The following is a 72089-nucleotide window of genomic DNA, read 5'->3' as shown; positions in this document are numbered from 1 at the left end:
AAAACACAAAAGACAACTTACCAACAACAAAGTTCGGATTTCAGTAAAGGTGATCATGACGATGTTCTTTTTATGTAAGATATCAATAACGGGATCAATCATTCTGTTGAAGTCTTTACCAATAAAATGAAAACATATATTTACCTACTATTTTTGTGATGATATAAACTGCTTTCTGAAACAAATCTATTCCATCTCAAACATTACCTTCGCTACAACGATTTATTTATTAGCCAGTGCGGCGGTCATTCGCCTCTATAATTTCTGTATTTTGCTTTGTTTTTTCGGCAGCATTTTAACTTTCACCGCCTGTGTTTTAAGGCCAAAAGATATCCTTAACGCTGGATAATCAGAATAAAAATAATATCCGTCTTACCCTTGTGGACCTCTACTTATTCCCATCTGTTACAAATTCATTCGACATTAGCTTTCCAACCCACATACATTATTTCGCACCTGGACCACTGTCAACCTGGGGCGTTTTGAATAATTAAACTTGTAAAATTGTACACATTTCAAAGTTTACGTATAAGGCCGGAAGGGGGAGGAGATACCTCATTCAAGATCTCGACCTGAACATTTATAAGGAGTTTCATCTGAATCGGGCGAAACTAGTGATAATCTAGTGAAGTTAGACTTCGGTGCACGGGGCACGGTAAATCTCGGGTACCAGCAGGCTGATGGTGTTCAGGGGCGGATTGGGGCCGGGAACCGGCCCGGACTCCCGTGTCGGAGCGGCCCCTTTTACTGACCGCGGAGCCCGGACGGGGGGTGCGGGAAGCTCCACCCCCCGCCGGGGTGAATCCGATGAAATTTTCGGATAAAATTCGGAATCCCCATTGCAGGATTCCAAATTCCGGCCAACACACAGAACACCCGGCCCAGAAAGTCTATTATACCAGCCCATTCCAGACTCCAGTGATGGCGTGGCGGCCCGTTAAAGCCACTGACCACATACAACATGATCATCATCGCTCCATGACCGGTCCAATACCCCCCCCCCCACATTAATGTTCAGCAGAAAAAGTTTTTTTAGACGAATTGAACAAAATTATTTTTTTCATTTTTTGTCCGACCGGCCCTTCGGGCGATCGCCCGATGGCCCAATCCGCCACTGATGGTGTTGTGGGCCACTCGAAACCGGTATTGCAGCGTCGGAAACTTTTCGCAAGTGACAAATGAGCGATCTTTTCACTGATTAGAATGACCCTAAGCAAGTAGTTGATCATAAATATGGAGGTAGCGTGTTATATTGTGAACGTGGCATAGCCAGTGTCATTTTTTTGGATAATTTCTGGACGAATTTGGTAGCCTGTAGGTGGGTGGGTAAGGATGACAAGAACAAAGTCATGAGGAGTCGATCATTTTCTTTTAAGTAAAGACAGTCAGTTACCCCACGTTTGGATTAGGGCGAGTATTTACTTTCAGATGTTCGCGTGCTTATGATTAACTTAAATTTTTTGTTCATTGTATTGTACCGGATAATATTATTTTAAGGCATGCCTAAATTAAGAAAATCATAGTAATGTGTCATTATTATTCGAGTATGTAAATAGCTAATGTAAATCTGTCTATTGAAGGACGTGTAATATCAATAATTTATAATATTGTTTGATCCTTCACAAAGAAGGTGATTATCGACGGGAAGTAAATACCTTCTATTGATCAAGTATTGTCTTCATTTCTGCTCGTCATCTAGTAAAATAACATTTAAATGAGACATTTCACTTTAAATTAATCATAATTTGAAATTTTGCAATTAAAAGATCTTGGCACTGCAAAACTTCCAATCATTTAGAGAATAATAATAATTTATTTTTACTAATGGGTGATCAATGCTCGGAAGACAAGGTCTATACTGGCAAAATCTCCTTCATAGCCCAATGCATACTATATCATGCCCGTCTTCATTATCCCGGTTGATGCGAACAATTGGGACGATAAACCCCATTTCATTTAATGTCTTTTAACTTCTATTATGTTTGTTTAATTAGAGATATCCAATATTAAGTTTGTTAATTTTATCCTGAAATTTCTTTGCTACTGAACTGATGAAGCTCACCAAAAAGACAATATATTTACCTGGCAGAAGCATCGATGGCACGTCTCTTTGTTTGTGTGGGCTATTGTTTACTGTCATTTAATGTATTCTATTGATCTAGTCTTGATGAATTGGTTTATAAAATATTCATTATAGGCCTACTGAAACAAATAGAACACAAATTGTTCATCGAATATCCATGAAAACAAAATATTTAATAGACATGCCTGTAGGATTTGTATTGACTTTATTCGTTTCAGTGTTTTATACACGTAAACGGCTTTTAAAATGTAAAGTTTCTAACCTGATAAAAAAATAAAGGAATAGCAAAAACTAGAAACAGTCATATTTACGTTTTGAATAACTAGACTGTAAAAATAAAAAATTATGAAACTAAAAATATTTATGTTATACATGTAGTCTCTTATTTACGCTTTAATTGATTGGGCTGTACAAATTATAATGTTTGGAAACTTAAGCTTTTTCATTTTCTAAAAATAGTATATTTATATAATTCAAATTCGTAGGGAGTTTTCAATTCTTAGAAATATTTCGGAAATAACGTCAGCTTCTACTTTTCTGCACCAAACGGATAACGGCGCTTGCGTCTACTCTTCGTCGAATTCTAACGGTTAACGGCTTTTTATATGCATCAATTATCGTTCCAATGGGGAATCATTCCTCCATTCTCTACGCTATGGGCATGAGCAGGTCTGTGCTCTCAACCCAACCCTTTTCAATATTTACATAAATAACTCCAAACTCATTGAACCAACACTGATAATGATGCCCCAACTCAAGACAACATTAATATATAACTTTAACTCTTCCTTCGCTAATAATCTGGTTTTAATTTCTCTAACAGATGCGATCTACAAAATTCTCTAAACTAAGTAAGCCTTTCTGGATGGTACATGCCATCACAGATAAATCCGAGAATATCCCCGTCTTAAATTTGAATAAGCAAATTAATAAAAGGTACCATATTCCAAACCATAGTATGATAATGAGTGTGCCTATCTAGGTGTTTGTATATCCAACAGCTCAGGTCATGTCAGATTTAGTAAAACATTAAGTACAGTACCTGAAATAAAGTCATCACCTCTGACTGTATTGTTATTCATTTCTTGATTAAACTGCACCATGTCATTTTCAAAATAAATAGCTACTTAGCTAGATTTGTATACAGAATAAAATTTCCAGTTGAAAAATAAAAAAAAATTCATTTCAACCAAACGGCAATAAAAGTGTGTAACTACATTTATATGAATTTTGTGGTTCGTACTAAACTGTACTAAAGTATAACATATATGATGAACTAAGTAAAGCTCATTTCTGTCTATTTTTCTCAGTAAATACAGGGATTCCCTATAAATTTTATAGTCTTTAAAACACCAAAATCGATACCAAGGCATTTGTTTTCAGATTTGATGAGACGTCCAGTAATTCTTTGGGTATGGATTTTACGGGTCATTTTATGAGAATTGTTCTCCACTACTTTTAGAGTTTTATCTGAAATATTGTTTATACATGCATGAATCTGTATGTTGTATAAATGTATTTTAGTTGATGTATTAAGGTGTAAATATTAATGTGAAGATAAATGCATGTAATGGACATTTTAATGAAATAAACATGTAATGGACATCTCAATGAAATAAACATCTATCAATCTATCTAGATCTATACTTTTTATCATCTGTTATTGATCTGTATTTACTAACATTTACATGTATATAGTGTACATGGTGTGGGCTATTTAATGCAATATTTCGGGTACAATAAATTCTTATCTTATCTGATGTAATGTTCAACAGTTTGGTTGTGTTATCTAACGGTAACTTTGAATCTTGATAAGTAGATTGTGAATATAATCTCTCTTGATTAAACTTCTGGACATTGTAATGAATGTCATATACTCTTTTAATATACACAAAAGATAAGTGTACACATATCTGTGTAAAAATTATACTTTTCAGGTATGCAATATAGAAAATCGAATTTGTTTTGACACAGCTGTTCGCCATTATAAACATACTATGCTAGTGTCAACAGTGCAGACACAACCTGTCCTATGAGGGTCAAAGGTGTATGTATAAACATTGGATTAAGTCGACGGGTATAACGGTTGTACCGCGGTCGTACCGGATAGACATACAACGAAAACAATGTCTTCGCGACAAATGGCCGTTATTCAGAGACTGCATGGATATTTAGTGTGGATTAAACATTATGGGTCATATAAACGGGCTTTTTGTACATCTAGGCCAAGTAACAGTCGTTTTGACTATACTGAAAGGGTAAGTTATCGCGAGTTTTGCTTATTATGTATGTATAAGGGAGGTGATAAATGAGTGCATGGCTATATTCAACGCATTACAGTACGGGAGCTAATGGCCAGATACTGTGAATGTGATCATCACTTGAAAGGGGTTTGCACTTACAACACCCAACTTTGTTAGACCGTGTGCACTGGTGGGGCATGTCCACAGAAGAACCTAAAAATGACTTCCATCGGGGCATAAAATATAGTCGTCCATTATATGACTGAATATAAGTAAATATTTCACAAATCCCTATTTTACAAATCTATATATAGCTTCTGGGGCTTTCCCGAAGTGTAGTCCAATCCCGTTACATGGCTGACATTCAATAGAATCTAATATCCACTCTATGAAACTGTACTTTTCCAAATCCAAAAAACGTGGGATTGTTCGGCTAGTACTACTTATTAGCTTTCAAAAAGCAGCATATGGGTTGTCGTTGTCCGGCAACAATATTTTAAATGTATCAAGGTTTAAAACTTCAATATATTATGGTGTTTCTGCACTTGTAAAATGACATACCGCTTCACGTGATGCAGGACAACTCTTCGCCAGTTTTAACCCAATTGTCGTTTGTTTTGTTTTTTTGTTTTTTTTATCTCTAAATTATATTCATGATATTTTTCATTGCAGTCAAACATATATTTACTAGGTAGCCCTGGCTGCGGTAAAACAACTGTAGGAAAACTGCTAGGTGAAAAACTAGAAAGGCCCGTTATTGATGTCGACGATGATATTCTGGAACCAACATGGAGAATGCCAGTATCTCAAAAGGTAAACATCAGTTATATACTGTAGATATTACCTCTACTTCATCTTCATCGACACCTTATTTGCCATTTCTACAATAAACATATCCTCAATACTTGGATACATTGGTTAACAGACTGACAATAACAAACTTGTAAAAACAAATATATTGTTTGCGGATGTTGATTTTATTTTAAATTCTTTGTTATTTACAGCTAACAGAGATAGGAGGTAAAAACTTTATAGACGAAGAAGGCAAAGCACTCTGTCAATTCCAGTCTTCTGGATCGGTTGTGTGTTTGTCGGGGTCTAATCCGCTGCACGCGCAGTCCATGAAACACATTAAAGAAAATGGCCTCCTGATTTTTCTCGATGTGCCGGAAACGGACATATTATCTCGATTAGAAAAAATGAAAGTAAATAGGATTGTGGGACAAGAAGCCGGAATCAGTATGCCAGACATTCTGAAATACAGACGTTCTTTTTACGAGAAACATCACGATGCACGTGTAGTGTGTGAATCGGGAGAAACACCCAAAAATATTCTAAACAGGGTTTTGACATCTTTGGATCGTATAGAAAATGATCAAGGCTATATTTCAACAAGGCAAATTGGTCCTGCAAAACGCCAGCAGTTTCTACAAACGGTGCTACAGGGATTGGCACCGGATGGTGGGCTTCTAGTCAAAGCTGACGAACTTCCAGTTATCTCTTACTGCAAACAAAAGCGTCTCGTCGATCTGGGCTACAGGGAAAGGGCTTTGAGGTTATTACAAGAATGGATTAGTCCATTAGAAATAGCAGGGGGTGAATTAAAAGTTTATATAGATAATGCTTATAACGAAAATATATTTCAAACCAAAGATGTTGCACCAGTTCGGGCTTTTGAAAAGAACCAATACATGATGGAATTGTTTCATGGTCCAACAGCATCCTTCAAAGACTTTGCCTTACAGTTGATGCCACAGCTTTTCAACAGAGCTATTCAAGAAGAAGGCGAAAATAGCAGGTATACCATTAAACAAAAATATATATATCCCGGTTGACATATTATGCATGTGATCTTTGTAGTCAATGGGAGCAGAAGGTACATTGGCCAAAGTTTTAAAGAAAATAGTACCAATAATTTCCATTTGACATATCACGAAACTCAGCCCAAGCACACAAACAAAAGGTTTTATGGGTTTATTTCAGTACGAAAATAAATGTATGTTTAATAGATTTATTGCACAACTGTATGTACCGCTCTCTAATTTTATAATTATCAGCAAGATTTTCCACAAATATTTTAAATCGACATAAACATAGACAGCAGTCGTGAAATGAAAGAAGATGGTGTATATTATAGAACTGGGAGATTTAAATATCCTAATACGGATTAATTTAATTGGATATTCCAATATATTTTATCTTTAAGTAAATCAAACATTGTTTCAGATATTTGATATTAGTGGCGACATCTGGAGATACAGGGGGTGCTGTATTAGATGGTTTCAAACAATATGCTGGTGAGTTGGACTCTATAATTATAGAAGGTTCAAAATATGGTTACCCAACCTACCCTGTTCGATTGCGTCCAATTAAATGAAATGGGGTTTAAGGTCATATTGTTCTGCGCCGACTGGCCTAATGTATATAGATGAGCATACGCCATAAAGTGTGCTATGGGGGAACTTTTGCCAAGACAGATGAACTTTCTCGGCCAACACCGGGGTCGAACACGAGACCTCTAGGTTAGCGAGCCAGTGTCTTACACACCAAGCCATCGCCTCCCGGTGTCAACATGGCTGACCCTAACCGTTATTCCCATTTCTCAGATCCTATAAATCAGACGAGGCGGGGTTGGGATGGGGCTTATTGTAATGAGATGCCAAACATTTACTCGATTTTCTTGTATTTCAATAAAGGGATTGAGGCGCTTTCATTTTAAACAAATTGTAATTGAAAGTGACGCAAATATTTTTATTTTGTTTTGCGTAATTCTTTGGTAGAGAATAACAAATGTTTATGGCCTCAACCTCTGGTTACATCTTACCGTTGTTTATTGTATGTGTGTAGATTTATTTTTAAACAAAGAAAAGTTGTCATCCCAAGTCAAAAATCACTTTCCCTTTGATGTTATTCTTTGTGTAAAAGTACAACAAATATTCTACTTCTGTTTATTTCAATTGCCATAAAATCATTACTCCCGCTCGAGTTTATTGAATGTCGATTCATTCTAACCCAATTAACTGTGTAGGTTCATTAAACAAACATGTTGACATTAGCTAAATTTGTCATTTGGTTTAATTTGGGGTTTTTTCCATTAAAACTGTACATAAAAATATTTACAATACTTCGTTTGATATAGCGTCCTTTAGTTTATATTAGGCCATAGCGCTTTATTCCTTGCCAACTTACTGATAGATTCCAAATTCTGGCTTCTTTTACAGAATTTTAAACTTGTGTTAATTATTTAATTATAATCACATGTGTTACACTTTTAGGTTCTTTGAATCGGTTCTGGTTAAACCTTAAATAATACTTTTATTTTTCTTCAAACATATCATATACAAGACTTCTTGAATAATACTTAGTTACCAGGTCCCTTAGTTACCAGGTCTTGAAGCAGCCTTGTTTTCAGCTCGGCTCTCTGGACTGGATTCGAGACCAACTTACATGGCCTTTGTTCTAGCCTTAACCCAAGGCGCTCATGACCTCTGAACTATCTACGTTTGATTCATGGAGCTGGCTATATTGCATCATGTACCAGAATAAACGTTCAGTACATATTGCTTTACAAGACAACGGACATTACATAACGCAGGCCAGCTATAATTTTATATTATGGTAATGACTAATGGGGGCATTCTGGACAACCGTGGGTGGCACGATAACTATCAATAACATCTGCCATTATTTAACACATGTCTTATGAATATGTTTAACATCGTCAACTTTCAATATTGTTGTTGGTTTTTTTGTTGGTTTTTTTTGTGATGACATTTTTATAGACTTGATGCAAACATGTATACATATAAAGAACTTAAAGATTTATATGATATCGTTAATTATTGTCAAATCCGAATCATTTAACCCTATCATGGAATCGCCTAAAGATGTGGATTGAAGAGGGACCAGCAGTGATTCTATAGATCTATAAACAACGCCACTGTAACACAGTTTGACATTAGTAAACTGGAGTAGGTATCATCGCTTTGATACCGACTTGGCATTTTCTTTACGAATCCCATTATATTCATATACAGTACATCTGTTAACCATATGGACACCTCGAATAATGTAATACTATACAGTGCTATTGGTGGCTTGTTAGATGTGGAAAGCCGCTAAGACAAAAACTCCCCAAATACAACGTGTGACGCATACTCTCTTCTGCTACATATTTTAATAGCCTTGTGATCGTCTAGTATTGTCTCTGGTTATATCTGTACTTCTCTTCTTTTGGCTAGGATTTACGTTGTGTATATTCTTCTTAATCTCCGTCGCTAAGACGTTTATCTATCAGGTACAAAGATGCTACAGTTCGTTTATCTAATTGGTCAAATATGCCGTGTTTAATTATAATGATTGGTTACTAAGCCAAATGATACAATAGGAATTTTCCAACACAAGTGATAAACATGATATTCTGGATTCACCCAGGATCGGCTTTTTGGGGTTTTATACATCTTTTTATGTGTTAACCACTCAATCATTTTAATTTAAAATTAAATTTAATTTTAATTTATGACTTCTATACAAACTGTGAATCTAATAATTACTTAAAGATACAATATGGTCGCAAAGACCGTAGTACTACAATAATTCAGACGTGTTTTGTGTTATTGTTTTCTATCGTCTAACCTATATATCTTATTTTGCTTAAAGCTAAATAGGTGAAATTATACAGTCCTTAAATTCACGTTAATCCAGCTTTAGTCATTACTACAATACACTTCATAAAAGTCATATAAAGTATAATAATAAATAATGTTTTGGCTATAGAATTTCGAGGATTTTATACAAAAGATATTGATCAAATTAATTAATAAGTAGAATTTTGTATTATTTCGTTTAAATAGTAATCCATGGTATAAACATGTTGCCGTAAGTCACATTGTTAACACATTTGACAATGTCAATATTGGACTCCTTACAAATTACTTACCTTTTTCCAGGAATATTACAAACAAAAAGTCTTAAACTCAACAATAAACACTAAAGTCTGAATGCAGCAGAAATAAAATCGACAAATACACGCCTTGGTTTTTTATATTATTAATATTTTTTTATAAACAATATTTATTCCGGATACCTGAATGGGATTGGGGAACAGGGGGATAACTGAAACCCCGCTCCCTAAATAGAACATGAACATAAAAGAATGACAAAGGAATTCCGTTTACATACATGCTGAAGAACATTACATTATTGACGACATTATCCTGTGCGTGTTACTTTTATTTTAAACTAGCAGGATACCAGGCTTCGCACGGGGTCCAGATTCCCGAGGTGCCCAATTCGCAAGGGCATAAATTCGCCCGGGGCCCAAATTCGATCGATTAAAACCTTCACGGGGTCATGCAGGTTAATTTGATACCACATATAGGGGGGGGGGGGGCGAATTATACATACATACATACACACTTTGATTTTATTTATATAGACTGTCTTGTATATTATGTAATGCCGTGTATATTTTGTCTATTAATTTAATTTCTGCGTAGTGATACAATAAGTGTATAGCGTCTGTTATTTGTATGTTGGTGTTACAGGTGTACTCTTGATTCTGAGGGGGGTGGATGGTCGAATGGTTAGCACGTGCGTGCTGTATCATAAGGCCTGTCATTGAGTCAACTGGCGTGGATTCGAATCCCCGGTTGTACGTGACAAGGAGTAGGGTCGCCTGTCCAACCTCTTGGGTTTTCTCCGGGTCCTCCGGTTTCCTCCCACTGCTAAAGACCCCTGCGCGCAAGCGAATTATTGAAATAAAATGAAACCATATGTTAGTCCCGAAATGACCTTGTTTGTGTCGAGTGGACGTTAAACCCAATTTCTCTCTCTCTCTCTCTCTCTCTCTCTCTCTCTCTCTTGATTCTGGGATCTTCTGGTCTATTTCTGGGTAATATTATTGTTGTTATTTGATATTTGTTGTTTGTTTCTTGCAGTGTCTGTGTAGTTTGTCCTGTCCACAGGTTTGTCTTATCGGTTTTGTTTTGTGTATAGAGCTGTTCTCCTGCACTTACTATTATTAATATGGATTTCGAGCTTGTAATATTGATGTTCTGTTATTAGTATACCAATACTAAGATCTATCACTTCTATTTCTAGGTAATCATAATATGATATTGGTGGTATAGTATTGATATATGTTTTAAGATAGCTGATTTGTTCTATGTCATGGTAGTAATCGTTAAAATAGTTTATCTATTACATCCATTTGTATAAAGGCTCATTGATATTAGTGTAATAGTTTTAATCTTTGGTGGCCCTGAAAAACCGAGAACCCTATTTAAGGTGGAATAATTCATTGTGCCTATATCCTTTACATTTACAACTGTTATGTCGCTGTGCAGGCCGGGGGGGGGGGGGGGGTACCCCTTCTGGATCCTGCCCCTGAGTGTTAAGTATTGGTTTATCGGGGATGGTCTGTTACTAATATTGGTGTTATGGTATTATTATAGGGTCTATTTTTGTATAATGATATTGGTGTTATAGTATTAGGTTTAGTATCGGGGATGGTCTGTTACTAATATTGGTGTTATAGTATTATTATAGGGTCTTTTTTGTATGATGATATTGGTGTTAGTCTAGTATCTGATATGGTATATTACTTATAGTTCTAGATAATGATATTGGGGTTAGAGTATTAGTTTAGTATCTGGGATGATATATTACTTATAATTCTAGATAATGATATTGGGGTTAGGGTATTAGTTTAGTATCTGGGATGGTATATTACTTATAATTCTAGATAATGATATTGGGGTTAGGGTATTAGTTTAGTATCTGAGATGGGATATAAGTTATAGTTTTAGATAATGATATTGGGGTTAGAGTATTAGTTTAGTATCTGGGATGGTATAATACTTAAAGTTCTGCATAGTAATATTGGTGTTGTAGTATTCGTTTAGTATCTGGAGTTGGGTGGTATATTACTTATAGTTCTAGATAGTAATATTGTTGTTATAGTTTTAGTTTAGGCTCTGATATAGTCTATTACTTATGGTTCTAGATTAGCTTAGTCTCTGAGATGGTCTATTACTTCTATGTTACGCAGTGATAGTTTTGTGTTATAGTATTAGTTTAGTATCTACATTGGTCTATTACTTCTATTTTACGCAGTGATAGTTTTGTGTTATAGTATTAGTTTAGTATCTACATTGGTCTATTACTTCTATTTTACGCAGTGATAGTTTTGTGTTATAGTATTAGTTTAGTATCTATATTGGTCTATTACTTCTATTTTACGCAGTGATAGTTTTGTGTTATAGTATTAGTTTAGTATCTACATTGGTCTATTACTTCTATTTTTACGCAGTGATAGTTTTGTGTTATAGTATTAGTTTAGTATAGTATTAGTTTAGTATCTACATTGGTCTATTACTTCTATTTTTACGCAGTGATAGTTTTGTGTTATAGTATTAGTTTAGTATCTACATTGGTCTATTACTTCTATTAATTTTTATATGTGATATTTGTGTTACTGTGGGTTATAGGGTCTTCTTTTTATTTTCAGGCAGCGATACTGGTGTTATAGTATTTTATCCATTAAATGGAATAAGTGAATTACAGAAACATCAGATGACAAGTATGGTGGGCAATAACATAAGTGTTGTTGGTAAGTATTTACAAATATTCATTGAACTTGACTACTCTGGATTTTATCGTAACCTTTCCAACTAATACAACTAATTAAATTAATTAATTTATTCATATAAGTCATCGATTGATGTAAATTGTGTACATGTATTGGATATATTTGGTTTTATTTTAAATATTTTTAGGAGTCGATAGTGATTTTGATTTCTGCCAATCAACTGTAAAGCATATTTTCAGAGATGACCACTTCTCAGCAGAACTCCTGAATAATTATAATGTTAAATTAAGGTATGCTAAAATACGTTTTATGTTTGTTTACATGTTTGCTTGCTTGTCTGTTCAGATGATGTATTCTCTTAACTGGAAAATTGTTCGTCGACGGCCCCACAAACACACACACACATATTTCACACAAAATGGTATGAAATAAATCCACGCCCAACCGCACCATGGCCATGACGTCAAGGAAAACAATCTGTCGAAGAAAGAAGAGATATAACCATATATGCTAACCATTGAAGTCTGAAAATAATAACCTCATACCCTGTAGTCAGCGCAGATGACTGCTACATTCATGTTCCTTAACCCACAAGCTATGGTGCGTTCTCGAGAGACGTTTCCCCTTTCACGATAAAAAGAAGCCCCCAGTCCATCACGAGTCTTTACACGAATGCCATCCTATGCCCCGACAATTCAAGATAAACTCTAATACGGCAATGCCGCGATAGCATTGAGGTCGGGAAAATTGAATTTGACATCGACATAGCACAAATATTAATACTCAATGAAAGAATCTCGAGCAACCGCTTCGTTTTGACAATGGTACTCGTCAGTCGATACACTTTCATCTTGTACTTCAGATCACGAAGTAAAAATGTAAGAATGATGTTTTCGGGGTTGTATCATAGGAAGTGTGTCGCTGTGTTCTTCAAGATTTTATTTTATTTTGAGTGTGTTTTTCAAACTTTGCCACATGATAACTTGGATTTCTTTCATCTGTATCTGTAAATCTTAAGACTTATTAACAAAGCGACAGTGGAGCCATACGGATTCTTATTAACAAAGCGCGGTGTATCAATATCAAATATTTAACATCATTAACGTCTCTGAGACGTTTTTGAAGTGTGGATGTGCCATTTGGGCGTTTTGACCACATCGTTTAATTTTCTGAAACAGGGATATTTGCCTGCTTTATGGTGACCATCAAATATTGTTGATCACTGTAACATGCTATTCTGCTCGATGTACAGGTTTCAGTTGTATTGTACGTCATGTTTATAGTTTAATGCTTCGACAGTATTTGTATTATTCTTTGATGAATAACTTGTACATTTTTCTAATTATGGCACCTTAATACCGAGTCTACTTGCGGTCGTTTCTCCACCTTTGGCCACAGGTTTAAATGAATTTTAACGCATAGAGCATGCACTTTACGAGTAGACATAATGTTTACGATATTCTTATAAACCACGTCGATCTGTAAAAGACAAAGGTGAATTTTTATGGGGCATGATCATGGTGGGCTTTTAATACCAGGTGTGTATAATAGCTGCTTCCACAAACTCTCGCCGAAACTTGAGTTTTAGACGTTTAGATTGCAAGGGAGCTCACTCCGTCGTCGCTAGGCCCGCAGCTCTTCTATCCACCAAGAACACCATTATTTTCTTTGTGTTCGTTTGTTACATTGTCTTTTAAAATTATACAATGATATTAAGCCAGGGCGTTTATCTATTTTTGCCCCTTTTACTAATCTGTACAAATGAATTATTGCTTGCAGTGCAGCCAACTCTCTCAACTGGGGACGTCTTCTGCCACAAATAGTCTATCACGCCTCTGGTTATTTGGATCTTGTCAAATCTGGAGTTATTTCCCATGGCCAAGAAATTGACATTTGTGTTCCAACTGGTAACTTTGGAAATATTTTAGCTGCATATTATGTTAAGGTACAGTAATATGTAAATTAGTAGTAAATTTTGTTTTTGTCACGGGCAAAGACCTGAGATGTTATCTTTACCTCTAAAACTAAAAATATCATGAGGCTATAGCTTTAATATTATAATATTGTGAGGGCACCAGTAATTCAAACAATAGTTTTATATGTTACAAATTTTCATCTTAAGTCTGTTGAACAATGTAACATGCTTGTCTCTGCTAGATCTACAGGTTTCAGTTGTACCGTATGTCGTGTTTATAGGTTAATGCTTCAACTGTTTTTAATTATTTTAGATGATGGGTTTCCCCATCAGAAAACTGATTTGTGCCTCAAACTCCAACGATGTATTAACAGAGTTCTTTCAAACTGGCCTGTACGATTTGAGAAAAAGACAACTACTGAGGACAGCCTCGCCTGCCATTGATATTCTGAAATCATCTAATCTGGAAAGACTTCTTCATCATGTTAGTGATAACGACGGTAGTCTAGTCAGTAATATGTACAATAATCTGGATCAAGATGGGATATTCAAGATTTCCAAACATGTAAGTATTCACCTGTTTTTACGATAAGGCATGTAAACTTTGAAACGTGCTTATTGTGAGAATCCTTATAGGAGCTAAATCTCTATTCTTTGGCACCTAGAAATGGACAAAAATTGTTTGCAACACATATAATAATGTAATGTGAATGTACATAAACTGATTTGCATTCAATCGTTTCTGTTTTTACTGTAATTTCTAATCTATATAATAAGTTATGTTCGGCGAAATACACGTACAGTACAAATTGAATGGCAGTCTTTACCGTCTGGATTTTCTAGTTTACCCCGGTAGTATTATCCAGCTGGGTATGTTTAGACTCGTATATCGAGTCGCTTCATTACAAAGGGCGCTTCAAAGCATTCTCGCACGCGATTCGTGTGCCAATTTTAAAATTTTCATATTGTCTTAAATATTGGATATTAGAAGCCCATCTTTACACGGTAAGATAACAACATCAATATTGATTTAAACATTGTCTGCAATGTCGAAGACTGTGGATGATATTGAGTTATGGAATTGCCTCCTTTAAGACATCATAACTCCATGAAATTGTGCGATCCTTAATTAACGAAAATCCTATCTATCGGACTTTTTGGCTTGACATTTAGAGTAGGTAGTAAGGGCTTGATTGTCGAAGGGTCTGGCAAGGAAAGTCATCTAATCCGAGTATACCATTGGCAACACTCGAAAGATCTTCTGATAGTTCGAAATCGAAATATTTGTTAGATTAGACTGTAAAGCCGCAGTCTGGACAAATTGTCCCCCGTAGCACACGAAAATGGCGTGTGCCCCTCTTCATTATCCCAGTTTGTACAGAAATGTAAGACGTTAACCTATTTTAATTTATTTACATTGTTATAGGTAGCATTAGAATATTGTTGACATTAGTATATACTATTAAAAATATTATATTTATTAATATCTAGCTTGACATGTCATATTTATGTGATGATTTGTTATTAATTTTTAATGAATATTATTTATTCATATTTAGATTCTGGCCAATCTTCAGACAATTTTTACAGCCGGGTCGTGCACAGAGCAAGAATGTAAATCGACATTAATAGAAACATACAAAAGAACGGGTAAGTCATTGTGTGCGGGACTAGAAATATTAAACTAATAGTCAAGACATTTTGCCCTATCCATTAAGAAAAACAACAGTATTCGACACGCAGGAAAATTTGACACCATGACATCCTGTAATCAGGGGCTAAGTGAGAGGGACTCAATAAAGAGCTTTGCGTCATGGTTTAGAGATTTTGCGCCCCCTTGAGTTTTTCCAGACCCTCGTAAATGGCAAAAAATTATCCGGTTTCAAATGCAGTTTTCAACATTATAATCATAATCATAATGCTTAACCAGTGTCAAACATATACTATGGGTTAGATTTGCTACAAATCGACTCTAGCATGTTCCACACAGCCTAATATTGAACCGGTCAGGTATGCTAGGAACCGACACTAGCATGCTCCACACAGCCCAATATTGTTTTCTGGGGCCCTGGTGGGATCTGGTTCCTTATGCTAATCATAAGTGACCACGACGCTGTCTGTAATTGTCGCCTACAAGAAATGTTTGTTATATTTCGTTTTAATTACTAATTACTAATTGTTAGAAGTCATTCCGACTAACTATCTGAATATAAAAGCGACAATTTCCATTCATGAACTGAAAGTTTATTTTCTGGCGAATTTTATTCATTATGCTGTGCAATAGTTTGCCTGGAATTGAAAGGGTTATAGAATCGATATAGCTATCTGGCGACAATTTTGTTTTTCTTTTGTTTTCAGGTTATTTATTAGATCCCCACACAGCAGTTTGTAAAACAGTGGCTGACAAATTAGGAGATCCCGGTGTTCCATTATTACTAGCAGGCACAGCACATAATGCTAAGTTTGCCGATACTGTTAATTCATGGATAGATCCATCGTCAGTTTCACTTGATTTATCACCAAATGATTTACTCAATCGTTTAAACAAGCTTTCATCACAACCATCACCACACGAGACAATGCTTCGTATGTCAAAACAAAACGTTATCCACAAAAAGAAATGTAATGCTTCACCTAATGAATTGATGTCTATCGTTAAAGAATTTGCCAGTAAAATGTAGTGGCGCCCTCTCAACTGCCAGGTGTCAATGTTGAAATGCCTGTAAATGACTTTAAATTAGGGTTCGGTGATCCATGGCCAAATGTGTCCAGTTTCGGTTAGGGGAATGCAGTTTGAGAGTGCGAAGGGTTCAAATACATCTTAAAGCTTACTTACAACGTTGTTCGATTTAAATAACAGCTTCTATGTGCTCATTGAATTGTTAAACTAGTTTATTATGCCTAAAACATTTTAAACTACACTGAAAAGTGGTGGTACATTTCTTCTTCCAAATATCATCCATAATTGTATTTTGCAGTGGTATATTTAGATGAACAGGGGACCATCTATTATGCCTGGGCGTATTTAGGTGAACAGGTGGTGGTCATCATTCTATTGTATGCAGGTGCGTATTGAGATGGACAGGGTGTCATCTATTATGCAGGGGTGTAATTAGATGTACAGGCGGGTCAACTATTGTATGCACGGGCACATTTAGATAGACATGTCTTCAATGCACCCACACTGAGATTTCATTATGTTCTTCAATGAACTCACATTGAGATTCCATTGCCGATCAAGTTAAATAACAGAAGAATACAACATTTGGGAAATAGTCTATCTTTTCCGTGGATTGTTCACTTTTTGTGTGTTTGTTTTTATTATCAGAGAAGGCTGTGCTATTACAGGTCCAGGACTATGCAGCGCAATTTATCCTATCACGCCCCCCCCCCCCCCAATTCTCTTGATTTCTTGTAACTTGCAAAGTCTGAGTACATTGTATGTGTTCGCGCTTTGTTTTATGGGTGTTTGTTTATTTGTAGTGCTGTCCTTAGATATTATTAGAGCTGCTATAAGAGTTGCCTATAGAAACCAATGTTTGTGGTGTTGTCTTGCATTTACTATTAGATAGTATTATAGTTACTATAAGAGTTGGCTACAGAAACCAATATTTGATATATGATCGCATGGGTGATTAAAATTTGACCTATTTAGTGATTGGAGGAATAACAAATTATAATTTATATAAACAAATGCCGAACAAGGCTCATTTGAATAAAAAGTTTGTTTGTAAGCTGGCATTGCATGTTTTTAACTGACTACATAATGAATGTAACATGAAATGTTTGTAAATGCTGAAGGATTTAAAATAACGCAAATGACGATCAGTGGCTTTGCGTATTGTAAGATATCGGCGGGGGTGGTGGGGACGGTTTTGTAATCTTAAATTTGGTATAATGTGTAATGTTTATTTTGTGCGACAAGCCTTTACGGATATTCATTTCATCGAACCCAGAGATGGCCTACCTCCGGCGCATGCGTCAAACGTTGCACATGGGATGATTAGAAGTGACGCATTACATCCTTGTGATTTTAAGAATTTAATAAAGTGTGGTATATCGAATGTTATCGTGCTGTAAATGTTTAATTAACATATTTTTACCAGAAGTAGACGGGGGTACTCGAGTTGTATGGCGGATCTGAATTCGTATGTGAACGAATTAACGCATCGTTTATAAAAGGTTGGCCACTCATTACCTGCTCATCTGTTCCTGTGACCGGGAGTCTTTGGCGCCACTAATCGTCCCTTTAACCGGAGTTATCCCTTCGACTCTAATTATTTTGCTACAGCCCACACCAGTTCCATATCTAATCCCAGATTATGACTATTTGAATGTATTTTATGCTTTATCATAATGTCATGGCTATAAAAGTTTTGCTATTATTTCGTTCCGTGGTTATCAATATATCTTTGTTTTCTTGTAATAAATATGTCGAAGGCCAGATATATTGGCGGCAACGATATTGTGATCTGAATACATGTATTTTACCATCTCTAAATATAATATCGTGCAGACCGAATTAATATAATAACAAAAACAGGCTGATCCCTTAATCTATTGATATCATGTATTCGATTAAATCGATATGAATACAGAAACTGTAGTACAAAGCATTGTAAAATAAATAGGAACAGTCTGTATATTAGAATGGAAATTGATATATGTTCAGATGTTTTACACAATGTTTAATATGTTGTACATGATTAGCTATAGCAGCATATGTCTGTTTAGATGCGAATCGGAAGGCAACGTCTTGTTGTAGCTTTCGTTACTGAAAGAGGACAGTTCTGAATATGAATTGTAATGGGCTTTAGCATCCTACTTTTTTACTCCATCCGGGCAAGTAAAGACATGCTATGAGGGAAATATTCCGGTGACAACGGCATTACGGTCGACTTTTATTTCAAATTCAAACCCTGTTAGTCCTGGAGTCAAGGGGTATTTGCATGCATAAAAGAGTCCCTAAGTTACTCACCTGATTCTAATAGTGCAACACCTGGGACACCATTTTATGCATACAAACACCCTTTGGCTTCTGGGTTTTGTAGTTTTCTTTTACTGGCAAACCGATGAGTACTTAGAACTTCGGTTTTTTATCGACTAGACTTGAAGCTGTTCGTTGGCATGCCCTCCATCACTGGCAAGGGGAACCCACACCACGAACGAACTAAGGACCACCTGGTTAGCGAACCAGCCCCTTATAAACAAAAACTGGTAGTCATATTTTTTATCTTTAAAAAAACGTGGTCCTTCAGTATATTATTCTTACCAAGGATCTTACGTGAATTCAAATTAGTCCATAAAGTAACAAAGTACGTATCCATGCGTATCCATGACAATGTAGTATCAGGTGGGTTTTTCATTCGACAGAATCATAATTAGGGTCTTACATTTACTCAATAAATAAATCTTTAATGTTTTAAAAGAATTTCAGTTCCACACCAGCATCAAAGTTGTCCGACGGCCATCCAAGTCGGCAACACTCGGGAACTTCGCCTTGCATCGTCTGTGCTCTTAAGGCACTTGTTGGTCTGACATAATATGTGCCATTATAAACATTATCCAATGGCCAAAGAAGAAACACTTAAACAATACTGCCAAAAATAAACGTCCGGATTTATTTTGAATTTCAAAATAAAAACAAAAAACAAAACAAAGAATGTAAAACAGGTCGAATATTAGTAATAAAATAATCACATAAGTGCAAATGACAAAATAAAATAACATGGTAAAATGTGCAAAAATTTGAGGAACTTCAATTTTGATGGAATTTGTCAGAAAAAGGGGGTAATGATAAAATAAAGGGGCAGCGATGTGATATATTAAATATCGGTACCACAATGGTTTATATTTAAAACCCAACCATCTCATAAGAGATCTTAAATTAGCTAGGGATATAAACCTCTTTTGATTTAGATCAAAATAAAAATTTTATTTTCCATCTATGAACGTAAATGTTTAAATGGAGTTAGAGTGTTGTGCCACAAAAGAAATCAACATATATAAAATCCAATAAAATTGAACAGAAGATTTTCGACCCACATCAAATATGGCGTGTCATTTAAAACTAACGATTCCCTAAAGTTTTCACATGATAAGCTTGAATAATACTGAAATTTAAAATGATACATCCAAACCCACTAACATGGTTTACAATATATAAGTAATCATTGGTCGACAAGGTTCAGTCCTTGACATCGTCAATTACAAAATATTTAATTAATACAAACATAAATGGAATGTCCACACACCTAATCATTGTGAAATTTTATTAATGAATCTAAAAGAAATAAATGATCTAGTATAAGAAAAATGGGATCCCATATGGTTGAATGTATCACTTTGGCTTAAAAATATTTCTCATTATTTTTATCGGAAATTTGAATCGCGTCTCGTGTTCACTGAAAAAACCCTTGTGTTGGATCTCAACACAAGAACTTGTGTTAAAAATATTTAACACATGTTTGTGTTGTATTGCATTGCAATGACAAAAGTTTGTGTTCTTTTCAATGTCTTAACACAAACTTGTGTACATTTATAAAATCTTATGTGGTTTTTTTTTCCATATAATTAATTACGTCGACATTAAAGATAACATTTATTATGTTCCTTTATCACATTATGTTTTTTATTTATTGAGAAAATCTGAATGGGATTGGGGAACTGGATTAGGGATCTGGCCTAGCCTATATGTAAAACCACTCTTCCTGAATTTGAATGTCGAGTAATTCACTTGATTTATTTTTTAATATTTCTAATTATCTAAAAGGATATATTAATTATTACAAACATTAAGTAGAAATCGCAATGTATGTATCGTGCGATGCATTTAATAGCTCTTTTAAAACAACATATTTTATAACAGTATACTGATATAAAGAGATCAAAGTTTTAGTCAATTATTATCTAATTATAAACTATTTATTTAATTAGATATAATAAAAGATTATTCTGATTCTACTCTTTGTTTATTTTCACATCTTGTCTAAGACAATATACAGAGACAGGTTATTACAATGTCTGCATTTGGAAGTGTCTGATTGATATCGCCCCAATAAACTTGACACATCAAAGACAATAACAATTGTGTTATATCTACGTTTTAAAAAAAATGTTTGAATGGGCGTGGAAATAGTCGATTTAATCTTTTTATTTAATTTAATTGGTTCATTAATCGAAATTGGAAATTTATTCTTACCTGTAAATGACCAATTAAAATGAATTACTCTTAAAACAAAGAAAGAAATATTTATTGAAGTAATTTTGCGGTATTAAACCCTGTGGTACTGCAAATGTTAACTGTATTATTAAGCATTAGTATCGAAAAAAGTGATATTGTTGTGAAAAAAGTTTGTTCAGAAAATAAGAATATCAGGTTTGTGATTTTGGTATTTTTTAATACAATGTATTTATAACGCAAATTTTTCGTTTCGGTTAAAACAAAATATACGTCCATTTTAATTGGCCGAAGGATGTGTGACTAATAGAAATGTGTCGGGCGGACAAACTGACCAAACAGTATATTTCGAGGTATTTGAGGTAAGCTAAATTAATATTATATCATAACTGCATGTGCATAATTGTGTTTCTGTTTGATTAAATATTCAAAAAATCATTCTTAGGATATAACCTCGACACCAGTCCGCCCTGAATTGCAATGTTTGTTTTGTGTTCTGGGCGCCATTTTGAATATAATACAATCCAGCGATAGTGTAGTCTAATTCCTTTAAAAGGGGATCCGAATTTGTTAATTTTCTGCAATATCACTTCGGTGGAAGCGGACGTTAAATAAAGCTATTTCACGTACAAAGACCTACAATAAAATCCAGGTGAATTGGGAAAAATATTCATGTATTTTCTTGATGAAGAGTAGCTATTTCAATTTGTAAATGCCCAGTCATCTTAGACAAATAATAATTCAAACTTCAAATCAGTTGTATTTATTCAAATCATACCATGAAGAATTGTATTTTTCCACTTGCATAATAATAAAAACTTGACTTTTATTATTTTATTTCTTCAGGCCAAGAGCATGGAAAATTGGTGATTGCCTTGTATCACTGCTAACTATAAATCACAGGGAGCCTTGGGCAGAAATGATAATATGGTTCTGAGATATGTTACTGTGTACAGACTGAACAGAAAATATTTATACACTTGCTATTACAGTACTGGCCAAATTAATAGCAATTTTTTCTAAAAACGTTGCAGAAGTAACTCACTAAAATTGAAGTATGAATAAAATCATACATCGTGAATATATTGAACTGAATATTCTTACACATAACCGTAGGCGTACGGGGAAATTTTAGACTGGGGGGCGGTGGTGGTTGGTGCCCCAAAAATGTAGTTAGGTTCTTAATATGTTACATAATAATAATAAATTCGCTGTTAAATTGGAAACATTCAAGAACACAATATTTTTTTATACAACTTTTACAAAGTACAATTGTGTGCCCAAATTTTCCCAGCATTTGGTTCCCAGCCCCCCCCCCCCCCCAGCTCGTACGCCTATGCACATAACCATATTGACATCTACTTCACATTGCATGGTTGGTCGACGCAACGCCGTGTATAGATAAAGTTGCGACAACTGTGAAGCCAGGAATTTCATATGACGTCATGCAAACTTATTATCTATTTATATGACCTATTATATTGTTGGATGTCATAGATTTCAGCGAATAAGTGTATATAGGACATAAAACGTACATTTTTTAAACGAAAAGTATAGCTGAACATACTATTATTAGTATTATATAACAAGAAGCGCACATTATTGTTATATAGCCTTATTCTATAAGAAAAATCAAAATAAAAGATACACTAGATAAAAGTACTATTAAACCAGGGGCGGATCTAGGAATTTTGAAAAGGGGGGGGGGGGCGCTGCAAAATGAAGGCATTGACCGCGGAGACGGGGCTTGCCGCTGAGGGGGGGGGGGTCCCCAAGAAAATTATCCGTCATTTCCTTGCATCTGTAGCCATTCCAAGAGCTATTTCCCAGACTGGTGTGTTTGAGTCGATGGTTCGAGTCATTTGGGATCCCTACAACGGGTTGGGAACGGACATATTTGAGTCTGAGAAAAGGCACTTTCAGCCGTAAAAAAGGGGGGGGCGCCCCTCGCGCCCCCCATTGAATCCGCCTCTGATTAAACATATTTAACTTGCATTCGCTTTTAAAGGAGCTAAATCGCTAATATTTGGGAACTAGAAATTGTCACAAATGGGTCGCACTAACCTTGATGTTGACAAATACGTAAGACGATATGAACATCAAGGTGATATATGCATATATGCAGCATAGATAATTAAAACTTCTATTCAAATTAAACCAACTGTATCTATTTATGTCTTACGTCGAGCTGAATACATTTTATGATTTATTGTCATTAAAACATCTATTGGTGGTTAACAGTGTGTAACTAAAAACTAAAATTGGATCTTTTTATTGCCAGTGATACAATGTACCTTGAATTTTTTATCACGAAGTCTATCGCATTCAGATATTTAAAGCGCGTTTACAATATATTCATTTTTTTGTATCGTAAAATTCATCTTCATTTGACGAACTACACCCAAACTACAGTCAGTGTAAACACGGTTTGGAGACTGTATCTGAACTACAGGGTACATCGAACTACAGTGTACATCATGCTTAAGAGACACTATCTAATATCCAACAGGAAAAATGACGATTAATTTAATATCCGCCAATTGGTGTTGCTGATATTTTGTATTTTCAAAATGTATCTTCAAATTCAGAGACATCGAAAACCATATAAAAGACATTGGAAAAGTCATATCTTATGTATCTTAAGAGATGCCCTTTTAGTCTACCAAATTTATGTTTTTTTTTTGTTAAATTGCCTTATACATGTATTATCAAATTCGGTAGCCCTTTTAAAAGAAATGCCCGGCACCACATGGAAAACACATTTCTTTAATTGATGTTTGTCAAATTCGATTTCCGCACATTTCGCGTACATAACCACGATATAATGGTCGAACATTACGTACATCAGATAAACTATTTTTAAAGCCCAAAACTGTTCAACTAGTCTCTTTTAGTTATCAAACACCTGTTTTATGGGATAATCTACCATTTAGTTTAAGATGTTGTACATCTCTATATTCTTTTAAAAAACAACTTAAATCACATTTATTTAATGAGGCTTTTAACTGACTCTGTATACAATTGTTAACATGTCCATAATCTTGTTGTTTATTTATGATTACATTGTCACTTTGTAAAGTGCCCCTGAACATGTTTTATGAAAGGGCGCGCTATAAATATGCTGTAATAATAATAATAATATTACCAAATTTGGCGGCCATTATGAAAGAAACGCCCGGCACCATATAAAAAATACTTCTTTTTTTTAATTTGACGTTTGTCAAATTCGATTTTTCGGCACATTTCGCTTTCATAACCACTCTGTGTTTGAGGAATTTAAAAAGAAATCATTTATAATCCAACGAGTAAATAGTAAAACACACTGATTACGAGATATCGATCTCAGAAAATTCCCCGATTTTGGGTATGATTTTGTTTGATATATTTATCACTGAACCAAACTGCATTGGTTTCTTTTGCATTTTTTTTAGGGTAAAAGGTTATATTATCCCTCAACGTCTAATACTGCAAGAAAAAAACAAATTTTGGTATGTAAACCTGTATGAAGCCATGACGTCATAGCTTTTATGACGTCATAATTGGGACCCAAAATGGCGCCTGGAAATGAGTTGTCGTAACCTTCCCACAGTCTACTCACTCATGTGCTCATCGTTGTATACCAACTATCGTTGAAAAAATCAATTTACGTCGATTTTTGAACATTTTAAAAGCCGTAGTTCGATTCGGCGCCCAAGAAAAGATATAAATATACACCAAAAACATGGCAATCAATCAAGTTGAAGCGTTTTGGCGGAAAACATCTGTTTAGGCGAGATGACGTGTTTTTGGTGTACATGAGTAAGCAATAATGCTACCTGACTAAAATACCCCCCCCCCTCTTGCATTCGCATGTAGTCATACATATGAGTCTCAAAATAATATAATATATTGTTAAATTATGCTCTTTTCAACTCCCCCGCCCCCTGCTCAATGAGTTATTTTACTTTTATTCTGCCATCTAAATAACTCTATACCCATGACTGGTGTACCAAGTTAAATCCACATCAAAACCCCATTTGTCGATAAGTGTATTTATAATAATCACTTGAACATCCTTGGATAATTATATCTATTTTGTGAATATTAATACCAAAGAAAGAAAACAACTCTAAATTCTGAATATAAAGTCATCAAATTCTTTTACAGATCTTATTGTGGAAACCCAAAAGTTATATGTCACCATTGCCTTTTTAATCACATTTTTGTTTTTAATGTCAAATACCAAACCATCTCTAAAATTGTTTCATTATATAGAATGCAGTGTAATCCTAAACACTAAAGATTTGGCCTGAAAACTTGAAATAATATAGAGGGATCATCAATAACTAATAGTAACATTCGATAATTATAAAAATGTATTATTGTAGGATGAAATCAACCTTTATTTTTAAACATTTAGTGAACATTTCGAATGTTAATGCCTCTTTTATATAAAATGGTTTTATTAATTAATCAATTTTTGTTTTACAAATTTTTAATTTTCTCCATTTTGTTTGATTTTTATGCTATATTTATTTTATCTATCTATAATTATTTGCCTGTGCTTTATCTATTAGTTCCCATTCATATACTGTAGAAAATTTTGAATTCCTAATCTGTTAAAGGGACTATTTTTTCTTAAAAGTATTTCAATTTAGTGCATTATTAATGTCTTTAGTGCTTGGTTTGGTTGATATTAAATTTAGATATATTTAAAATGTATGTTTTGGGACCATGGGGTTGGGATATTGTGAACATATATATTATATTCTCAGTTCTTTTTAAGGTTAATTGTAAAAAAAAATTAAATAGCTTTTTTTGAGGGGTGGGGGGATATTGTTATTATTGAACACAATTTTATTAGTATTGAAATTAACTTTGTTGATTAATATTCCAAATGTCTCGGTGCTTTATTTTTCAATTTAAATAGCTACTTTTTATTTAATAATTGGGAATGGGGGGGGGGTATTTTTTCATTGTATAACACAATTTTATTAGTATTGGAATTAACTTTGTTTATTAACCTTCGAGATGTCTGTATTGGTATTAATTAGGCATTAATTTATTTTTTCATATCATTTATTGAATAAATAATAATTTAACAAACAAAATTATTATGTCATTTATCAATAATTACAGTTTAAACAGAACGATTGGAAGGGGTTGCATTCGAAAGGTTGCTATACTGGATATAAATTGGTAAAATACAACACAAGTTTTTGTTATACACAAGTTTGTACGAAACAACACGAGTTTCAGAAATTTCAACACAAGTTTCAGAAATTTCAACACAAGTTTAAGAAATTTCAACACAAACAAGTTTCAGAAATTTCAACACAAACAAGTTTCAGAAATTTCAACACAAATAATGTGTAGATTTTCACACAAGTTTTGTGTTGTTTCAACATTTAACACAAGTTTTGTGTTGTTTCAACATTTAACATAAGTTTTGTGTTGTTTCAACATTTAACACAAGTTTTGTGTTGTTTCAACATTTAACACAAGATTGTGTTGTTAAATAGAGACACCTAACTTGTGTTGAAAATAACACAAGTTTGTGTTGTTTCAACACAAGTTCTTTTTCAGTGTTCAAGAAGCATAGATGGGCAATAAACCCCATCTAAATTCGAAACAGCAAGTGTTTATCTCCAAAGTACAAGTTTTATTACGTATGTTAAATGTTGTTTCAATTAATCTGGCTTTTTGTAACGGAACGACAAATTATTGATATCTGGATATAAACAATTAGCTATATCCTTTAATCCACTAACATTTCGCTAAGTTGTTTGTTATTACATATCTTTCGCTTTTTTAAAAAGTAGTTCACATCGTAAAAAATTGCTTAGAAAAATAAAATTTCACCGCATGATGGGTGTACCTTTAACTAATATTTTAAATCAACAATAACATTGATTCTTTATCATTAAGCTAAGTAAAATTCCGCAGCAGCGTAAATAAACACCCACTACCTACAACAAATTGCTTTGTTTACCCATCATCGCCATGGCAGTTTCGTCTCATCCGTTGGGTTTTGTTCGTGGCTTCTGTCGTTGTTATTAACATTGGGATTCATTCATCACGCTGGCGGTTTAGCTGCACGAACAAAAATCCTTGACTTTGTGTGTTTTGTTCACGGTCTAACTATTATAAATAAACATTTGGGGCGTTGATAAATCAATAGGGTTATGTTGAACTGGTGTTGATCTTTGAGTTATGCAATAAATTATTATGGTCCAATTGTATCATTTTCCACAAAGCGTAAAAAGTACTCATTTTCCCTGTATGATAAAATACAAGAAAATTTGTAGTGTCGTTTGCGTAACGATTTAAAGCCACGTACTGGTTAAGAACGTATGCTTTATTAAATTCAGTGTGTTTTATTTGTAAAGTATTAAATACCATTCCAGTGAGGTAATAGTCATCGATCCAAAAAAATGGCATCTTTCGTGAAACCAGTTCCATTTTTTGTACGACGTCAGCAGACATAACAAATGCTGACCCAGAACAATACGCAGGAAAAAAATCATAGGGAAATTCCTCTTTTGAGACATACCATTTGGATCGTTTTTCACGTATTACATGCATTCGTTTCCATTTGTTGCATAAAAGTAAATTTTTTATGGGTTGAGATTTCGTTTCGAGTTTTTCGTGAATATATTTGAGCAGATGGTACATATTCACCATGATATCATCATCCGTTTTGAGTATTAGTTTCGCATTGCTACAGTATATTGTCACCCATCTTAAGGCACAGTTTGCTTTATGAGTTAAATTTCTATAACTGTCTATATAATCTTCTTGAACGATATCGCCATATTGGTTGGACTCCATGGTAATGGCCAACATTGTGTCTTTTTGCATTGTACGACCCATTAGGAACACTATCCTTGAGCTAAATTTATTTAAAAACTGTTGAGAACCCCACGTTTCACGTATGCTTACTCTCTTTTTAAAATTTCCCGGTGCCGTATGGACATATATTAGCACATAGATATTGTCGCTGTGACATATGGTGGTTGGGTTTAATATATAATGAAATGGATGATTATCAAAATGTGTCTGGTTAACAAGAACTTTAGACTCGGTCACATTATGCACGCCATGGTTGATTGATAATGTCGTTGGCATGGATTTGGTACTCCGTAGCTCTAATTCGATTGGTAATCTCAGATTATCGGATTTTCTTGGCGGTGCTGTGTTAACTTGCGTCAACATCAAAATGGTAGCTGCAAATATAACCAACACAAATACATATCGTAGTACGAAACTGCATCGTGGTAGCATTCTGTTTCCCCAAAGGCGGCAACTTTCTAGATCTGAAAATATAAACGAATGAAATACATTAGCAAACTACTATCATTTATTTTGCAAGGCGATGAATAATCTCCACTAGGCCGAATAAATGATGGATATCCCGTCTGCTTCGAAACCTGTCGATTATTAGTGACGTTAAATAAAACTATTCACAGCAACGGCTATCGGTGAGATCATAGTAATAATTTATTATCAAGTCTAAACTGTATGCGGTACAGCTGATGCAGCTGTCAAGTGAAGTGCATAACTCCTTTGGCATCATGGGTTTAAAATATCTGCGCTCACTTGAGTTTTTTCGCCACACTTATAGCAGGTTCCACATAGACCAAACTCTTTCGGTACATCAACCTAACGATATAAATATTCGGCTTTTGTGCCACCCAAATCCTGTTCCTCCTCATGCGAAATCTGCAGTTCCTACGCCACTAGATGTTGCACATCTGACAAACATAAAATTAGTTTTTGTCCAATTTTATTGCACTCAATTGATACATGCGCTCAAAAATATGTTCATACGCGCCCAGTTCATATCGGAAACACAAAATTAGTTTTAGTCCAATTTGATCTCACTCAAACTGATACATGCGCTCAAAAATCTGTTTCTTGATAACGCACCCAGTTCATATCGGAAACAGGGTTGGAGTAGATGATTAACTCACACTTCTTGCTGCGTTGGCCCCACCAGGTTACACCGTGGAACTTGAAAACCAAAGTAGCAATGGGATACAATTATTTGCATTCTGTTTCATTATCAAGCACCGAACGAACGGATATTGGAATACCGATGTCAGTGTACCCTTCAGACATAATTATGCGGATATTATATCTAATACAATGAAATGAAATGAAGTGGGGTTTAACGTCCTGCAGTTCTGCTCCGAACTGGGCTAATGAAGACGGGCATACGCCATACAGTGTGCTATGAGGGAAATTTTGACCGGACAGTGGCACAACGGCCTACTCTTATATCGAATTCAAACTGTCAAGGGGGATCTTTTACGTGCACGCCAATGTGTACACGGGACCCCAGTTTTTCGTCCCACTCGAACGACTAGACAGCTGTCCTTGTCAGGCCCTCCGTCCTGCATCACTGACAAGGGGGAACCACGCCGGTAAATCTGGATGGGCTTTCTCGGCCAACGCAAGGATCGAACACCCGACCTCCAGGCTAGCGAGTCAGCGTCTTACCCACCTAGCCACCGTGATCCCCCTATTAAATGTAGATTATAGTGTTGATAAATCTTTAACCTTTTATACGGATGGCACCACAAAGAAATTTAAATCAAAATATTTAGTTTTACAAAACTTGTTCAAACCAGTCATATTTTAACCTCCCCAATGTAATTCCATCGTTAAACAATGTTACATTCTATAATGCTTTTAGCTTAATTAAAGGACTGGGATTTATTACTCATCGCTAATATAGGTATTACTGAAAGTCGGCTGTCATATTACAAATAACAAAATCCACATCTTACATCGGACGCTAAGCTAATTCTAGTATTTACCGAACCTGGGATATAAAATCAGACAGCCAAGATATGTAAAACGGGTAGAAAACTGGAGATTCTTTTGTTGTAATTTTGTTGTAATTTGAGCATCATTCATTGTATACGAATGACGTAAACTTATGAATTAATAATTCTCTGTGGTCAATTGTAGACATCCACTTCCAGACCTTCGTTTCAGTTTGATCCACGGATAACAATCATTAAAATCATCCATTGTCTGGATAATTCCTGGTTGGTTAAGTAAAATAGAACTTGATACAGATAACGCGATGGCCTATTTCCGTCGTTAACGGGTATTCTAAAAAGATCCGAATGAAGAGTCTTGTTTGGAGAGTGTAAAAGATCGATATGGTTTTAATCAACATGGCATATTCTGATGTCGTCCATCCAATTACACACCACTAGCCGAATATAAAGCATTAGCGCCGTGTTAGCCTCTAGGATGTTGTTTGAACATGGTAATAGTAAACAGAAATTAAAACTGCTTAAAGCGACATCTTTTCACACAAGCAAATGGATTGAATGTTTAAAGCCGCAATGCAGCAGATGACCAATAGAAATTTTTCTTGTTTAAATTCGATAAAAAGAAGTGATAGAAATGGTTCTTTAGCTAGTAATTTAGACGGTTAAGCCAAAAATTATAGAGTTATCATTTATTCATTGTCTGACTAGTAGTCGAAGAGGATAAAGATGCGGGCCTTAAATTACTATAAAGGAATGTAAATTTTAGATGGCCCTATATAACATAAGTTAGGGCTGAATAATTTTAATGATTTTTAGACCAGTATGGCCTTAGGGGATATGTGTGTCTTTCACCCTGGAATATTTATTGAGGCTTTATATTGTATTTTATAAGGATTTAATGTTCATAAAAGCGATATTGTATTGTCAGATATTTCAAATGTTTGTAATTGTCCGTCCCCACATAGGCTTGACATTCCCTTGTTTAATACTTATTCGGTTCAGAGGCAATTCGTCAGTGATATCTTAAATGTCGAGGTCATGGTCCAGAAAATCGAGATTGGTCAATCGCTAATGAAATCTGAAAATTAGTTTCATGTTTGGTTAGAAATCGTAATTACCGCAACATTGAAAGTTTTAAATGACAAATAAACAATCCCACAATTTTCTCTACCATAACACCTTAAAATGCATTGTGTAAGATTTAGATAAAGTGAAGTGAAATGGGGTTTAAAGGCTCAATGCCACTCTTGTTGTAACTGAATAATATGTCCCAATCTTTATTCTGGTCAACAAATTGTACTATTTTACAATATTCCAATTAATTGATGATACAAATTTCATGTTAACACACCTAATTTAAAAAATTGGAAAAATTCAAATAAATGATTTGAAAAGCCTGAAATAAAGCTTTTGAAATGTGACTTGGATTTAAAAATATTTTTGAACCCCCTGGACAAGTAAAATAGGATTTAATGGATAATTTACACAACAGGTAAGACACTAACACATCTAGTACTTAGAATAAGGCTATTTTTTTTATTTTCTGGAGCTGTCAAGCCAACAAGAGTGTTATTGTCCCTTTAACATCCTACTGCTCTACTCCGACTGGGCTAATGAAGACGGGATTAGATAAAGAGCTGACAGTTGTCGCCATAATAGTTTTACCCCGGATATTTGTTTGCAGTATAAACCTACATGTATAGCCGATAACGGCACACATAGGTAACTTGACATTCGTGAATTATTGCATGGAAAGAGAGAAATGTGAAATTGTCGCTGGGGGAGGGGGTGATACATTCGGTGCCCTTTTCTGGCGGTGTAAGAGAGTTTTGTTAGAGTAGCGTTAGTCTGGATAACTAGTCAACGATTTCCGATAACTGTCGTTGTTATGCCCTTATGCCCATTGGTCTGGGATTTACACACACTAGGGACCACAAATTCGTAGTATCATTCTTAAATTGATATGGATTGTCTATACTATAGTGAAAGGTAGAATCTTATGTATTTTCAACTTTTTTTAAAATTATCACCTCCAAGAGGAAATTTTATGGTTATTGTCACTGAGTATTATTGAAATGAAATGAAATGGGGGTATAAGTTAATCCTTTTCTGCAAATAAAGACGGACAGGGTATTATTGAAAAGAAGAATCCTATGGACCTTCAACGATTTTCGATATTTACTTCTACCAGTGATCCCCCCTTGCTACAAAATATTGTTATACCCTTAAAGCGTTTATGATGATCTGGTCTTTTTGAAATTGTAGCAGGTGTTTAGCTCATAACTCTTGGACGATTTAGCTGCTGGTTGGCGCATATTTTATAATAAAATAGGTACAGAATAATTGGGTCATTGCACAGTTCACTGTACTTTCGTATACAAGTTTATTTAGCGTTGTTTAGTTTTTTGTTGATGTCCATTGACTAATAGAATGCTAAAAGTTATTGTTCAGTTTTAATTACCTCTCGGCAAAGTTTACGAACGGAATGGACTAGTCGCGGTTATCAGGTCACTCGATCAAAACAGTTACATAATCCATACTGTTTCAGGGGCGGATCCAGGATTTTTTGCAGGAGGGAGTTTGCCAGGTTCCTGAGACAATGTATCCCCCCCCTCCCGCATGGTCTCTATCGTCATTTTGGCGAACATGTTTATACATACACATTGAGCTTTTTAAACAGAGAAATTCAAAACCTCGTTTGACGTCAATTTTTGTTATGAATTAATACAATGACATTGTGATTCAATTTCATGGATGCAAAGCATTAATTGTGATATCACATAATGTCTATATCATTATCTCGTGCTTTGAGTGCCCATCCTGTCCCACATCTGACGATAAAGGATAAAGCACACGGCCGAGAAACTTTTCTCATAAAAAGTGTTGATTTACAAAAAAAAATCATGTAGCTGAGCAGGGGGGGGGGGACCCCTCTGGATCCGCCCCTGTGTTTTGACGATCATATGCAGACGGCTCAAAATTTTGAACTGAAACTTACAGACATGGTAAATAGATTGTTTTGCACTTAAACGAACTCTTACGGTATTTTAAGCTGTATATGAACCATAATTCCGTAAGTATTTATCCTATAGGCATTAATAGCTTTTAAGACTATTTCTGCAGTAGATTGACCATGTCGGGGGTCACGGTGGCTAAGTGGGTAAGACGCTGGCTCGATCCCTGCATTCATCCAGATTTTCCGGCGTGGTTCCCCCTTGTCAGTGATGCAGAGGGGCTGACATGGACAGCTGTCTAGTCGTTTGGATGGGACGAAAAACCGAGGTCCCGTGTACACATTGGCGTGCACGTAAAAGATCCCTTAACAGTTGGAATCCCAGTTGGAGTGCCGCAGTCCAGGCAAAATTTCCTTCATAGCATACTGTATGGCGTATGCCCGTCTTCATTAGCCCAGTTTGGAGCAGAACATTAGTACGTTAAACCCCATTTCATTTCATTTCAGGAGCCATGTCGCCAACATAATGCTAATCATGGTGAGTAATCTACATATCATTATATGAGAGAGAGTAATGGGGTTTAACGTCCACTCAACACAAATTAGGTCATTTCGGAACTAACACAATTTTATTTCAATAATTCGCTTGCGCGTAGGGGTCTTTAGCAGTGGGAGAAAACCCACGAGGTTGGACAGGCGACCCTACTCCTTATCACGTACAACCGTGGAATCGAAACGATATTATTATATGAGTGACGTCTTCTGGGATACAAATTGGATTAACTGAAAAATTATATTAGTCTGTGGAGTGTCATTCATATTTTTGTATTTTTTTTATAATATTATCACTCAAAACCTTGTGAAATATTAGCATTCAAAATTATTCTATAAACAAATTCTTTGTAGAGTTTATTACCATACTTGCCAATTAACGTCAATTTATATGAAAAGCCTGCCTGTGCTGGAATAATCACTCACATAAGAGATAAATGAACGTAACACAATTGACGTGCCAGGGCCAAAATTCTTTTCAATGTGTTCTCTTTACTGTTCTTGTTCCTCACGGTTCTGTCGATCGTCTAGCTTCCCAAAGACATTTAACTTTTAACGACTCTCGTGATCAAATTTCTAATGAGATTCCTTTTACATCAGAGTAGACTGTGGTCATGAATATCGTCAATCACTTAGACCAAGGTTGATTACCAATATTGCAAGAGTCATTGGCACGTTGGTACGGATATGGACTAGAACATTCCTGTAATCACCTTACTCCGAACATTTCATTAGCACTAAAAGGTGATTTTCTAAATTGAAATCAGTGAAAATATTATTGGATGACTGGTTTTAGTATAATCCTCTGGCTAATTATTTACAATTTCACATCACTGTTTAAGTTCGTTCTGCATAGAGAGAGAGAGAGAACTCTTTACTTTTGAGAAATGGACATTTGTCCCGAATGACCACCATGTAGATAAATGAGTATACTATATTGGTGATTTGAATCCATTTCATACACACAAACACTACATAAATAAAGTTATTCAATTGCATTACATATAACGAAGCGGAATAAATACTTCCCTGAATTCTTAGTGTATATTTAAAATCTCGGTCACTAGCATCCGTCCTGTTCTCAGAAGAAACTAAATGTAGAAGCGGAATAAATACTTCCCTAAATTCTTAGTGTATATTTAAACTCTCGGTCACTAGCTTTCGTTCTGTTCTCAAAAGAAACTAAATGTAGACAGATAGCATAAGTTTCTTATGACATACGTTATATAAAAATGGAGGTTCTGTGTGAATGCAATTTTCGTAATACATGTACATGCAATAATCTATACTAATATTTGTGAAGTTTGTCTGTCTGTTTGTCTGTCTGTTCGGGGTTGGCGGCTACACTAGGTCTGCCCCGAGTCTGAAATTTGGGGTATAGGGATTGCTCGGACCGGGAAGTAACATAGGCCAGGTGGCGTTAGTCTACCACTTCCGGTTTCGGGGTTATGACCCCCGAGCGAAGCCGGGCATTCTTCTAGTGTTTCATAATTTGAAAGGAGGAAGTAGGGGAAGATCCGTCTTTATATCTTTTATTAAATTTAGTCAATTATTTCAGACTCGCCGAACTGAATAACTTTTACATATTAATATAACGCATATAACCCCGAATTCCAGCACTCTGAGGCGAAACACCTTGAATGTAATTAACAGACTGTAGATTAACAACCTGGGCAACCAAACAAACTATAAATTATTTTATGGGTATTTATTTTCAACTCCTTGTACGAATGTGTTGCTTTTTTTCTTCGTAATGTGTGGTGGAACCAATATTGAGCGATGTCATAAAATTATCACTAACACTTATATTCAATAAATGATATACTTCTGACTATATTAAAACATGTTAAATTCAATAATATTTATTGTAATACTTATTTAGAATATGGTCAAATCTGTGTGGCAATGTTTGGCGTGACCTTCTTTATGCATCCTATTGTTTAATGGCTGTATGCAAACTATTGTTGACAACATACTTGTATCCCAATCAACAAAGAAAGGCCAAACAAGTTCTCCATCACGATCAATATCTAATTATAAATAGTCAATAATATACGGACTTAACCTGACATACTGGTGGAAATAAACAAATTCGAAAAGGGAGTGCGTCAGATGTTCTGGAAATATATTTTACACTATATGATGTACGCACATTGTTCATCCTAATATTTAGAAAATTCTAATTATAGACTGAAAAAAACTCAAAATCGGATATTGAGGGATATTGGGCGGACAAATAACTGCCTATAGTTTTTAATCGGGCATGCGATGAAGTGGGATTCTGCAGATTTGTGCCTGTGAATGTATACCGAGAATAGATTTTAGGGCAGTCATAGGCGTGCTGGGTGGAAAGGCACGGTGGGCATTTTCGACCTCGTTCCATAATTATGAAATAATATTTTTCAAACTTCAAAGTTTGATACAAGGTATCGATAATATCATGATGAAAATGATTTAGTGCGCTTTATTCACTCCCTGTCTTCTTCCTATGACTTTATGTGTAAGCGATCTTGATCGTCGTTTCCGTGGACATAATAATATTAACAACATACATTTTAAATTAACAATTACAATAGGGGCTATATGATATAACTCCTGATGTAATATCAACCCATAATGTAATGAATGTGTCTACGTGTAGTAAAGGATTTTAAATACTCTATCCGTAGGATTATTTTATCTGATATACACACGGAAAAGAATTATCAAAATCATCAGACGACAGATTTTCAAAGAACATACTTCACGTTCATTTAAATAACATTTATTACAATAGGGGTTGACATTACATTAGGGTGTGGGGGGCGAGTGGTTAGCACGTGCGCGCTGTATCATAAGGTCTGTCATTGAGTCAACTGGCGTGGTTTCGATTCCCCGGTTTTACGTGACAAGGAGTAGGATCGCCTGTCCAACCTCGTGGGTTTTCTCCGGCCGGGTCCTCCGGTCCCCCCCCCCCACAGCTAAAGACCCCTATGCGAGCGAATTATTGAAATAAAATTAAACCAAGTGTTAGTCCCGAAATGATCTAGTTTGTGTCGAGTGGACGTTAAACCCAATTTCTCTCTCTCATACATTAGGGGTGGGTGCCCTAAGTTTAGTCTTCTTCGAGGGGGGGGGGGGTCAGCACAAAATTATTATACCTTATGTGGGCTTACGGGCTAGATGAATGTTAGGGGGATGAACCTGACCGGAGCTTTACGTGTAGGACACTCCCACGCCAACCCGCCCCAAAGGTAATTTTGAAAAGGCGTTTTCCTGACACGAATCGTGATTATGGAAACCTAGCATTAACACGGTTATTTAGTGGTGTAAAATATGTGAGATATTCTCCCGGATCTCGGTTTGAAGGTGGGTTCTATAAGAATTTGTCCTGCTGAATCCAAAAGTGTCGCAAAAAGTAGAGTGGCTCCAGACAAACTGTTTTTTTAATCCATATAGTCAATCCTGTACAAATTCGTGGAATTAAATTAAAAGAAAGGTAAAATTAGTGTTTTATCAGATTTCGGGCACTTTATTTTGCCAACAAGATGAAATAATAATTTTTGTTTTCACTTTACCCGTCCGCCGAAAAGTCAGATTGCCCGAAAGTTAGGGGGGGGGGGGGGTCAGCTTTTTTGGCTTGTATAGCACGCGTGCTGTCGCCTCACATTTTGTCGTAACTTCTACTTTTCGACTTTCGTGTTTCGATGGGGTGAAAAGTGGAAATTATGAATGGTAGTTATAGGCTTCCATAAGGTCCAGAATAATCAATTCCATATGCCCCATTGTATTGTTTATGGGATGGGGTGGGCTGGGGTGGGTGGAAGGTCGGATAAGATGTGTCATTTTTAGCATTATCATTAACATCATTTTCAACATTCATTTTTGAGTTTTTATTCAAATTCAGTGACCCGGAAAACCTTATAAAAGAGATATTATAAGCTATATAAAACAGAAAATTGACGATTTTCTAAAAAATCATTCATGTTATGAAAATTCTGGCTGCCATTTTAAATTTTCGCCATATTGGATTTTTCAAATTTTTTGTTTAGATTAAACATACATTATGCAATAGCTAAATCTGCCTATTGCAGGCCTTCTTTTGCCCTGAAATGTTTTCTAAATTATTAATTAGACATTAATTAACTCATCCAGGCCATAATCAACTCTCGATGGCATCGGATTTCTCCGATATTAAATACATTAGAGCGAGACTTAGCTTCGAACAACCAGTACAGTGGTTGAAATTATTGCACGGGTCTTGTCAAGCCTTCAAAGGCTAATATTTACGCTCGCAATAGAGTAATTTGAATGAAATTGTCAATTTCAAATAAGAAAAAAAGCGGCTGCCATTTTTAAAGATGTCGCCAAACTGACATCTGGCAAAGTGACCCGGAAGTCCATTCACCAATTTTGGACACTTTAGACTTAAGGCTGACTGAAAATCATAGTTAAACCAATTCATCAAATTGGTAATGAATATCTGCCTGTCACATGGACTACTTCCAGTTTCAGCAACTATAGTGACGAATAAAGACGTGGCTGTTTGTCTTGTGTTAAATCGAAGTTGATGTAATTTAGACGTCGGGATGGTTTCCTATCAAATTGAGCTAAATAACAAGAAAATGTATTCAAGAATAATTAGAACTGAAATTAGTTTTCTTCCGAACCAGCAACAACGTTGTCTTAATTAACTTTGCCTAAAACCATTCTAACATCGGATAACAAGTTAAGACTAGAATGGCGAACGAATTCAGGGTAGTATATTGTCTGTTAACATACCATTAAAAGTCGGGCGCGTTGTAAAATTTTGGAGGTTAGCACCGTTGATTACAACTAGGCTATGATCTTGCCCTGTTCAATATTTTGTTCTAATATTTAGTCTACAAAATGGCGTTTACCGTTCACTTCTCTTCACCAACTGGGCTAACGAAAACGGGGATACGTCTTACAGCATCTTAGGAGGACAATTTTGCCCGGATAACGGCGCTAGGGCCTATTCTTTCGAATTACAACTGTCATGGGGTAATCTCGCTCCGAGAGATAACTTTACTCTTCGTTTATCTCTGGTCAAACTCGCCGGCCATTAATCAGTCATTTTGAATGTCACGTGATGTGCCCCTTTCCGAATTAAATCCCATAATAGAAAATATAGATATGATTCTTGAAGAGATCAACTTTACAATAAAAAGCTTTGGAGTATTGGATGTTGAACATGCAATGCAAATAGATTTGTCTGAAATGACAGTTCTTAAATTAATTTCTTGTACTACGGCTATCTTATTACGTTCCCTGACTGCAAAAAGTAGATTTCGTAATTAATAACACGAAGACCAGATAATCTAGCCAATGACCCAGATATGCTCAAATAATGACAAATATTCGTAGCAATTACCCGTTCTGCACCACTGACAATGGGGGGGGGGGGCAACGCTGGAAAATCCAGAGGAACCTAGTCGGCTAACATCGATCTACTTGTTAGTAAACAAACGCCTTAATCACAGGGCCACCGCGACCCCCTTTAGCCTACACGCACACTGTCCAGAACTTGACTAAAGTGTCCATGTTACAGGGGTTGTAACATGCCTATCCTTATTTAATTTCAATATCAACGTTGTTGCCTAGTAAAGGATGTTGATAAATATAATCAACCTGTAGCTAATAGACTTAGACACTCGTATCATGCTTTGTTGAACCAACATATAAACCGCATCTTTATCGATCGTCTGTCGTTTCAATGAAATCATGATCAGACGTTGTTGCCTTTGCCCATGTCAAAAATCATTTATAATCCCTTTCAACGTAACATTCATCTGAACAGGAACATGTCTAGTCAATGATTTTAAATGAAATTCATGCCAAATATAAATTGATTTTTCTTTTCACAACAAGAAGTCACAAAGATCACAAAAATAGAAAAAAAAATGTTCTTAGTATTGTAGAAATGCTAGCCATTTATTTCTGTCAGTTGTAATATTTACTTGACAAAACCAGAAAAGCTGTCATATGGTAGATTTGTGTCAAATTTTACATACAATCTAATGTGATGCCATTACTACCATAGCACTTAGCTTCTTAAAGCGGAAATTGCAAATTTTTAAGTTATATTTTTAAAATTTATTAAAATAAAGCCTGAAAATAGATGGTATCCATAAACAGTCCTACCTTGTTAAAGAATAATCCTATTAATCCTATAATTCACTATTGCCAGCGGAGAAATTGGCAAAAATATCATTTTCCTCTTCATTTTCAAACGTTTGAAAAAAGCTACTCCATGGTGGGGAATAGAAAACAAGGGAGGTAATTGGGAGGTAATTGTGTTATTATTTCCTGTGTAAATGAGTTTTAAGTGTGAGAATGATACCTATGATCGCATAATTGTGAGTTGACAACCTATTGAGCAAAAGACATAGAAATAATTACGTTTTGACTTTCTTAGAAAATGTTCAATTTCCGCTTTAAAGATGCATTATTTAAAAGCCAAATCTGTCTATTGCATGTATTTCTTTTTACCTCAAATGTTATATACATTATTAACTAGACATTTATTCACAAGGCAAGCCCATAATCAACTCTCTAGTTCATCGGATGGTCATGATGTTTAATGGATTGGAACACGATCGCCATTTCTTAACTTAACCTAAAAATAGATAATCGAGAGTACGCTATTCTCATCAAAACTTCAAACATTCGTTCAGAAGAAAGTAATTTGACTTAAATTTTGAATATGTTCCTTTCTCGTTATTTATTTTTAAACTATTATAGCGAGGACTTATCTAAATCTTATATAATGCATCTTTAAATATTATATCAAAAATTCAAACATTCTTTCAGAAGAAAGTAAATTGACTTAAATTTTGAATATGTTCCTTTCTCGTTATTTATTTTTAAACTATTATAGCGAGGACATATCTAAATCTTATATAATGCATCTTTAAATATTATATTGTTTCTTAGAAAGTGTATAGTGTGGCGATGGTGTCGAGGTGCTACTGTTGAACTCTTTCTTTATAACTGAAAGCATATCAATGCCGACATTATTACTATTTGGACACTTCTGGATCAGATATTGCACCTTGTATAGCGCATGCCATTCAAGGTAGAGACAAAGCTGACGTTTGTAAGCTTCCGATACACAGCTAATAGACCACCAATATATCGCATTTGTGTTTCATCATTATTCCACACGAAGCCCATTCTCCCAAAACATTGTTTTTTTCAGTGCGAGCATACCCCCATCGTCTTGACAATCAGGATAACTTTACTAACACGTTATGCTGTATAATATCTCAAAATCACCAAATTTGGCAAAGCCCCTTTAACGAACTCTGTGACATCCATACTACCAGTCAAAGCCGTATATAGATAAAGTTGCGACAACTGTTAAGCCAGAAATTTCATATATCACGTAAAGTGTACAAAGACGCCATCTTGGGTCCCAAGTAATTGTACCTACTCACTATCTCTTTATATGCCCTATTATATTGTTGGCTGTCCCGCCAGGGATGTGGATAAATATGTCATAGATTTCAGCGAAAAAAAGTCTATAGGAGATAAAACATACAATTTTTTAAACGAAAAGTATAGATAAACATACTATTATTATTATACAACAAAAAGAGCACAATATTATTAACAATATCGCCTAATTCATAAGAAAAGAAAATAAAAGATACAGTAGACGAAAGCGCTATTAAATATATTAACTTACATACGCTTTTAAAAGTCAAATTTTCATGCAGACGGGTAAATTGAAAACACAAAATTAAATACGCCTCGAGTATGTCCTTATTTCTCACAACCCAACATTTATTGGCTTTTTGTTCAATCTATAAAAGCTTACATCCCTACAAAATGTTTTGTTCAGTCAAGCGAAACAAGAGAATTAAGAGCGTGTCCGTGAGAGCTCCATGCAGGGGGTGACAAACGTTGGGTCAGCGATTTGGACCAAATTTTTTTCTGTGAGATGGGTTAGTACCCAGATACATCCCCACAAAATATTAGATTGATTCAGTCGATACCGACCTCGAAAATTGGAAAAATATATTTTAATAGAAAAATACGCAAAAAATGGGCAATTTTGGAACCAAATTTGGATGATCTGCTATTCGGACAAAAATTGATTTGGACAGAAAAAAATTTGGGCATAAAGCAAAAGATAGTATATTTGACACGACGAACATTCAAATAACAAAATATAGTACTAATGTTGATAATCAACGGTCATTTGAACTTTTGAAAACAGTAGTCGGTCATCAGTGAAAAGACGAATTGCGTGGAAAATACCGTTTTTACACATTTTCAGAATATTTCAGAAATCTAGTGGGTTGCGTTGCAGTCAGTTTTTTTCTTCTGACATTTACTTTGAGGAATACCCTCCACAACCACACCAAGCAATTCAATGTTAGACCTGCAAAGGAGCAGCTACAAACGTTTTAAGATGGCTTAGTTTTAAACATATGCAAAATGGCCACTTTAAGATCACTCACAGACACTTCCACACGAAACATTCATTCCCAACAACTGCAGGCTTTTAAGTCGACTACTAGGTCTATCATACCTGACCAATATCAAAAACTTAGAGACACAACATTTCGGGTAAGAGAGTTTTGAAATTAGGGTTAAAAATTGGTTGGTATAGGTCAAATTTTGCCCAAAAACAACAATTTCCAGTTATACTGGAAGTTGTCTGTTCAAAATTTGTTTACTTCATTAAGTGACTTTTGTCGCCTAGGGGTCCCCATAGAGTGGGGGGGGGGGCTGGAGGGGTCGGTATAGTGCATTCATCTGAACAAATCTGAATAGGCTAAATGGAACAATAGAACAAGTTCACCTTTATGTTGACAAATACGTAAGACTATATGAAATAAGATGATTCAACCGAAAAGTTCTATATATGCGACATAGTTAATTCATATCTACATTCAAGTTAAATCAACTGTATCTATTCATTTCAAGTCTTGCGTGAAGATGAATAAACTATATGATTTATTGTTATTAAAACATCTATGGGTGGTTAACAGTGTGTGCCTAGAATTTTCTACATCAAGTCTATGGCATCAAGATATTTAAAGCGCAACAACGATATATTCATTTAAGAAAAACCATGTCATTTCGGGATTAACATATCGTAAAATCCATATTCATTTGACGATCGACCTCCTATTTACAAAACTATGGTTTATCCCAACTACAGTGTAAACAGTGTAAACATGGTTTAGAGACTCTATCTGAACTACAGGGTACATCATGTTTTAGGGTTCATTATGGTTTAGAGACTATCCGAACTACAGGGTACATGATTGTTTAGAGGGACTCTATCCGAACTATGGGATGCATCATCGTTTAGAGAGTCCATCATGGTTTAGATATCCACGACCCTCGCTCTGTCCCTGGCCGATAGTTAACCACGGGTCCATTTCTGTCTCTTATTCATTTCACGACAGGCTCTTGTGATTGCCACAGTAGTAAAGTTTTTCACAAGCAAGAGACGCTAGGTGACCGAGGGTCCATGAACTTGGCCTCGCGAGGAGTTCCCATTCTATTGGGGATCCGGTGGGGTTCGCACCTTGCTTTTAAAAAAAACTGATTGTACCATTTTTTTCTGTAATTTGTCCTGATGTTTCTAGCTTACGAACAACTTTGATGTGTGACAATACTATCTGAAATTAAGTTTTGATTCCAATATTGAATTCAGTAACGCCAACAACCTTTTTACAAGCAATACCCACAAGGACAGGCATCGCCATTTTGGTTTTTCTTTTGATGGTCGTTTCATATTTACACCATCTGGACCATTCATAACTAGTTGGGTATTTTTTAAATAGAACCCATGTAAATGACATGTTACAAGTAATATCCAACAGAAAAATAAATGACGATTAAATTAACATCCGCCATTATTGATTTTCGAAATTTATCTTTAAATTCAGAGACATCGGAAACCATATAAAAGACATAGCAAAAGTCACATCTTAAGAGATTATCGCTGCCACTTTTATTACCAAATTTATGTTTTGGGTTTTTTTTAAATGGCATTATATTACCAAATTTTGCAGTCATTTTGAAAAAAAATGCCGGTCACCAAAAGAAAAATACATTTTTTAAATTGATGTTTGTCAAATTCTATTTTTCGGCACATTTCGCTTGCATAACCACACTGTATTTGAGGAATTTTTACTAGAAATTATTTATCCTCTCACCACTGAGTGAAAGACACTGATTACGAGATATCATTCTCCGATAATTCCTGTTAATTGTGTTAATTACGTCATTTTTCCTTAGCCGAATTTTGAGTATGTTTTTGTCTTACATATTTATCAGTGAATCAAACTGCATTGGTTTCTTTTGTAATTTGTTTGGGATAAATTGTAGTCCGTAAAACATTATCCCAAGAAAAAAATAAAACGTTTTGTTAAGTAAAGCTATATGACTTTCTTATGGCGTCAAAGTTTGGACCCAAAATGGCGCCTGTACATCATTTGTCGTAACTTTTCCTTACAGGGCTTTGCTACCAGTGATCCAGTGACGTCATGAACTAAACAATAATACGAAATAACATGCATAATCAGTAATTATCCATTGCATTAATAAATAATTAAATCCCATTGTTAGGAACAAGGAGATATAGATCGGAGACTACTTCATGATAACCAACATTTTCTCTGTTGCCCTTTGGACGCTTTAATGTTTTGTTTTGTCTACAGTCGCTTGGCAACATTATGGCTGAATATAGTTCCATGTTCAACATGACTGGATGATTTCTTTAATAGCACATTGCTTATATCGGTTATTGTTATTTCATATGTTTATACATAAAAATACTTTCTTTGAGAAAAAAAAATCATTAATTATGAACCATGTGTGTGATATTTGAAATAACACTTCCAAGCGCAATCGAAAATACAGATTAATTTGTACGGGTGTGAACTCGTAAATTACACGTTAAAATATTGGTTTCAAACTTTGCATTAAATTGAATTTGAAAATCCACGATCAGGTCAAATCGAAAATAAGTATTATTATCAATGGGCGAAGACATCCAAATATTGTCTCTTTAAATTGTTGATAGATGCAAACAAAATCGCTTATACATTATCACTGGATAAAGCTACTGACATAAAATGTTTTATGTGAAAATAACCCATCTCGCAAATCGATGTTCATGTTTCCATAAAGAAAATCAAAGAATAATGTCCTGTTTAAAGTAATGGGAGTGTTGGTGGCGTCAATCTCCAAACGCTAAACATCAGGGCTGCCGCGGTGGCTCAGTGAGTAAGGCACTGTCTCACTTAACTGGATGTACCTGGTTCGATCCCGGTGTTAGCCGAGAAAGTTCAGACGTGGTTTCCCATTTGTCAATGGTGCAGGACACGCGGGGGGGGGGGGCTCGTAAGTAAGAGAGTTAAATCTAAATCTGCCTATTATATTGATTATAATATGGATAAAATTAAGAGCCCGTAAGTTAGTGTCCGACTGGTGAATATAGGTCGATATTTAACACATGCCCGACACCATAGTCTTTAACCGTCTTCATTAGCCCAGTCGCGGCAGAACAGTAAGATGTTAAACCCAATTTCATTTCCATAGTATGTAACTGCCATAGATTTCAAATATGGAAATGATCTGGTGTTGAGTGGGCATAGTGTTAAAGCAGTACTACATGGTGAGTACTAAAGGTATCAGTAAATAAACTAAATAATAAATTGTTTAATGCACTACCCCAGTCAGAGACACTATCTTACTATACAATTGATGGTATTTTTTTTTTGGGGGGGGGGGGGGATATTTTCGGATTTTAATTTTATAGTCAATTATCATGCAGATACTCATTTAATGCGTTTTGGCTTCAAGTATCATAATAGTCATTCGTTATTATAAACGTTTCATATCAATTTGTTTAACCTATAACATCGCTAAGGTGAGCACCAATAAATGGCATGTCTTCGTGCAATAATAATTATTTATTTTATAGCGTGTACTGTCACATCAGTTCCTTGGCTTCCGCTGTTAATCCAAATAAAATTAATCGGTTGACCATCAAATAATCGACAGCAACATTGCGTCCCGGGTTACTCACATAAACATACAGAGGACATTTCGCAAATATTTTACACTGATTCAATAAAAAAAAATCGATACCCACCTAAACTACAGAAGATGAGTGTTGATTTTTATCGCAAAAACCGATGACAACGAAAACAAGTTAACGCAGTTATTAGATAGCTTCGAAATTCCTTTATTCCGGTGAATCATTATAAATGGCTATGCTTGTGTCATACATAAAAAAAATACATTTATTTTGACGGAAGAATTAAATTCAATTAACCGAAAAGTGTGTCAAGTGATCACAACAATTTGATGTATTTCCACAGATTGGACTTGCAAATTACGGAACAGATGACAGCCATGTATAGAGACAATTCAATCCAAAATTACTCAAGTAATCAAAATTGAATTACGTAAATCCATAGACAACCAATCAAGAATATATCTACTAAATAACAGTAGACATGTAATATCAATCAAGATGACCTTCAAGATAGTAAGAAACTTTCACAGACAAAACAATTTATATCTCAACTAACCTTTCCATCAGACTGTTGATGTCAGCTTAATTCACATCATACTATAGCGTAATATTCCACTGTTTTGTTTCCGATATCGATATCCAATAATCTGAAGACAGTTCCAAGTACATACAAGAAACGAACAAGATTGTTTATGGTTGCGATTACGATATGTAGATCTAGATGACAAAGAATAAAAAGGTAATTCCCTTCAGATTTCCGAGCCTTGTATAGAAATCAAAGATCTGATATATGCAATCACATTAAAAGCCCTATATAGACGCGAGTAACTCATGCATCGTCTGTTCTTATAGATCTTCCTTTATCTCTTATAGAATGGTTGGTCATGTTGGCGCATGCGTCATGCTCTGTCGATCGATAAAGCCAGTATGACCGTGATCAACAAAATGTGGATGTTTATGTAATTGGTTGGCGCCGCATCAATAATCGAGCCACTTCTTTGTCCCTTGTTAATTTTCACCGAACATGACCCGACTATTCGTTTCCATTTCATTAGAATATTGGAATTAGTTACTCACGATTTGCCTTGCATCTTTTAACAATCAATGAACTGTTTAATGTTTAACACTCTACCAAACTCTAATTATTGATCTCATGAACGAAAAAGGAGCGTTACATATCTTTTTCAAAGAAATAAAACAAGAATTTAATCAGATGTTAATTCAAGTGAATTATAAAAAGTGAAAGGTGAGTAAACCAAACTGATCGATTCCCCCGACTTTGAAAGACGACTGTGAAGATAAAAGCGAAATATGTAAAATAAATGAAACCAGTTTAACGTCCTATTTTCTGCTCCGAATGGGTTATTGGAGATAGGGTTCTTTTACGTGCACCCCGGTTTTAGCCCTATCCGATTAACAAGACACTGCACCGATGACATGAGGACATCCTGCTGAAGAATTCCGGGAAACTTCCTCGGTCAACACCGGTATCAAACCACTGACCTCCTAGTTAGTGAGCCGGTGCCTTATTACTCACTGAGCCGTCGTATAGACATTTACAGACATAAGGTTTCTATTCACAATTGTGATCATTCACATCTTGGTATAGACATTACCCTATTTTAATTTTAAGTTACGATACATATTTCGGCAGCCACAATGGCTCGGTGACTAAGGCATTGGCTCACTTACCAAAAGGTCTGGGTTTGATCCCGATGTTGATTGAGAAAGTTTCTCGGAATTTTCCAGCAGGATTTCCCCATGTCATTGGTGCAGTGTCTTGTTAATCGGTAGTGTCAAAAAAATCGAGACCGAGGTACCTTGAACATGATGGCGTGCACGTAAAAGAACCCCTGTCAGTTGGACTTAGACATAATAGAATTAGCCGAGGAGGGATAATGTTTTACCCCAAACAAATTGCAAAAGAAACCAATACAGTTTGGTTCAATGATAAATATGTCAGACAAAATCATACTCAAATTCGGCCAAGGCAAAATGAAGTAATTTTAATAATTCAATATGGCGGTATTCAGGAATTTTTGGAAAGCGGTATCTCGTAATCTGTGTGTTTTAGTGGTGGAATGATAAATCATTTCTTTTTAAATTCCTTAAACACAATTTTAATATAATATATATAGTGGTTATGCAAGCGAAATGTGCCGAAAAATCTTTCAAAATTGTGTTGTGTTTTTTTATTCTGAAGCATTGTCAATATATTCCATTTCGCCGTAGTATATCTCGACATAGCATTAGTCATAAATGGAATGTATTGACAAAACTTCAGAGTTAACGCAAACCTGCGCATTTAAAACGAAATGACATAGCGCGTTGATTCAATTAACTCGATAAAAATCATGTTTTAGAAGGTAAAATCTTGTTTTCAGAGGTAAAATCTTTTCAGGGGTAAAATCATCGCAAAGATCACATATTTTTACCTTATTAATGTCGCGCTATTAACACATACAAGCTTCCATATATTGGCAACCAAATAACCAAATGATCTGATTAATTAGTGTAAATACATTATTATCAACCATCTAAAACTTGGAATTTCACTTTAACCGTAGATATCCACCAGTATGACGATTTGTGTTTATGTGTGATGCATATATTTTATTTATGAATTTATCAATGTATCAAGAGAGGCTCTAATAGAAATTCTGATGATCTTATAAATATATCATCAGGAATGACATTTAACATATCATTTGTGTATTATATTGTTCTGTGGATTCTAAACGAAACAGCATGTCACATAACGGTAAATGGTCAGCAATGTAAGGAAGTCGAGAGCTGATATTGTTAGAAGTTGGTCATTTGAAAATACATGTAAACCCTCTCAGCGTGATTTGAGCGATATTGCAAACTACAATAATTCGACTTAACTGGAAAGCGGCTTAATATTTAAAGGGCGCATGGCTCTATTTTTTTGGAACCTTGAAATAAACAAATGGTTCTGAAAGCACATATTAATGTAATATGAATGTGTGTTAAGTTATTTATATTCAATTTTTGAAAAAAAAATATTGTAATTTCTAATCAATTTTGTTCGGTGAAATACGTGAACAGTTCAAATTGAACGGCTTTCGTTTACGCCTGCTTAGTGCAGTCTACACGATTTTGAATCAGCCTTTACTAATTACTTCACAATGTGTTGTAGGATATGTTTTATTTGTTCATTACAAAATGGCGCCCGAAGCCTTAGGGTACACGACTCGTGTACTGATTATAAAATGTCAATTTTGTTTTAAACATTGGATAGGATCCTATAGTTTCGCGGTAAGATAACAACATCAATATTGATTGAAATTGATCAATATTGAATTCTAATTCGTGTTTTTAATTTCGAATATTATGGAAAATACTGAGTTAGAGACTAGCTCCTTTAAGTTTTGAGAAAAACACGTTTGAAATTTGCATTCTGTTGTTATTTTTGTGGCCGTCAACCAGTACTATTCATTTGTGATTTAATATTTGCTTCCAGTTTCAGCAGCTATAGTGACGAATAAAGACGTGGCTATTTATCTTGTGTTAAATCGAAGTTGATGTAATTTAGACGTCGGATTGGTTTCCTATCAGATTGAGCTAAATAACAAGAAAATATTTACTCAAAAATAATTAGAACTGAAATTAGTTTCCCTCCAACCCAGTAACAACGTTGTCTTAATTGACTTTGTCTAAAACCATTCCACCATCGGATAACAAGTTAAAACTATGCATATATCGTCACGTTTCCCGCGAACCGACGAATCTGGGAGTTTCAAAGGGCGTATGGCTCTATTTTTGGAACCTTGAAATAGACAAAAATGGTTCTAAAAACACATATATTAATGTAACATATGTAAAGTGATTTATATGCTTATGGCAAATATCTATAGTGACGTTGACTGCTTTGTTACTTTTAATATTAATATACCCCATCGATCTTGGCACGTAAAGGACTGTATTTTCGTGGATTATTGTCTCGAATATTAAAGTCGTATAAAATCCATTTTTAACGATTTCTGAATAGCATTAATAAATTACGTTCGTTTTGTTATTAAATTTGCTGTATTTTTAATTATACCATTAGGTGCGGCATTTTCTGGTTTAGTGAAATTAATATCTCCGAAGCTTCTTCGTTAAGAGGGGGGGGGGGGTCACGTGGCTAAGTGGGTAAGACGCTAGCTCGCTAGCTTGGAGGTCGGGTGTTCGATCCCTGCATTGGCCGAGAAAGTTCATCCAGGTTTTCCGGCGTGGTTTCCCCTTGTCAGTGATGCAGGACGGAGGGCCTGGCAAATACAGCTGTCTAGTCGTTCGGATGGTACGAAAAACCGAGGTCCCGTGTACATATTGGTGTGCACGTAAACGATCCCTTGGCAGTTGAAATTCGATACATGAGTAGGCCGTTGCGCCGCTGCCCGGGCAAAATTTCCCTCATAGCACACTGTATGGCGTATGCCCGTCTTCATTAGCCCAGTTTAGGAGCAGAACAGTAGGACGTTAAACCCCATTTCATTTCATTTCATTTCTTCGTTAGGCAAAAATAGCATACTCGTAGTATTTTCCTTTTGTTTTACAAGGTTTTCAAAACAATCGTTGAGTTGCCCAACATGCGTTTTTCTAGCTTACTGTAATGTTTCGTAGAAAATAGTCTTGATTATCCCGGACTGTCAATCAGCCGAAGAACGGTCGATAATTTCATATCAAGGGCAGATAACCTATTTTGGACTCAAGAATGCCCGGATTTAATAGCGTCGGATTGACAACTGTTTCAGTCAATGTTTTTGTTGATGTTGATTGGTTATAACTTGTTAAATACAACACGACCGTTAATTTAGGGACTATTAATGTGAGATGGTAACTAAATACTTGTTATATATATATACTTATTGTGGTATAATTGTTGAAATATTAATATTTGGAGATATTTGGAGATATTTATTTATTGTTGGGCACCCTAAATAAAGTAATTTGACAAATTTCTCAAAATAATGAAAGCAGTAGAACAAAAGTTAGTTAGCCGTCTTGATTTTTCGAATAAGAAGTGATATCAGGGAGAAAGAGAAATAGGGTAATCTCGGGACTAACATATGGTTCAATTTTATTTCAATAACTCGCTTGAGCGTAGGGGGTCTTTAGCAGTGGGAGAAAGCCAGAGGACCTGGAGAAAACCCACAAGATTTGACAGATGACCCTACTGATTGTTACGTACAATCTGGAAATCGAAACCACGCCACTTGATTCAATGACAGACCTTATGAGACAACGCACGTCTTAGACTTTAGACCATTTGACATCAGGCATTTTGAATTAGTTGGCATAGTTTGTCTCGTTCTTTACACCCGTCAATACTTTTAGATAACTGGAGCGATAATTTATACCGGGATTTTAGAAGCTGAAATCCCTGGGTAGAAGATAAAAAAATCAGTGTTAATCCTACACAATATTGAAAGTTTTTACTAACTGCATAAAAGGGTTTTTACATACCTGTGTAAGGTGCAGGTTTAAGAAAGAGAAGCCGTACAGTTTTCAACCAGGCAACTCAGTGCGTAGGCTCCCAATCATCCAATGGAATTACTTGAAAGGGTTTCCGATCTATAAGTACCTTTAGTGGCTCGGGCAGCTGTTATTCTTTATAAGTAGCAATATTGTTGTCACTTGACGACTTGGTGGGTGTTTGGCCGAATGGTTTATCGCATTTTTTAGAAAATCGACAGCTGTAAACTATGTTTCGTAAAATTAGCAGATTCAAGGGGGGGCGCGAGGGGCGCCCCCCCCCCCCCTTATTTTCGACAGTGCCCTTTTTTACTGCTGAAAGTGCCTTTTCTCAGACCCAAATATGTCCGTTCCCAACCCGTTGCAGGGATCCCAAATGACTCAAACCATCGATTCAAACACACCAGTCTGGTATAATTAATGCTTCCACTTTCAAACGAATTCTTGTTGTTTAGCTGACGGTGCCCTAATCCTATAGAGTGACTATAGACAGACATTTTGTGGAATCGGCGGCGTATACACTCATGTCCATCACCGACGCGCATGAGTGCAACTTGATGTAGCATTGTTTCATGTGTGGACAGTACAAAGTACAAGGCTTAAATAGTGAAGTGGCTAGGGAATAGATTCGTCTTTTTTCCCATCATAATGCCTCGCTCGCCCTTGACAATTTTCGAGCTGCATGTTCAACTGGCTTTTTTGCTCGATTTCAAGGCTCTTTTTCAACGATTTCCAAACGTTTACTTAGACGAAAATATCAGCCAAAAAAAATCCCCTCTCAGCGGCGTACCCCGTCTCCGCGGTCAGTGCCCTCATTTTGCGGCGCCCCCCCTTTTCAAAATTCCTAGATCCGCCCCTGATTAGTACCAATTTAGTTTCCATATATCTTGTTCATTTCCTAGTTTGGTTAATTCTTATGCTGAACGACCGTCGTCTAACATTTTTTTAGCGGAAATTAAAACATATTATTGTTAGTCCAAGAGCGGATGTTTTCATTACTGCACTAAAAGGGTCAATCCCGATAATATTTTGGAGAATAAAACTGCTTAATTTTGTGTTAAAATGCCTTACAATCCTCTACCTTAGGGCCGAGCAACTAACTCAATATACATGATACGTTTTCAAACAACTTAAACCCATCAGTCTTCATCTGGGAATGGAGACCGGTGTCCCAAGCTGTATAATACGGTGTCAGGATAAAACCAGACTTTTATTTTATAAAAATAACGTGTAGGTGAAATTTACTTTCCGTTATCAAGTACAGCACATAGGTCATTCACTGTATAGACCTCCAAAGGAACAGGAATCGAATATCAGGTCACTCAAAGAAGAAATTGACCCGAAATCTTAAAAGGGTTACGTGTCCGGATAAGCAGTTTTGGCGTTCATGTCCAAACGACTCAATATTTTGAGCTGAAATTTTGAGATAACGGTAAATACACCACTCCTCTATATTTTGGCGCTTAAATTTCATATATACTCGGACTTTTATTTTTGAGACGCTGTTCAAATCGGGATAATCCCTTTAATGCCTTCTTTCTGGTAGACAATATATTCCGGTTTTAATCGTACTCTAGTTTCGCCTTCTAATTAAAATTTAATATTGGTCCATTTTAATTACTATTTATTTTGTTATCGTTCAATGAAGATATGGACTCCTGAGATCAAAATTAAAGTCAGCGAATTACGTCGTTTTCTGATATCTTCTCGAGCGCATTTGGATTGGGGTATTTTCTCTGCAGGGGTCCTCCACTTGCCTCCCACTACTAAAGACCCTACGCGCAAGCGAAATATTGACATAAAATTGACCCGTATGGTGGTCTTAGAATGGCCTTGATGAACGTGACAAAACGTCAGTGAAACCAGCGCACACGACTTTCATTCAATTTGGACGGCCCACGTATTTCGCCGACCATAGCCGATTAGAAACGGCAATAACAACATTTAAAATGAAATGTCAATCAGTGCATATAAATTAATATTACATTGGTATGTACTTTACGGGCCATTTGCGACCAATTTAGGTTCCAAAGAATAGAAATTTAGCCCCTTTAATATAAAATTCATACTCCGATCTAAATACGCTACTTCTTAATTTACTTGGTTTCTTTACCAGTTTCAACCGTATCGTGGCATTACTGATATAATTAATTAAAACACATGTTACTTAAATCTTAAATGTTAATGAGTTGTAATTACTGTTGCTAACGACGCTGTTCAGCGTGAGTCATGTTTACAGCTCATCAAATAACAATCAGGGTTTTGACATAGAAAAAATGGACGTTCAAGAGCTGCCAGACAAACGCACAAGCAAATTGGTTTTATGAATTATATATGAAGTAATTTTAGAGAACCTGCTATTCAATTTCCTATGACAAATAACAGATGCATTTTATCACGATATAAATGTATGTGGTAAATTTGATACAATTTGCAGACACGATTAGATGATACAATTATCTGCGAGGATTCTTTTATCGATGTAGCACTACTACTGCCACATATCTTTGTTTTGGCCTGATCGTCTAGGGGTTGGTTTGACTCTGGACTGGCTACTGCTGTATGTCTCTTCTTAAGGACTTCACAGTTCTGTTTTCTCGCGATACCGAAATTAAATATGTAACAGGAACAACGATAGTTTTTTTGCTATACGTTTTATGTCCCAACAGTTACACAATAGTCTACATTACATTATTTAAAATTAACATCTCTTTCTCTTAACCCCAACTTCTGTAAAAGTTTAACCAGCGTGGCTAGACTCCGGAAAACACTACATCATGAGAATCAATCGGTCTTCTACAGAATCCAATGATGTCTGATCTCTAAAGAATCCAATGCGTGTCTAAAACTATTCTATTACCGCTCTCTCTCTTATAGGTGCATACCCCAAGAAGCTTTAATGAACTGAAGACGTCATGACATCATTTTTACCATTATAACGATTGATGCCATTTGGGTTAACCCAAAACATTAAAATTAGTTGGTTGAGTATATAAAAAATATATTTTTTTTTTTTTTAAAAAAACGAGAATAACGTAATACCTAATTGTCACAGAGGAAATTTGTTTTACATAGTGAAAGGCAACACATATAAAGATATAAATAATTAATTATTAAAGAGCATATAAGGTCAGTCACAGGACGAGATTTTCTGTACTTATAGCCAATGGTCACTTTATACACTTTACGGCAAGCTCACGCCAATCTGATTAAAATTATTCGACGTATTAACGTTTTAGTATCAGACACCCCAAAACACTTTTCAATTTTTCAGTTACAACCTGAATCCGGTTGATTGGCCGGTGACGTCACAGGGATCACACATACACTATACACTATTAAGGTCTTATCAGTATCACTATCCATAAACACCACCAGTTGACTAGTGTGTATTGACGATTCAATTAACATGCTTATACTCGATTATAATTATGTACGTTTAAGCTACAAATCACTGTAATTCGAAGCATTTTTAAGGACTGATCTTTCTCGTCTTGAATTGTAATAGATGACTGTAATATGTTAGACTGAATTTTACAATGACACGTTATCTTTGTGTTGTTGAGAATTGTGGACATTTCAGCAAAGAAAAGGTACATGAAGCTAGACCTTTTAGCAATGATAATTTTTGTAATTAAATCATATTATTGATCATTATTCTAAACTAATGTTTAGTATGTATAGACACTGGTTAGAAATTATACAGTTGTCATTAATTAGCAGGTGTATAACTAGCTGTAAAAGATGTCACTACTGGACAGGTGTAAAAGTGTGACTATTTATAATACTCATCACTAATGAATACACACACCTGGACAATAGTGGTGTGTATATCATTTAATAGTCACAGTTTTAACACCTTAGTGACATACCTAGTTTATGACTTCTGCTTGATTACTAGCAATTTTAACGATCTAATAAACATTATGTATATAAAATAACGTCTTTGATCTGCTAGTGTCGTATATATTCATTTATAACAGTTATTTGTTGCTTAGTCAACGATATCAACTTTACAGTGTATTGTGCCGTCGATTCTCTTCCGTCCAAATTAAAGACATTCTCGATCATGAACATACACCATGCTGCAACCAATATGAATCACTATCGAACTATATTACACCCAGTTATTAATTCAGAATGGAAAGAATTCTAAGTCGATTATATTACCGATGTAAGCACGAAGCTAAAGGTAAATTTGTTTTATTTGTAGCTTGATAGAGTTTGAATCATCATAAAACATACCAGTCACATATCAAAGTTGACTTTTATGTCAGAGTATATATTGGGAGGTCATTTGAACGAAGAAGTTTCTAAAAAAAGAAATTATTTATATCATTAGAACTATTACTATTTCTTCCAGGTTTCCAAACAAAATTGATGGCACTTGGAAAAGAAAAACACTGTGGCAGCATCAGTCTCTGGATTATAAGTAGAACCATCTCAGTTGGTGTGCTACGACCAGAGACGAAGACGATTTGTCGCAGTTACTTTGTCAATCACATCAAGACGTACCACCACGAAACCATTTGGTTTCGTTAAAGCCGACAATTAATTATCTCTTGACTGCATAGATGTTCGTAGCGCCGTCGATAACAATTCTACACCCATCTTCTTGTCTTCATCGAAAGCGAATTGTTGTACAAGTTTACTGTTGGCTTACTCCAATTTATTCTGATCAAAAAGACACGGGGGATATGGCTACAGCGACTGTCTTTGTTATGGTACGTCGTATTATAAAACAAATTCTAAATTGGATCTTCAATTAAAATAAATTACAAAACAAATTATTCCGTAATCAGGGGATTAAGGAATCAGTCAGGCGTTAATAAATATTTAAGGAATAAACATTCCGAATATGCATTCGGTCACTGAGACGTCACTGGCGTCTGATGTGATTAAGGGTTTTTTCGATAATATTGGCAAAGTCGTTTTTTCGATAATATTGGCAAAGTCGTTTTTACGGGTAGTCTATATTTGCGACTTTGGGTGAAGATGGCTGATTTAATCAGGGGGTTGGATGGCCGAATGGTTAGCGTGTTTGCTAAGGTCTGTCATTGGATCGACTGGCGTGATTTCGATTTTCTAGTTGCACGTGCCAAGGAGTAGGGTCACTCTCTTATATACAGCAGATTCTATAGATTTATGATTATACATTTATAATAAAACAAGTAATTTCTATTAAGTTATAGAACTCAAAATAGCCTATTTTTTGTATGGCCTAATTTCGATGTCGATTTTAAAAAGTTTGCAGTTTGCAACCATTTATGATCATTATTCCGCATTTATCCCCGGATTAAAATAGTCAGGGGCCGACTGGGTAACTCTTATGACCTCAGACCAACTGGTTTCGTTGGGTCCCCATAGTCGAGAAGAATAAGTGACCTGAGAAAACGAAACTGCATGTAGTTTGATTCACTATTCCCGCACCTCACTCATATAGATCGTATTTCTCCTCAGATTGAGGCCAATTTTCAGTGGATACGAAGATGAATTTGAGTTATTTTTTATATATATATATATATATATATATATATATATAATTGAAATTAAAGATGGCAAAATAAAACTACATTTTTATGCTAACGTTTTCACCGCGATAGCGGCTCTTCAGACATTTATTAAACAATGTTTAATAAATGCCTGAAGAATGCCTGAAGAGCCGCTATCGCGGTGAAAACGTTAGCATAAAAATGTAGTTTTATTTTGCCATCTTTAATTTCAATTATATATTACCAAAGAGCAGCTTTAATTAACTATTCTACTATATATATATATATATATATATATATATATATATATATATGTTTGATTTTTAATTAATGTTATTTCGTTTTAATTTTTATATTTCACATAGTCATTGTCCTATGTTATGACGTAACGTTATTGTAACAGCATAGTAACGCATTAAAATGGCCTGAAGATTCGTTTGATAGCGATGAAGGTACTAGCCAAAATTTTAATTTTTAGTGTTTTTTTCTCTAATACTTGAATGTTAATAACAGGCCAATTGCCTACACATGAACATAAACAGTTCATATGGGCGGCTTATCTGACGGCTCCATTTCACTCGCAAAGAGATGCACTGTCAAAACTGAAAATGGACGTTTTTGATTTTTGTCTTAATAATGAGTAATTGCTCCACCAATCCTCAGACATTCAGCAATTCGTCGTGGCATGCTCCTAACCCTCTTGCATCGCCATGGCCAATTCTTGCAGTGTTGTCGGTTGACGTTGACGTCCACGAACACGTCTCCCGATCATGTCCCAGACATGCTCTGTAGGGGAAAGGTCAGGACTCATGGCTGGCCAATATATGGACAATATGGTGACGCTGGAGGTAGTCATTCACGACACGAGCGCGGTGGGCACGGGCATTATCATCTTGAAACATGAAACGTCGACCTGCACGTTGAACAAAGGGCAGAACTATCGGTGCCAGGATGTGGTCACGGTAGTACACACCCGTGACCCTTCCTTGAACAATATACAAGTCCGTTCTGCCAGTCATGGTGATTCCTCCCCTCACCATAACACTAACAGACCCACGCCCGAATCTGTCATGCTGTCTGTCGTTAACGTTAGCATGACGCTCATTTACACGCCTACAAATGCGAGCACGCTTATTGATGAAATCCAGAGTAAATCTTGACTCATCTGAGAACATTACACGCGGCTATCGACGATTACCCCAAATACTACGCCGCCTACACCATTGACGCCTGTTTGCCATGTGCTGGCGAGTTAATGGAGGCGCAACACGCGGTCGCCACACATGCAAATGGGCTGCATGTAGCCGATTTCTAATCGTTTGGGGTGTAAATCGAATTCCTGTCCTCGATTTCGCAGGTCCTGTGTACGAATGTATCTATCCTGGGCTTGTGTAGTGGTTCTAGGACGACCTGAACGAGGTCTATCATCAACATTGAGTGTTTGTTGGTACCGGTTCCACAGTCTGCTGATCACAGACTGTGACACATAAGCATTTCGGCTACCGCTCGCTGTGTAGAACCCATTTGAAGCATGCCAATAGTACGTAGACGTTCATTATGTTGAAGACGTCTCATTGCAAATTAAACGTAACACACTAAAGCAAAGATACGCTAAACAGTGAATCTTATGCAAGAACCGATATAGGAAAGCAAACATGGATAGGATAAACCAGCACGCTGCAGTTTTCATCAATCCTTCCTTGAAGTGGCAAATTTAACAATGAAACCCTCTCACGTGTATGACTCTATTGCGTGTCGCATGTGCAGCTCAGTGGTTCTGTTGGGGGCGACAAGTTCTTCATCTGTGAACATACTCTTAAAGCATGTCAAGTGTCCATGATTAATTATCATATCACAACTTGCATTTCAATATTCCCTACTTTATATATATATATATATATATATATATATCTATATATCTATATATATATATATCTATATATCAAATTATGTTTTTCCAATTCTGGCGGTCCGAGACACAGTCCGCCTCTGACAACAGATGAGTAGTTAATGTACTTGTCTCCCTGGACAAAGATTTTTGCATAAATTTCTGGAGAAAATGACGGAGGACCACATTTTGAGAGATTTTTTTTAGTTTTTAGAGATTAAGCTGGGTTCTGACCAGACTGCAGCAAAGAGTGTAGTACTTTGGTCCTTAAGACCACATTGTACCTCTGACTATTGTTGGTCTACACATACTATAGAGTCAAATCCCACGTATTAATAAAAGTAAATGACATGTGTATATATAAAAAACAGTGATATTTTGGTAAACTCTTTACCATTGTCAAAATATCCATCAAATTCCATCTGTTTATGACATGTGGTTGATAGACCAAATCAGGTAATGATATCCCCGTTGGTCTTGGGAGAATGAGGTGTTTATTCCATATTTGGGAAGGAAATTAACACCAAGGTCAGTCTGTAACGTTCAGAAATAAAGGGGTTATAAAAGAGGGTGTTGGGCGGAATTGATCAGAGCTCACCCAGATATTTCGAGCAGCCATCATCTATACTTTATTGAGAACGAGGGACCTTCGAAGCCAACTAGTTTAAAGGACAATATTGGTGTCAGTCATTATAAAATATGTGATAGAGCTCGTTAAATACATCCCAAATATAATTTTCACACAGAGATCATTGCAACGCGAGTTGTGTAACAAGCACGTGAAGAAACGGGAAGTGACGTCAAACATGACAAACATGAGTTGTCCTCAATAACTCACTGAAGTAACGAGCGGTAACAGACAAACGATGGAATTTCATTTCACTGATAATTCCGTTGAAGATGAAAAGTTGTTATATGACACGATGAGAGGATATCTGACAATTCAAAAAAAGAATTGGCTGTCAGTAGATAAAAGATAACGAACAAATTAGAAAAAGTCCGCGCATTACCTTGTTTTTATTAAGAACAGATTGAATAAAAACGGGGGAATGCACGGGATTTTTCTACTTTTTCTCGTGTCCCTTATCTAGTGACAGCCAATTCTATTTTTGAATTGTGAGATACCCTCTCACCGTCCCATATAATAACTTTTCAACTTCAACGAAATTATCAGTGAAATGAAATTCGATCGTTTGTCTCTTACCGCGTGTTACTTCAGTCTGTTATATAGAAGGACAACTCGTGTTCGTCATGTTTGGCGTCACTTCCCGTTTCTTCACGTACTTGTTACACGTCTCCCGTAGCAATGATCTCTGTGTTAAAATTATATTTGGAATGTATTTAACCAGTTATATCACATATGTAATAATGACTGACACCAATATTGTCCTTTAACAATAAAATTGTAGAAACCATCTAACCTGTAGTATTATTACGATCACGAAGAAAACACAACAAAGATGTCTGATAATACTACAGGAGCAGATAGAATTAGCCATTTTTTGTGAGTATCTCTTTTTCACCAATTTCTATCTGTAATAATGGCCGAGGAATTTTATAGAAATTTTGGGGCCCAGTTGATAGGTTTGTCTTCCTCTATTTCCACAAATTCGGTAGCGAATATAATTGAACCATATAAAGAGGATCCCAAACAATTTAAGGCATGGATTAAAAATATCGAAAAATACTGTGGCCTTCCACAGTACCTGAGGATCGGGAACGTTAGTCGCATTCCAGTCAAGTAGGGGGTTGTAAGTCATTTTATCCAAAGCAAAATGATAGCAAATGCAAACGTGACGTGGGATGCATTAAAACAAGATTTACTTGGCACTTTTTCGGAAATTACGGATACACAACACGTATTGGCAGTATTACCAAAAAACAAACAGAAACCTGAGGAAAACGTGCAGTTTTTTGGGGAATTTGACAGGTGAGGTAAATAATTAATTTCTTTGTAGATGGACTTCAGCACGATTATATCAAAACAAAAATTTTACGTCGTGAAGATACATAGACTGTAGAATTGGCTAAGCAAGAACAAACTATAAGGAAAAGATTCGCGTTACGATTAGAAGACCATGAACGTGTATATGCAAATAGCGCAAATAGCGAACATCAATCCATGGATGTTGGTTATGTAAGAAACCGCACGTGTGGTATATGTTTTCGCCGTGGTCACGTAAGTCATGAATGCCGACAAAAGCGAGGTTGGTTATGTAAGAAACCGCACGTGTGGTATATGTTTTCGCCGTGGTCACGTAAGTCATGAATGCCGACAAAAGCGAGAGGTAAACGAGGTTAAGGCGAGTTTTCAGAGAAATATGACTGGGCAGTTTTGTGGCATGGAAGGACATTTTAAACGCGACTGTAGGAAATTTGAGGACTATCTTAATTAATCAAATCCAAGGTTTAAACGACAAGATACATCTGTCAAGCCTAAAATTCCACGTAATCGGGAAAACTAAGATACTCTTTCCGGGGGGGGGGGGGGGGGCCTGACAGATAAGAAGTCCTTATCTGGTATAAATGTATCGGGTTGTTCAAGTTCATGTTTGATTAAAATAGAAAAACGAAATTTTTGATCATTAGTTGACACCGGAGGGGCAAGTATCTTTAATTAGTAAGCAGGTGTATAATTCTTTAAAATATAAACCAAAATTGTACAACAGTAAAATTATTTTACAGTCAGTAAATGGACTTGAATTTATATTGTTAGGTTCTGCAAAATTGGAATTTCAGTTAAGACACGTGTTTCATGTTTCCAATATCAATAGAAACGTAATTTTAGGTCGAGATTTTCTTGTTTCTCATGGCTGTAGGCTTTTCTTTGATTTAGGATGTATGAAAATTGGTAAAATGTATGTATGTTTCCTTGGATAATGACGCAATAATATATTCTGTTTTGCGAGTAGCAAACGAAGTAATTTTAAAACCTCAGACGAGGTATGTCATTAATGCGAAATTGACGAAACATAGTTACGACAGTGGGCAAGATGTCTTCATGGTTGAACAAAACGATTTTGCGTTGATTTTCGGAAGCTTAATAAAATTACTAAGACTGCCATTTAGCCCTTCCCAGTGACTGAGGACATGTTAGGGAGATGTCAGAATACTTCACAACTCTGGACATGAAATCAGGGTATTGGCAAGTTTTGGTGGGTGAAAAAAATAAGGAAAAGACAGCGTTTGTATGCCATAGACGTTTGTTTGAATTTAATGTAATGCCATTTTGGAATTAATAATTGTCAAGCATTTTCTCGCATTTAATGGCACGCGTTCTTAAACATACATTATGCAAGAGCTAAATCTGCCTATTGCAGGTCTTTCTTTAGGCCTGAAATGTTATATAAATTATTAATTAGACATTAATTAGCTTATCCAGACCATAATCAACGCTCGTTGTCATCGCTAGACTGCGATATTTACTGGATTAGGACCCGATCTGCTGCTCTACGCTCATTAATGATTAAATCAAGAAATGGATAATCCAGACTGTATTCTATCGTACAGTAATGATGATCGAGGCTAGGCCCAAAATTCAATTGCCAAATCCTCGGTTCAGAGTGGATCAATTTAACTGAAATTTTCAACCAATTCCCTTTACATTATGTAGTTTTTAAGTATTATAGTGAGAACTGTCAGCTCTTTATCTAATCTCCCATAATGTATCTTTAAGGCACTCGAAAATTTTGGAATAGCATATATTGATGATATAGAGAGAGAGAAATGGGGTTTAACGTCCACTCGACACAAACTAGGTCATTTCGGGACTAACATATGGTTTAATTTTATTTACATAATTCGCTTGCGCGTAGGGGTCTTTAGCAGTGGGAGGAAACCGGAGGCCCCGGAGAAAACCCACGAGGTTGGACAGGCGACCCTACTCCTTATTGATGATATACTAATTTATATATTCTCCTTGGAAGCGAGAACATTATGAACATATTAAGCTGGTATTTGATAGGTTGGGACAACATGGGCTGGAATTAAAACCCTCTAAATGTAATTTTTTCCAACAAGAAACTAAGATCAGCAAATAAACCTAGAAAACTCATAACCGTATGGAAACTTCCCAAATAAGAACACTATACGTTTCAGCTTAAAGTCGGATAACTCATGTTGTGTTGTTCAGTGTATTGAAGTCGTTACCTACAAACGATTGACAGTAAAGATTTAGGACAATTGTTGGTATCTTGCTAATAAAAATTGGTAAATAACATAAAATTGTTTGCAAAATTTTCGGGTACTCTGGTCGTTGTTTTTATATCTAACCCTTAGTCACGAAATAATCCTTTGACTCCTTTCCGCTGAGAGCTAACTCTTATGACGCTAGACATGCAGGTCTATATTAGTAGATGGTCGTTGGTACCTCTTAATATCCGTACCTTCTCCTTCTTCAAACCATTTTAATGTACTCTTGCTTTGCTTAAATCAGAAGTTGCGTGAAACCAATAATATTCAAAACGTTAACGGCCCCATGGTTCTGTTCAAAACTGCACTGCAAGATATCTCGAGCCAACTGATGAACCAGTGGGGCAACAGCCAATACTTTTATACCCTACCTGGTCCGAGCGTACTGTTATTTGATGGCCGAACAAGCTACTACTTGACCCGGTCGTACTGCCAGTTGATGCTCGATCGAAGTACGGCAATTTCGTTCATAGTACGGCAATTTCTCCGTAGTCACGTTGTCACTGCGTCTGATTGTCGGGAGTTTGGTGCGATGGGGCCTTGGATTTGTTTATTGTTATTATCGTATCTTAATGTCCCTTTTATATTGTGGTGAATATTTCCCGAACGTTGTATAATACTAGTGTGAGTCATGATCGGCTAAGTGCTACATGAAATAGAAATGAAGACACATTGAAGGAAAATACCTTTATGAATAACCATTTGCGTGAAATGTAGTATACAAAGTAATTGTGTAATATATTAATTACATAAATGGAGTTTATTTAAGGAGCAATAATTTTGATTTCTACAGCTATTCATTTGAAACAATGGAACTAATTCTGTTATTATTTATGCAAGATATTGACCCCTTCATATGCATGTGGTTTTAATGACTGGGTATATTGTTTCTCTAAAATAATATAATTATATAATATACCAAAATCAATGGTACTGTAAGATGTTATTTTTGTCTTCAGTGGTTATTATGCCATTTTATAGTTGACATGAAATTAATAGTGGATTAAGATGGAATGAAATGGCGTTTAACGTTCTACTTTTCTGCCCCGACTGGGTTAACGACGACGGAGAGAGAGAGAAATGTGGTTTAACGTCCACTTGACTCAAACTAGGTCATTTCAGGACTAACATATGGTTTAATTTTATTTCAATAATTCGCTTGCGCGGGGGGGTCTTTAGCAGTGGGGGGAACCGGAGGACCCGGAGAAAACCCACGAGATTGGACAGGCATCACGACGACGGGCTAACGCCATAGTGTGGTATGAGGGAAGTTTTGTCCGGACAGCGGCGCTATGGTAATGGATTAAACATACACGTAATTAATAGTGGAATAATGTCTTGTCTACCGTGATTTTTCAGACATGGATACGGCTTCAAGACTTCTATTATTTTGGTAAAATAATGGTTCACTCCCATTTCGACTACACCCCATTTCGACTACACCCCATTTCGACTACAAATTTTATTACCCCCAAAATCCTGACACTAATCAGCATTGAACTGTTCCACTGATTAAGAGATGTAATTAATGTAATGTTCAGTTCAGTTCAGTTCTTTATTTACTTTGAGTATAAAACTCATCAGTATACATATGAATACAATATTTACATAATCTACAGTATATATATTATAACAAAGTAAATAAGTTGAGAGTGGAAATTTAAATTATATATCTACTATAATGTCATCAAAATTAGTAATTTAATATTACAGTTAATTATACTAAACATCATTTAGGTTATAATCATTTAGGCTTTCTACATCCTTTTTAATTCCATTATTTTTTAACAATTCTGATCGACGTTTATCGGCATATGACAATTATTAACCTAGTTTATACAAGTCTTTTATATTACTGGTACTCAGTAACTGAAAGAATTTAAAAACGTTAGGTCTAGTGTAATAATACGTCTTGATAAACTTAATGTGTATATCCTCAAATGGCGGGAAAATTAACACGTGGTGAAATTCATCCTCCAGTTCCTCAGGCTGACAAAATGTACATAGTCGTTGATCATGTGGCACTTTAGTATATCGACCAGTTTCTATATATAATTTATGGGCTGATAAGTGTAGACGAGTTAAATGTTTTAATAATATAGGCTTTATAGGCTTTAAAAGATAGGGTTGGAGTGTAAAATTTAAAACAACATGTTGATAATAGATTCCTGTAGGAGACTGGCAGATATTGCTATACAACAAGACTGTTTAAAGATATCAAATATTCTCTGTTTAAAAATGAACACTGAATGTTTGTCAACATTTTGCCACATTATTATAACCCAATCCTAAACAATCTAATTCCTTTTTAAGGTTACAAATCCAGTTAAAAACAACATCTAAGTAAGTCGTTTTCAGTAGTAGTAACGGATATCTACCCAATTCAAATAATAGCATGTCATGATTCGTGGATTGTTTAACACCTAAGAAATTAATTTTTTAGAACACGGGAACAGTGCCGTTTAATCTATCGTAGTGGGGGGGGGCATTTTGGGCGTGTCTGTTAGGGGTAACCCACCGCACAAACTGTCTGGCAGTGGTCATTCACGATTCCTGTAGTGGTACTGAACAACTCCAAAGCTGTTTTAGGTGGTACAGATTTCAACTAATCTAGCCTAGCGGCGATCTGGAAATTAGAAAACTCTTGTCAGGGATACTCTACCACTACAAATGTCTGACAATTACATAGCTCTGTCAGGGGTAACCCACCACTAGAAATGTCTGTTAGGGTGTTTTTGTAACAATTGAAGATGTACGGTACACTGCTGTACGATTTTCATGTGGCACACTTTTGAGCTAATGGCATTTTGGGCGTGGAATACCACACCCACCACCAGAAACCCGGCAGACTTACATTCTGTTGATACCACATATACATGCATTGATACCATATAGGAGAAAATTGGTACACTTTTCAGCTAGGTTAACCCCCTGGGCTCCCGCTCTATTAGAAAAGAAACGAGGCTATCACAGCTAGCTCTGTACCAAAATCGCCTAAATCGCTAAAATCAAAAATTAAATCAACGAGTGCAATCGAAATTTTTGTTGACGTTCGCTGTAAAATAACCACGAAAGCCGAAGCCGATAATGGGTGTATTTTTATTCGGCTTTATCTATACACTTGTTTGTTTAAAAGCTATTTGTGACGTATATCCAGAAAATCTCCTCGATGGTACAGGCACATTAGCGGAACAGTTTTTATAGGGACAAATTATTGAGCCGTGAACTACTCTACCTGTGTACATGTTCCGCGTGACTTCAAAGGAAAAAAGCATCTATCAGTTAATCGTACCACGACGTGATAAATAGACAATTTCATATAAATGAAATGAGATGAAATGGGGTTTAACGTCCTACTGTTCTTCTCCTAAACTGGGCTAATGAAGACGGGCATACGCCATACAGTGTGCTATGATGGAAAATTTGCCCGGACAGCGGCACTACGGTCTACTCTTATATCGAATTTCAGCTGTCAAGGGATCTTTTACGTGCACGCCAATGAGTACATGGGACCTCGGGTTTTCGTCCCATCCGAACGACTAGACAGCTGTCCTGGTCCGGCCCTCCGCCCTGCATCACTGACAAGGGAGAACTACGCCTGAAACTCTGGATGAACTTTATCGGCCAATGCAGGATCGAACACCCGACCTCCAGGCTATAGCGAGCCAGCGTCTTACCCATTTAGTATACAAAACAGAGTAAAGGGGGTTTTCGTACATGTAAGATACATTGTCAGTTATATTATGTTTCATATTTTGAAAAACATGCTCTTTCGACATATTGCGTTGAAAGCTTTTGAAAAATCAATAAAACAAAGGAAGAGATTTATGTATAAGTGTTCTTGAATTATAAATATCTTAATAAATATTTGAATCTATAACATACCTCTCAAACTTGTTATCATCTAAGCCTTTTAACTATTGTACGTCTAAAATGATTTCTAAACAATAAGTGTACCCAATCCGGGGTAGGTTATGCTAACTCTTTCTGGACTACCTGACACCACTTCTCATTTAGGAGTTCGTATATTTAAGCAAGGTTCCTCATACTTTTGTATTGTTATAGCAGTAATACAAAAAAACAAATGGACACATACCGCTTAAACACAAAACATAATGTGTCTAATACATATCGTTATAAAACAGATTATATATATCCAGATTATATGTATCCTTTTTCAACGTCTTGAAATCTTTGTATAAACGGCATAAATATAAGTTTACAAGTCCACAAAACATAATATAACGTATTACATACTGGTTATAATGTCCTAGCCAAGCATCATGTAGTTCAACTACGACACAGTTAACATGACAAACAAACCGATCAGCACTTCGCCTTTCTTTTCAGGTGTAAACAAACACACCAACTAGTCAAAATAAAACGAGAAAATGTTTAACAATGCTTTAACCAATGGCGACCATTGATGACTTGGAGGAAAACGCAACAATTTTACTTCAGTGTAATAATGTGTTTTCCTGTGGAAAACTTAAAAATGAATATAGTCGATAAAACATCAATTAAAAACAACAACCCGGAATGCAAAGCATAAATCCAACTGAATCATTTAAGTGAGCTTTTCGATCAAATGTATGCTGTACATACCGTATGATAGTAAACACATTCTATTAGTTGCAAACTGTAACAGCGATTGGAAAAAAACTTTTCGCGGTAGGGTCTAGGTACATAATTAGTGTGCCACATGGCGAATGTGCCCGCTTCAGTGGCTTGTCTCGAAGTGATTTCTGGCTAGTCACGCAGAGCGATAACACTCAGCGCAAGAGTCTATGAGTCTATAAATGGCCATCGCACGTGAAATTATCTATCAACTATTACAGCCATAAATAAAAATCTATTGTTGACGATTTCGAATAGCAGTAATATTTAGCTTTTTTGTTATTACAGCAGCTTTAAAAATTACGTTCGTTTTATGTTTTAAATTGCTTTATCATTAACTATACCGTTAGGAGCGGCATGTTTTGGTTTAGTACAAATAATATTTTTGAAACACTCAGGTTAGGCAAGAACATGATATTAGCAGTAGTTTCATTTTACTTTTACAAGGTTCTTAAAACAATTGATGAGTTGTCTAACGTGTTTCTAAATTCAATTTCTTGTTCCAGCGGGGCCACGGTGGCTAAGTGGGTAAGACGCTTGCTCGCTAGTCTGGAGGTCGTGTGTTCGATCCCTGCATTGGCTGAGAAAGTTCATTCAGATTTTCCAGCGTGTTTCCCACTTGTCAGTGATGCAAGACGGAGGGCCTGACAAGGACAGATGTCTGGTCGTTCGGTTGGCATGCACGTAAAAGATCCCTTGAAAGTTGGAATTCGATATAAGAGTGGGCAGTAGTGCCGTTGTCCGGGCAACATTTCCCTCATAGCGCACTGCATTAGCCTTCATTAGTCCAGTAGGAGCAAAACAGTAGGACGTTATTTCATTTTAAACGTTACGCACACTCATTAGTAAGAAAGAGGGAGATTAGAATATTAACGGTGTCAAGAGTCTTTCTCTAATTTAACAGATATTCCCCAAAAAATTACTTGTTTAGAAACCAGCAGCTCGAAAACATGCCGAAAAAAACCTCTCGAAGGCGGGTGTGTGGGGGGCTGGGGGGCCTCACCCAGACAATTTAGAAAATTAGATGGGCGCAAACACTGCTGTTCCGACCTGTGAGTACAGCAACTAAAAAGTGGACCAACCGAAATCCAACTGAATCCCAGACAGATTGTAACCAACCTGATTAAAACACGGATCCTATTTCGTTTCGTTTTTTATAGTTAAAAATTTCGTTTTACATATCTATATCAGATTAAAATACAGATCCAATTTCGTTTTGTCTTTTTTATAGTTCAAAATTTGTTTTACTTATCATTACTACACTACTGTCTGATTCATCGTAAATTTTAAACGGATTTCTTCGATTATGAACAAACTACTTAACGTTGGTTATTATAAACTTACCTGTGTGTTTGTAATGAACTCCCGTTCGATAAAATCCATTGTACAACTAATTATCACAACGATGAAAACAAGTTCTCTCTTGAAAAATTGAAATATCACAAACTTTTCCCAGAGAAAAATACCAATATGGAAGATGGTTACGTCACTCTGCGGAAGATATCATTTCGTATTAGGGGTGACAGCATAGGAAATTCAAGTACAATTACGACAAGAATCCATGACCACTCGGACCAAAGACCACTCGGTTCAAGACCAGTCGGACCAACTGATAGACCTCTCAGCCCAAACAAATAGACTACTCGGACCATACAAAAAGACTATTCGGACCCAACAGAAAGACCACTCGGACCAATAATAAAATGTTGTTTTAATAAATTGATAATTGCGTTTGTTTTAATATAATTACTCGAACCAATAATAAAGTGTTATTTTAATAAATTGATAATTGTGTTTATTTTAATATGACTACTCGAACCAATAATAAAGTGTTATTTGAATAAATTGATAATTGTGTGTGTTTTAATATGACTACTCGAACTAATAATAACGTGTTGTTTGAATAAATTGATAATTGTATTCCAAATCGCAAAATATCGAGAACCACACTTGTAGTCACGTTTAAAAAGGGGCATATAAACGTCCGGTCTTCATATTATTATGTGCTGTTTATATTAACGCATCAAGGGCGGATAACTTGAAAACGTGTCTCCACCCCCCACCCCCCATATATAGTAACCCAGCGGTTAGTGGGGTAGAACGGAATGAAACCACTGGGGATACCGCGAATGTGAAAAAAGTAAAATTAGGCTATCAGACAAGAACAGTATACCCGTATATGTAGAAACTGTCAAAAGTCTGGACATACCGAGTCTCATTGCAAGAGTAAAGAAAAATTAGATTGATATTTTTTTTTGGCACCATTATTAATTAATTTTAAAACTAATCGTTGATTTATTTTCCGTACACAAAATTGAACCAAACAACTCTAAATATAAGAATTCCGTGTAAGAATTATTTGCTTCTTTGTATTGTGATTTAATAATAAATAAATAGCATATTGTCTAGCCTTATAATATAATTTAATTGGTCCGACTGGTCTTGTTTTGGTCCGACTGGTCTTAGTCCGAGTAGTCTTTGGTCCGAGTGGTCTGGATACCTACGACAATTGGCATTGAGTTTGAGCGTTCGCACACATAACTACCCGCATTCCTGTATTTAGTTACCGTCTTTTACATTCTAGTAAAATCTCTGCAAATTTTATAGCTTTACTTTTTGAAATATTTTGTTCTAATTATTTGATTAGCGACTCGGATGGGATTATTTACTTTTGAAGACGCATGCCGCACAAACACAACTATACATTCGTTTTACGGGCTTTATCACACTTCGGTCAAAACTGTCGAATCGAGAATTAATGTTCCGCTTCTTACGGGGTCATACGGGCTTAGTAGCATTATATACCCACCCGGGCACCCAATACGGCAATAGACACGCTGAGGGCTGCCGCAACACGCTTAAAGATGTTACTGAAGCGGTTATTATTCGATCGAAAGAATGCGTATAAAATTAAAAATACACTCAGAGAATTCGGAGGTAAGCTTCATGATCCTTGTTAAATTATTTATAACATAAAGAAGATAGGATATTTATAGTTTATTCATGACTTTATTTTTACGAGTATCCGTGCAATCAGTGATATTTTAATTGTGAAGAAAATTTGATAGACTGGCGATCAATGGTTTCCATATAAATCTCCTATGTAATTGCCTTCAATTGATATTTTTCGTCGCCCAAACCCATATACGATCAAAATGATCGCGCTGTCAAACTATCTTTCAATGTTAACCAACCCCCGCAACAGGTATATTGGATTCGACCATTACGTCACGAAGACATTGTTGACATCGACTCTGTCGAAATTACAAGTAAATTTTCAAATTTTTCAAGAGAGAAATTGTTCTCATCGTTGTGATAATTAGTTGTGCAATGGATTTTATCGAACGGGAGTTCATTACAAACACACAGGTAAGTTTATAATAACCAAACTTAAGTAGTTTGTTCATAATCGAAGAAATCCGTTTAAAATTTACGATGAATCAGACAGTAGGAGTTGTTATATAACCCGCGTTCTGGTTGATTAGCCAATGAAACGGGTCTGAGTTCTTGGCGTGCGGTGATTTGTTAATCAATTGTCTGATGTCATAGGGTCAAAAGTCGCTTGTATGACCCCTGACGCGACCACAACTACAACCGGTCAGATCCTGATGTTGTGGGTGCCATCAAAAGTATAAAAAAAAGAAACGAAATATAGATTGTTGCATGCAGCTGTATTAGGCCAGGCAGTAGCTGACCTTGAATATTTTGCCACGTTTGCTCCATCAAACAGCAATTTAACATTTTAATGAAAAATGTGTTAATTATAGCATTCTCATTCCCAAAATCAAAATTCTAGAGAAATACCCCGCAGTTTTGATAAAATCCGCTTTTAAATTTCGTTTTCCATATTTCCGCCTAATCAAACAAAATGGATTGTTTTGAGAGGTTCCGTATTGACTAAAATGGTCATGTGACGTGTTTCGACCAATGAGGCGCTTCATACTATAAATATGGCAGCCCCCATGTATTATTATTCACATGTAATCAGTGGCGGACTGGGTCTGAAAATATTGGTTGCCAGGAGACAAAGGGGGCCCACCATTTTATTCTAAAACGAATAAATTAAATTTTCAAAAAATATATAAATGGAAACAGAAAGGTGTAATTAAAAATTTCCCCGACTTTGTTTTCTTTAGTAATTACAATTTACATATACTGTAAATAGGCTACGTATAAATATTGGGAGGAATCCGAATATTACCTCTTCGAAGATATTTGGAGATATTTCAAGATTTATATTGTACACAAGAGTAGTAATTTTCATAACCACGTAATAGAATTGTAGATAATAATAGAACTTTTATAATATTCTCATGTTTATAATTTTTTTCTAATATTTATATATTTTTTGATAATTTTTCTCAGGGGCCCACTTGGCATTGGACAAGCTGACAACCTGGCCGCCACTGCATGTAACCAATTATTGAAGGTTAAGTCTTGAATACATTCAGATAGGACAAATTTAGAACCATTGCTGAAGAGTGGCTTAAAACAGTCAGAAATGAAAAGGTTATGGCTATGATACCAGATGATGGCGAATCTACGACCATATTATAAGGTTCATGCACCGGTACGACGAATTTGAAAATAATATCACGGATAAGGTGTTTCACCTAATTTTCTAACAGAAGAGATACAAAAATAGGTTATGATTAGTAGGATCGGTATTTCATGAAATGATTACAGTTAGAAGACCAGAAGCGATTTGCCAAGGTAAACAGTAAATTGTCTTTTGATAAATTTCAAGTTCTGTGTGAAAACTCACAGTGCACATTAATTGATATTTCGAGGGAGTTAGATATCTATAAGAGGGAGGGGATTAACAGCTTGATAGGCAAGCGCTCACATTGCATAGCTAACCATAGAATGTATATAAACTTGTGTTTTTCCTGATATAACCCACCAAGGCCTTGATTATGGACAATAAATTCCATTTCTTTATTCATTGATACATCCACCTTAATTTCTTTTAGAACTGACAGTTACAGACCATCCAGTTATTTTATTTACCATTACATAATTTAAAAGTGAAAGGTTATTTTACTAGAAAAAAATATGATGAATGAATTACCAACCTCATCTACTGATGAAAACAATAATGACACATCACCTTTTTTGAGGAACTGAA

General features: G+C 35.7%; 2 protein-coding genes across 4 annotated transcripts; one reads left to right on the top strand and one right to left on the bottom strand.

The window, feature by feature from the left end:
- The first annotated feature begins 4102 nt into the window (after positions 1–4102).
- LOC126827672 (threonine synthase-like 1) lies at positions 4103–18452 on the top strand. Its single transcript, XM_050557122.2, has 10 exons — positions 4103–4341; positions 4999–5139; positions 5331–6124; positions 6553–6623; positions 11837–11938; positions 12105–12207; positions 13697–13862; positions 14146–14397; positions 15392–15482; positions 16191–18452. Exons 1-10 carry the CDS (start codon positions 4210–4212, stop codon positions 16511–16513), a joined length of 2175 nt encoding a protein of 724 aa, XP_050413079.1. The 5' UTR covers positions 4103–4209; the 3' UTR covers positions 16514–18452.
- Positions 18453–26585: 8133 nt separating this feature from the next.
- On the bottom strand, positions 26586–67043 carry LOC126827664 (beta-1,3-galactosyltransferase 5). 3 transcript variants are annotated; one of them, XM_050557114.1, is made up of 2 exons: positions 66230–67043; positions 26586–28307 (listed from the first exon to the last, which is right to left on the bottom strand). In XM_050557114.1, the coding sequence occupies exons 1-2, from the start codon at positions 66246–66248 to the stop codon at positions 27175–27177; spliced, it is 1152 nt and encodes a 383-aa protein (XP_050413071.1). In that variant the 5' UTR covers positions 66249–67043; the 3' UTR covers positions 26586–27174. The 3 variants fall into 3 exon arrangements, 2 of the variants coding, with proteins under 2 accessions (XP_050413071.1, XP_050413072.1); XM_050557115.1 differs by lacking the exon at positions 66230–67043 and adding an exon at positions 45852–46061; XR_007682823.1 differs by lacking the exon at positions 26586–28307 and adding an exon at positions 64003–64970.
- Positions 67044–72089: the final 5046 nt, after the last annotated feature.

Source organism: Patella vulgata, chromosome 7 (assembly GCF_932274485.2).
Source record: "Patella vulgata chromosome 7, xgPatVulg1.2, whole genome shotgun sequence".
Taxonomy (NCBI): Eukaryota; Metazoa; Mollusca; class Gastropoda; family Patellidae; genus Patella; species Patella vulgata.
This window is presented reverse-complemented; position numbering and strand designations above follow the sequence as displayed.

Excerpts from the sequence above, each read along its gene's own strand:
- LOC126827672 (XM_050557122.2), top strand. The coding sequence starts at position 4,210 with ATGTCTTCGCGACAAATGGCCGTTATTCAGAGACTGCATGGATATTTA. Across the intron at positions 6,624-11,836 it reads TGGTTTCAAACAATATGCTG|GCAGCGATACTGGTGTTATA; the intron begins GTGAGTTGGACT and ends TTTTATTTTCAG. Across the intron at positions 13,863-14,145 it reads TAGCTGCATATTATGTTAAG|ATGATGGGTTTCCCCATCAG; the intron begins GTACAGTAATAT and ends TAATTATTTTAG.